This window comes from Nyctibius grandis, chromosome 6 (genome assembly GCF_013368605.1).
Source record: "Nyctibius grandis isolate bNycGra1 chromosome 6, bNycGra1.pri, whole genome shotgun sequence".
NCBI lineage: Eukaryota > Metazoa > Chordata > Aves > Nyctibiiformes > Nyctibiidae > Nyctibius > Nyctibius grandis.
The window spans coordinates 20,280,582-20,352,670 of record NC_090663.1 but is presented as its reverse complement, the minus strand read 5'-3'; the positions used below and the strand labels follow the sequence as shown (position 1 = coordinate 20,352,670).

The window sequence follows — 72,089 nt, the reverse complement described above, 5'->3', positions numbered from 1 at the left end:
CACGCACAGGCCTTTCATATGTCCTTCCATAGACTGAGAAACAAACAGAAATAAGAAACAAGGGAAGTTCACTAGTGAATCTAGGGCAAAACGGGAAAATTGCTAGGGCCTGTGGTTCACAGCATATTCATAAAAGGTCTAGAAATTATCTTGAATTTGCTGAGGATGTTAGGTTATTCAGTTTAAGGAAGATCAAAACAATGGCAGACTGCTGCCAAGGGTTTCTACAAAGCCAAGCTACTGAGCAATAAAATGGCAGAAATATTTGAAGTTTATAAATGCAATTTGACATGTGTTTAGAAAAAAAGATCTAGACATTATATTCATAATGTTAGCTCAATGCTCTGTACTGGTCAAGCAAATAAGATGAATGGCAGGCAGCACTAAGAAGAAGATAGCAGCAGCAAACTTCATGATATAATTGTTTAAACTATTGTGACCAAAACATCAATATTATATACGGTTCTCTCTCTTCAGTCTTGAAAAGTATATCACAGCATTAAAAAAGGCTAGAAAGAGGAAGGATGATGAGTGAACCAGCTTCTGTATGAAAAATTACTAAAATGGACAAGAACACTTCAGCTGGAAAAGACATAACTGAGGAACAGATGCGATGGACATGAAGAAAACATAAATGGAAAGAGGAGACAGATGATAGAAAATGATTATTCACTGAGTATTGTAATACCAGAAGTAAAGAACATCAAATCTAACTAAGATGTCTCAAACACAAAAAGAGGAGGAATTTCAGTATGCTGTGAACAGATAAGCTGTGGAATTCATTGTCACAGGAGATCAGTGTGGTAGATGTCAAATTTTGTATGTGTTCAGAAAGCAACTTGACAAACTCATGGGAAGAAATAATCCAGAATTATTAACACAAGGATACTCACAACAAGTCCAAGCTGCAGATCACTATAGGTGGAAGACTTTACCAAGGGAAATAGCACTGTCTAGATATTTCCATCTAGCTCACCCTGTCCTGGCACTCACAGAATCACAGAATCACAGAATGTTAGGGGTTAGAAGGGACCTCGAAAGATCATCTAGTCCAATCCCCCTGCCGGGGCAGGATTGCCTAGACCATATCACACAGGAACGCGTCCAGGCGGGTTTTGAATGTCTCCAGAGAAGGAGACTCCACAACCTCTCTGGGCAGCCTGTTCCAGTGTTCAGTCACCCTCACCGTAAAGAAGTTTTTCCTCAAATTTAAGTGGAACCTCCTGTGTTCCAGCTTGCACCCATTGCCCCTTGTCCTGTCAAGGGATGTCACTGAGAAGAGCCTGGCTCCATCCTCTTGACACTTGCCCTTTACATATTTATAAACATTAATGAGGTCACCCCTCAGTCTCCTCTTCTCTAAGCTAAAGAGACCCAGCTCCCTCAGCCTCTCCTCATAAGGGAGATGTTCCACTCCCTTAATCATCTTCGTGGCTCTGCGCTGGACTCTCTCTAGCAGTTCCCTGTCCTTCTTGAACTGAGGGGCCCAGAACTGGACACAATACTCCAGATGCGGCCTCACCAGGGCAGAGTAGAGGGGGAGGAGAACCTCTCTCGACCTGCTGACCACACCCCTTCTAATACAGCCCAGGATGCCATTGGCCTTCTTGGCCACAAGGGCACACTGCTGGCTCATGGTCATCCTGTTGTCCACTAGGACCCCCAGGTCCCTTTCCCCTACGCTGCTCTCCAACAGCTCTGCCCCCAACTTGTACTGGTACATGGGGTTGTTCTTGCCCAGATGCAGGACTCTACACTTGCCCTTGTTATATTTCATTAAATTTCTCCCCGCCCAACTCTCCAGCCTGTCCAGGTCTCTCTGAATGGCTGCGCAGCCTTCCGTTGTGTCAGCCACTCCTCCCAGTTTTGTGTCATCAGCGAACTTGCTGACAGCGCACTCTAATCCCTCATCCAAGTCATTAATGAATATATTGAATAGAACTGGTCCCAGAACCGACCCTTGCAGAACTCCGCTAGACACAGACCTCCAACTGGACTCTGTCCCGCTGACCACTACTCTCTGGCTTCTTTCCTTCAGCCAGTTCACAATCCACCTCACTACGCGATCATCCAGACCACACTTCCCCAGTTTAGCTGCGAGGATGCTGTGGGAGACCGTGTCAAACGCTTTACTGAAATCGAGATAGACCACATCCACAGCTTTACCATCATCTATGCACTGGGTAACATCCTCATAAAAGGCTATCAAGTTGGTTGAGCAAGACTTCCCGTTGGTGAAGCCATGCTGAGTGCCCCTAATGATCCCCCTATCCTTGATGTGCCTAGAGACAGCACCAAGAACAAGTTGCTCCATCACCTTTCCGGGGATGGAGGTGAGGCTGACCGGTCTATAGTTACCCGGGTCCTCCTTCCTGCCCTTTTTGAAGGCTGGAGTGACATTCACTTTCCTCCGGTCCTCAGGCACCTCTCCCGTTGCCCACGTCTTAGCAAAGATGATGGAGAGTGGCCTAGCAATGACTTCCGCCAGCTCCCTCAGCACCCGTGGGTGCATCCCATCAGGGCCCATGGATTTATGGACGTCCAGATTGCTTAATTGGTCCCTGACCCAGCCCTCATCTACCAAGACAGATTCCTCCTCTATCCTGACTTCTTCTGAGGCCTCAGGGGTCCGGGGCTCCTCAGGACAGCCTCCAACAGTATAGACAGAGGCAAAGAAGGCATTCAGTAACTCCGCCTTCTTTTTATCCTCTGTCTCCAGGACCCCCACCTCATTCATCAGTGGGCCTACATTGCCTCTAGTGTTGGCTTTACCTGCAATGTATTTGAAGAAGCCCTTTCTGTTGTCCTTGACCTCTCTTGCAAGGTTTAATTCCAAGGAGGCCTTAGCTTTCCTAGTTGCCTCCCTACATCCTCTGACAACAGACTTATATGCCTCCCAAGTGGCCAGCCCCTCCTTCCACGATCTGTACACCCTCTTCTTCCACTTGAGTTTGCCCAGCAGTTCCCTGTTCAACCATGCAGGTCTCCTGGTACCCTTCCTTGACTTCCTACCTGTTGGGATGCTCTGATCTTGAGCTCGGAAGAAGCAGTCCTTGAATGCTAACCAACTATCTTGGGCCCCCTTACCTTCTAGTACCCTGTCCCATGGGATTTCCCCTAGCAATTGCTTGAAAAGGCCAAAGTTGGCCCTCCTGAAGTTCAGGGTTGTGATTCTGCTAGCTATTCTGTTCCTGCCACATGAGATCCTGAACTCTACCATCTCATGGTCGCTACAACCAAGGCTGCCCTCAACCTTCACCTCTTCAACCAGACCCTCCTTGTTAGTGAGGATCAGATCCAGCAGCGCTCCTCTCCTAGTTGGCTCATCCACCATTTGCATCAGAAAGTTATCATCAACGCACTGAAGGAACCTCCTGGACTGGGGATGGCTGGCTGAGTAGGCCTCCCAGCAAATATCAGGGTAGTTGAAATCCCCCACAACAACCAGGCCCTGTAATTGCGAGACTGCTCTCAACTCCTCCCTAGACTTTATAGTAGACATTAAACACAGGACACACACATACACAGAGGGTACAATCAGCTCTATGTTTGTGTGTGATGCCTTTATTCCATAGAAGAGGAGCAATGCTCAGTCTTTTCAGTTGTCCCAACTGGCTCATTGAGGCATAGAAGTAACCTCCACTGATTTTATAACCTGAGAGAGGCTAAATCAGGCACTAGGATAAAGAAAGATGTGTTCCTAATGGCCATTGGTCTGTCTGTCTTGAAATCAGCCCAGAAGTGCCAAACGTGTGGCTGGGGAGAAACAGAAATAAAAAATAGAGGGAAATTAGTTTTCAATTGCTCATTTAGAATTGCTAGTTTCAATCAATGACAATTTGAAGGCATTAAACACATTCCAGAGTAACTTGTCAAAAAAACCCCAACCCTGTAGTTGCTGACGTTCTCAGAGATTTTTTAATAATATCAGGGTCAGTGATGGGAAATAAGCAGGAAGATGAATTGGATGTCAAAATTAAATTGAGTTCCAGAAGAGTTATCTTAAGTTCCCAGAAAAATAGAAACTCATGAAACTTTGTCTCAAACTAAATGGGAAATGCATCTTTTAGCTTAGAAGGTACTGGGAAGCCTGATGACTGTCTTTAGAGGTATTAACAAACCATGTTATTTTAGCAGCTTGAAAAACACCTTCATCCTTTGAATTGTGGAACAGAGAATGTTCTACTTATTTTAAATCCTAATGATTTCTGCTGCACCAAGCCCTTTCATTTTTATACAGGAAACCCAGATTAATTGTTTCAACCATCTGACTATCCATTACAATCAGAGGATGTATTTCTTGTTAAAGTTTCAGAATTGTTGAATAAAATACCATTTTAACAACCCATATGTCCATGTTTTTGTTTTGTTCTCTTTTGCTAAATATTGTAGCACTTCATCTTCTGGAGTGTAAATACACTATTGGCCAGGCTGTCATTAATCATCATTGTTGTCGATGAACAAAAATCCAATGAGAGAAAACAATTGAATGCCTAGGACTGCAGAATAGTTCAGGTTTCTGAATGACCACGCTGATTAATAATGTTACTATCATTTGGGAATTTGTCTATGCACCATTTATGAATTCTGCTCAGGTGTGTGATCTCGCTATTGTTTATATTTATGCTGTTGTTTAAGATACTCTGTCTACCTACTCCTTGGGCCCAAGGAGGCAGAATACTGAGTCTGAATAGGAGCATTAAAACTGTTATTAAAAAGTTAGCTCTTCTCCAACCAAAACCGTGCAATGACTTCTTCACAGGAAAACAAGTTTTTTCTAGTTGTCTGTGGATGAAAAACCTAGAATTTTAAGGACCAGAAAACCCCTGAAACAAACAAAAAGACCAAGGAATGAAGGCAGGGCTAAGTAAAGAAAGGCTTGACAAGCAGGGAGTCACACGAACAGATTTCATACTGAAGTCAAGGACTGCCAAGCTAACAGGACCACTGGAGAAAGTGAAATAAAGAAAACACAGCATTTCAAGGACTCACTCTGAGCTGGGTAATGCAGTCCAGCAGGAGGGACCTGGAACTCAAAAGGTCAGTAGGATCTTTGGGACTCGGAGTCAGAGGGTGGAGATGGAGATGTTGCATGTTTTACATAAAACTGTACATCTCTTGGCCTGTGTGAAATAAACAAAGATCATGTAGTGAGTCCTGTCTATTTACTTCAAGTAGCTTGAAGATGTTAGACTAACAGTGAAACTGCCCTCAAGAATGAAGTTATGGGAAAGGATGTTTTTAAGCTTTTTAGTAGCTCTCTTTTGGAAGACACTGTCTCCTATATACAGGTAAAGCAAGAAACACATAATGTTGTATTTAATAAGAGTACTGAATGAGTTAGAGGCTGGAGGCAATCCAGGAACAAAGGAGAGCTTGAAAATCCAGAGACCCAACTCGTAGGTACATCACAGCAGCTTGGTGGAATCCAATGAAGTGACAGGATGAGCTTCATGAAAAACGTTTGAGCTCATTTCTTAACCAAGTTCACAATACAAATGTTAGGTCTTTTGTGTCTTCTGCCATATTCCAACTACTGGCTTAACGGCACTGTTGCTATAAGTACCTAGTAGATTTATTTTATAGTTACACTTATATATATCAAATTAGTGCTGTTTTCTCCCCCAAAACTTGGGATTTTCATTTAGGTTCTGCTTTTAGCTGAAAAACAGCATTTTATGTCTCTTTAATCTACAATACTGTCTCTTAACTAAATGTCATTTCACACCTTCTTGGTTCTCCAATAATGTGTTCTTGCCTTACTACTCTCTAAAAAGCACTGTTGTAGGGACTTAGAGCATCATTAGTTTCTATGCTTAAACATGGAAAATGATATTTAAGAACTAAGCTTTATTATTCTTAATGTTTTCATATGCTTGCAGGGAACTGAAAGTCCACAGGGGATAGAAATAAAAATGGAAATAGTAACATTTTACTCATATAGGAGTGGCTGTGAGAGAACGAATGTTATGCTATTGAGCTCAGGGAATGCTCATGCAGAAAAAGACTGACTCACCTGAAAGCAGAAACCAGAGAGGACCTGCATGTGCTAGCTAGACATGTAGGAAACTGCTGGAGTCCCTCACTGTGCCTTCTTACACCTCTGAACTTGAAACCCAGGACATGAGACTGCCTATTTGATAATGCAAAACATGAACTCAGATGTATCAGTCTATGAGACATGGGTGTGCAGGGGTAGTTGTATATTGGGTGTGTATCTTTGTGCATTGTGTCACACAATGAGGGACTGGTGATGGGGTAAGACTGTCAGTGAGAAATGCATGACTGCAAGGGCGCACATTCATCCATGATCATGCTGGTCAGTGACTGCTGCTTCGTTGGGCTCAGGGGCAACCTGCTCCTCCTCTTTTTTCACCTGGAATGGGCTGCTAGTCTTCTCCTCCAGACTGAATGCAATGACATGGTGACATCCATGCAGATTTGTATTTATATATATGAAAAATATAAATCTCTGTGTGTGTATATATATATGTGTATATATATATATACATGAATCTCTGAATCAGAGCTGCAGGCATCAGGCTGTTGTACTTTGGGACTGATGGAAAAAAGTATTAAAATGACTGATAAGTTTTCTGTGTTAACGTTTTTTAAAGAAAAGTTAGATATTCTGGGTCACTGTGAGGGAAGTTTATTTACTTCAGCAATTTAAAATTTAATGACTTTCATGGTTAATCCTGTTTCCTTTGCTGCTGCTTTATCTCTTTTGATAATGATGTAAGCTTGAATGTAAGTGTGAAGGGCACAAGTTTATACCTGGAAAATCACCAAGGTCCTCTATTTCATCATACAGATCTGTCTCACAAAGACCTGAAACCTTGCGAGGGACTATGTGCTACATTTATTCCAGTGACAACATCCATTTCTTTCGTGATGCTCTCATTGAAAATGAAAATTGCCTCCGTCCTAGTCCTAGAAATACATAATTTCCTGTATATTTCTTCCCCATACTTATTTCAATCCCTTCTTCTAATCTAGCTCAGCATTATATGCATCAGCACTGGTGACAATTCAAGGAAGTGAATTTAGAGTGGTTCACTTCACTGAAGGCCTGACTCCTTCGATGTTGATATCAGAGGCAAAATTGAATTATTTTATTAGTACATAGAATCTGTTGCAAATAACTATAGTCAGAATGCAGAGAATGGGAATGGTCAAACTATCGGAAGAAATGGTTCAAGATACCTGAACACAAATTTAAAGGAAGTCCCATGAGGAACAGAAAACTCTGGAGAAAACCGAAGTTCTTCAATGTAGGTATATACTGAGTTCTCAGGAAGCGTTCTCAGTGAAACGTTAGTGAGATGAAGAGTTTCTCCATATTTCGCTATTCTCTTTGGCTCATGAATGTCAAGGGCAGTTTGTGTTTCTGAGATGTCCTCAGAAGTAGCTGAGCTGTATGACACAGCCATGACTCATTTCTTGACTCAACTGAGTTCAGAAAGAATAATGGAGGAGGACAGATAAAGCTAAGGCGCAAAATAGATCACCATTTCAGTTGGTTTATTTGCTCTCTAAATGAACTGGGCAAAATTCTGTATCTCAGAGAAAAAGTATATTATGGTAGCAACTTGCATAAACACTGCAAAATCAAAATTTCTCTGTAACGTTGTAAATTAAAGGAAAAAAGAATCATTTTTCACTCACTTAATAGATTGCATGTAAATGAATAGAATTCCATTTTTTTGTATTATATTGCTTCCCTATTGAATTAAGTCTTTGTCCCACTTAAAAGCCCCATCTTGTTCTGTCAATCTCTGAAGCAGCTATTCAGCAGCCAACCAACACAACAGAATTTCTCTATGCTGAATGTTCTTTTTCATTTTTGCATTGTATCCTAGTCTCTTATTATAATGGTGCTGCTAGCAGAACTATAGACAAGCATGTGTCAATAATCCTATGCCAAACCCTGTTGTATTAGTAGATGTTTGTTACAAGACCATTCTAATTTGTGTAATCAAGATGAAGCTAAATACAATTATTCTCCATCCTGACACTAATTTCCTCTAAAAATGTGCTTTATTTTCTCTATCACTTTTAAAAGATGGACAATTAAAAGCTAAAAATATGCTGAGGTTGTAAAACTCCATGTTGCTGGCTACTCCTCCTCAGGTAGAAGGGGACAAGAAAGAGCATAAGAGACCCTGTTGACATTTAACTTGAGTATTTTGGTACAGAACACTGGAGACAAGGGAACTCCTTGTCATGGCTGTGTGGCGGACAGATTAGTGAACATTTGCCTTAAACATTTCTTGGTACAATAACCACAAGACTTTGCAAGAGACTCATGTGCGTAGCAGGCATTATAACCACGAGCTCCTGTGGTTTTGGAGCAATATCTCCCGTGGTTTTGCAACAGTCGAACATCTGTTTCCAGCCTTGCAGAGGCAGGACTGGGCAATACCTCCCGACTACACATGTGATCTTGGGGAGGGTCTCGTCTGATGTGACCCTCAAAATATTCTCCCTGCGACCACCTTGCGACCACCCAGGATACACCGAGCATGCGTTGACCGTCACATGACGTCATGCCTGCTATGCATATGCATGAACTGGGCAGAGACTTTGGGACTTGGACTGTATAAAAATGGTAGCAGCAAAAGCTAGGGTGGGACCCCCAGCACCAAGACACCTAGAATCAAGAGGACCAATGGGATGCCGCTGGATCCACAGGTGGTGATATCTTCTCTGTCTTCTCTTCCACCTCCCCCTTCCATTTTCTCTCTCGCCCCTCTTTAATGAAATCGTAATCGGCCTTAAGTAAGGATTCACAGCATGGAATTTGTCTGTTTGGTTAGGTTGTCTAGTTGTGTAGTTGCTGTCTATTTAGTTCAGTTGTCTAGTTTCACCTTAATTCAGTCCAAGGGGATCACAAACTTGATCTACAGCTTCTTTTGGGCTGTAACAGGCTGAAGGAATTTTTTTGCCTTCAGAATGTTTATTTTGACCTTGGTCTACAAAGTAAGAGACTATCTGTAGCTGCAGATGTATTTTTTCTTCCATTTAAATAATTTTGTATGTAATTTGTATTTTACATTGTACCCCATTTTGGGTTTTGTTCTTTTTCTTTTTCCTCCTCATGAGTGCAGCGAACATAAATGACAGTTGTGACTATGCCATGTCTATTTTCAGGAGAAGTGTTTGCTACTACTGACCATGGCTATGAGTGTGAAAGGAAAAGATAAGCTTGTAGAAAGTATGGTCTCATTTGCATACTATTTTTAGTAAAGACCAATTCTTTCATCTTTGTAATGACTTCACTTGCACAAGGTGAACTAAAAATAGAATTTGTTTCTCCCTTGGTAGTATACAGCAATGAACTGTACTGCAGCTGTCCGTCTTTCAGGTCTGCCGAGTTTTGAAGTCCAGAGCTCTTGACATTTGCAGACCTCACAGGCTCTCTTAAAATAATCCTGAAAGTTCACCCAATGACCGAAAGATTGTTTGAATTCCACCTAATACCACAGTAGATTTTCATAGAACTAGGCATTTTTTCAATACTGAAATTAATAGAATCATAGAATCATAGAATGGTTTGGGTTGGAAGGGACCTTAAAGATCATCTAGTTCCAAGCCCCTGCCACAGGCAGGGACACCTTTCCTCTAGACCAGGTTGCTCAAAGCCCCACCCAACCTGGCTTTGAACACTTCCAGGGAGGGGGCATCCACAATTTCTCTGGGCAACCTGTTCCAGTGTCTCACCACACTAACAGGAAAGAATTTCTTCCTAAGATCTAATATAAATCCACCCTCTTTCAGTTAAAAACCGTTACCCCTCATTCTATCACTACATGCCCTTGTAAAAAGTCCCTCTCCAGCTTTCCTGTAGGCCCCCTTCAGGTACTGGAAGGCTGCTATAAGGTCTCCCCAGAGTCTTCTCTTCTTCAGGCTGAACAGCCCCAACTCTCTCAGCCTGTTTTCATAGTAGAGGTGCGGCAGCCCTCTGATCATCTTCATGGCCCTCCTCTGGACTCGTTCCAACAGCTCCAAGTCCTTCTTATGTTGGGGGCCTCAGAGCTGAACGCAATACTCCAGGTGGGGTCTCATGAGAGCAGAGTAGAGAGGCAGAATCAACTTCCTCGACCTGCTGGCCACGCTGCTTTTGATGCAACCCAGGATACGGTTCGCTTTCTGGGCTTCAAGCGCACATTGCCGGCTCATGTTGAGCTTCTCATCAACCATCATCCCCAAGTCCTTCTCCTCAGGGCTGCTCTCAATTCATTCTCCGCCCAGCCTGTATTTGTGCTTGGGATTGCGCCAACCCACAGGCAGGACCTTGCACTTGGCCTTGTTGAACTTCATGCAGTTCACACAGGCCCAGCTCTCAAGCCTGTCAAGGTCCCTCTGGATGGCATCCCTTCCCTCCAGCGTGTCGACCACACCGCACAGCTTAGTGTCGTCAGCAAACTTGCTGAGGGCACACTCAATCCCACTGACCACGTCATCAGCAAATGTGTTAAATGTGACTGGTCCCAATACCGACCCCTGAAGAACGCCACTCATCACTGGTGTCCACTTGGACATCGAGCCGTTGACCATAACTCTTTGAGTTAGTATGGTTTTAGCCTACAGTGATGCCTATGGTTGTGAGCCTAACAGCTTGGTGCTACAAAAGAGCGCTCTCCTGTCCTCTCTTCTGTCTCCTTTTACCTCTCCTGTACCCACCTGCATTCATCCTGCCCTCTTCTTTGCACTAGTTCAGATGGGTTTTGGCCTTTCCTGTGGGCTGATTTACCCACTAACTAAACAGGCAGATAACTACATTTCTGCTGACTTATTTTTTTCTTGAGCCAGTGAGCTGAGTCAGTTCAGACAAGCTCTGATGGCAAATGGTGCCAATGCAGACAGGAGCATTGAGACAGAAGAAGAGGGAGTGTGTGTGTGTGTGTGTGTGTGTGTGTGTGTGTGTGTGTGTTTAGGGAGGATCTCCCCTTTCTGCTGATAGGGAATTGTGAGATTGTCTCACCCTGTTTCAACGAGCTGCCCCCTGTGTGAGCTACAATGTAGCAAAAGTGTAACTACTGCCATTTCCCCTACATACTGGGCCAGAATTGAGGTTCAGTGATCTTTCTGTAACAAGTATTTGAAATATTTTCTCGCTCTACACCATTGTTCAAGTTCATAGCCTGCTTGTGAAAGTGGCTTGTTGGAACTGCCTCTCAGGGGAGTGATGGGGCAGTCGGATTATCACCATGCTGTACAACCTGGATGATACAGCTGGTGCCGCTCCTGGACCCGCACAGTTTAGCATCACATGCTATGATCACTTGTAGGCAGCTTGTTATAAAAAACTCAAATGGTTGCTCAAATCCTTGAGCTGGAGGAGCACAATTAGACCTGCCAGACTAAAGCTTCACTGTTTTTTTTTCAGTGGGCAGAAGAGGAGCGGGCTTATACATGCAATTTCACTGCTGGATAAATGCACACCAGGTGAAATTTGCATTTATTCATTTTTTTTATCTGAATTTTGCACTAAAAATCCCCAAATGAATATGAATATCGGCCTCTGTTCACAGGCTTGCTCTTTATGCTTTCCCATGGTAGTAAATTTGACTCCTACTAACGGCAGGTGAAACTGCTCTTCATGGAATAAGAGACTACTTAAAATCTTTAACTCTTTTCTTGATGGATTGGTGCAGCCATTTGTGAATGCATATGTTTGAAGTTACAATTACATTTTTAATTAATAACTCCATGTGATTTTTTTACTATGCTGTTGCTTTACCACAAACAAATAAAGCCTTCACTTTGGTAGGGTGATGAGGATGAACCCTCCCAGTCTTATCCCATTCCCCTGATGATGCTAGTGATCCTTTTATGCGCCTCTGGTTATATGACTTCATTTTCTTGGCCATGGATGTCTAGAAATGTACCTCACTTTCTGGATGACAATTTCCCAGAATTACAGTTCAAATAAAATTAGGAAAGAACTTTAAAGCATGAAAGCTTTCCTATTTCTGACTCTGTTTCTTTGGTTATGTCATAGGAACACATTTTTAGACATTAGTTCTGAAATATGTCTCAGTGTTAGCTCATGAAGATATATGTTCAGCTCTATGGGCTGCAAAGATGATCAGAGGACTGGAGCATCTCTCTTATGAGGAGAGGCTGAGGGAGCTGGGTCTGTTTATCCTGGAGAAGAGAAGACTGAGGGGGGATCTTATCAATACTTACAAATACCTTAGGGGCGGATGTCAAGAGGAGGGGGCCAGACTCTTCTCAGTGGTGCTCAGAGACAGGACAAGGGGCAACGGACACAAACTGAAACATGGGAAGTTACATCTAAATATGAGAAAAAACAACTTTACTTTGAGGGTGACAGAGCACTGGAACAGGCTGCCCAGGGAAGTTGTGGAGTCTCCTTCTCTGGAGATATTCAAAACCTGCCTGGACATGACCCTGTGCAACGTGCTCTAGGTGAACCTGCTTTTGCAGGGGGTTGGACTAGATGATCTCTAGAGGTCCTCTCCAACCCTTAACCATTCTGTGATTCTGTGATTTTGTGATTCTGTGACATGGATACAACCTTTTCTTCCCTTTTTTGTCCCTTTTATTTCCAAGGGACAAACTCAGAGTTTATGTATGTGTTCATGCAGGAAAACATTGCTCTGACGTAATTTGTGATTTCTGCTGGTTTATTCCACCCTGAGCCCACTGTTCTGACTCTGAGTTCATATTGCTCAGTGAGGGTACCATGTTCTGTCCCTTCCTAAGACGACTGAGTAAAAAGCACAGTGTGAAGTACACTTAGTGTGGCTGAAGGTCCTGGATGTTCATTATGTGCTTGACAGTGCAAAACGTTACCAAAATACCAAATGGAATTGGTAGCATGTTTAATGCCCCACTTTTTACACCATAGTGTTTGTTTATTTTGTGTTTATTGATATTTCCTGTTGTGTCACACAATCTTTTTTAATGCTTAATGTCTCAGTACATATGATTTTCTTTCAAGGAGTTATGGTCCTCTCTTTTAAATTAACATTCAGTGCTATATTTTGTTAAATGTTCACTGCTGCTTGACAATTCCAATCAATCAAGCATAGTCTCTCTATTCTGTCATTGTGCTTTCTACCAGTGGAAAAGTTTAAGTACCCATTATTTTGGGTTGAAAAATTGAGAATGTAAGCTCTGCAGAAACAGCTAATTGTTTGACATGGTGGAATGCTCTGTAACAGAAGAGTTTTTCTCAGGAAAAATATTGTTAATCCTAAAATCACAAAATACGTACATTTAAAAAAAAAGTAGTAAAGGAATTAAGTTAATTATCACACAATTACAGTAATGGAAAGAAAAAATCTAATCAGACATGAACAGCTTGTATAACCATTAACCAGTCTATAGTAAATCATTACTTAACTCTGACTTAAGAGATCCATCATGGGATTCATGGCAGCCAGGTAACTAATGCTTAAACAATTCCACAGTAATTTAAAGCTGTGGTAAATGGCATCACTCAACCAAGCAGTCACTCTCAGTCACAACAGTTATTTTTAACTGGTATGAAGTTATGCTAACTCCCTCCTCCCTTTCCCTGCCTAAACTGCAAATGCTAACAAGTCTTTACTAGCTGTGTGACACAGTATGAAGCCCTTTACTGAACTCCAGGCAGATGACAATCATTGTTTGTGGGTTTTTTTTTTTCTGAAAAAAAATTTCTCCACTGAAGAATATTGTCAAATGAATCTGGCACAATCTCCCTTGGCTGAAGCTGTATTTAATCTCTTTACAACGATATAAATCTTTATATTTATTTCCTCATCTTTAATTACTTTTTGCTTTAAAAGTTGTTCAAAAAATTGTATATTATTAAGATCAAGCTAACACCGGGTAGCTGTCCAACTAATTTTTTCCTGCATTCTCACTGACTAATAATCGGTCAAACTAGGGGAGCGAGGTGAGTTGCATAAGGGGGAGTAAAAAGTTGACTAAAGTGAACATGACCCTGGTGAATGTTGAAGAAGAAGTGGCAGACAGGAGTGAGGCTACTGCTGGAGCATTACAGTGGCTGAAAAAGGGCTCTGTATTTGTTTAGTACTTTTTAACCTGAGGATCAAAAGTGGGAGTGAACTATTAAGTTATGCTACTAACACAAAGCTGGGTGGCATTGCCTTTGCAGAGGAGGATCAAAATGTCATGCAGGAACAGTTGGATCACTGAGGACAGAAGTAAAAAGAAACGGATGAAATTTAATAGTACAGAGGTCAAGGTCATGCAGTCACAACTCTACAAGAATTTCTTCCAAGAACTGGTAGCCTGTATTTCGGAAACAGCTGAAGAGAAGGAAAAGATTTGAGGCTACTGTCTGGTTATAGGTGAGTAGGAAAATGAAATTCCTTCCGTGTTTTTTTTGGTAGTAAAGTCACTTTCTGTGCCTTTCTTCTCACGTCTCACAAGGCACGCATTCCTGTCCCTGTGCCATAGATTACTGCCTTCTCGCTGGTGCCAGTGCAAGGGATCACTCTGTAAAGTAGACGATGGGAAAAAAAAGAAGTTGGAAGCTGTTTCAGGTGGAGTAATTGCAAAATAACCAGTGCATATATGGAGACACTGTCATGGAGAGCGCTGCGCGCAGCCCTGGTCAAACATGCACAAGGAATATTAATGCAAAGTGGAAGAGGTGAAAGGGAAGACTATGAGGCATATTTTGGGGCACTGAGCTCTTGTCTTACTAGAAGACACAAGTCTGGCTAGTTTTACTTAGCAAAACAGAGTCCCAAAAAGCCTCAATTGCCATAAATGTATGGGGGCAGAGGAGAAAAGATAGATAAAAGGGAGAGAAAGACTATTTAAACTGTTGGAAAATGTTACTGTGACAACAAATAGATCCAAAGTAGAATTTATTTAATGCAGGTATATTTTGCCCTGTGAATCAGAATCGGGTTCCTAACCACCAGGTCAGAAAACAGGGGAGCTCTGGTCCAGAACTGTCTGCCTGGTGGCACAAAAATCTATTATTGTGGGACTGGAGATTGGTTTGTTATGAAAAATTGTTTGATATGGAGCCTGTGATAGCAGGGGCATGAACTGTGCCTCAGGAGGTTTCCAGTCCTATATTCCTGGGCAGTAGATAGATAGTGCTCGATGTAGGCAATATGCAGAGGAATGATCTGTAATGAGTGCTTGACAAGAGCGTTTGTGCTTTAAAGTTTAAAAGTTCAGAACTGTTTTTTGCTTTCAAATGCACATATTTTTCTGCAGACATCGTTTTTATGAGGCCTGGGGAACAAAAACTGATTCTGTGAGAACCAGCTGAAATGTCTAATATATGGCTGATTATAGGTGACACCAGTACATAGTGACACCATAATTCTCTGTATTCTATCATTTTTTTTTATTTCGCCCTAGAACAGCAGGTATTTAGAGAATCTGGAAAAGCAGTCAATTTGAACAAACTCTCTTCTACAACTAGCAAGGCAGCATAAAAGAACTTACAAAGAGAAAATAAGCTGTCTTGCGCTGGATCCGACACCCTGCTGCCTACCTCCCAGCCCCAGCTAGTGACCAGTGTCAGCATTAATGAGGGGCAGATGGCAGCGCACCTCTGTTGTAGCTGCTCTTTCTTCTTGTAGCATCGCTGATGACCTCCCCAGAGCACATCTCTGAATAAGCAAGCTGTTAGCATGGTAGAGCCCACCTCATGTAGCAATCCTGGGGATTGCATGGCGCCTTCCCTTGAACACTGGTGCTCCTGCTAACGAGGAAGAAAGTGGTAGGATTGGCCATGCTGCAATGGGGAAAAAGGGAGGGTTGGGAAGAGAGAGAGATGGAGAGGAAGATGACAGTCTGGTGCTATTTCAGGAGGTATGGTGTGTTAAGGGTCAGCATGTATAATTGCCTTGTTACATCTCAAGATTAAAGCGTTTGAAAATTAGTTTAAGATCCGTTATTGAATAGAAAGGGCTGCAAGGGAAAGAGCGTCATTCTTCATTACATGGGCTTGAGGTGAGATCCAAATCAGACCTGCCACATATATTCTCTCAGCTGCACATGCTTGTAGCCAGAAGAATGACAGCTTGATACCTACCGACATGTCAGTCACTCTCTTTACCCCAGATAAACTTTTGCTTCTATGGTATCCTTTCCTTCAAAGCAATGCTGACAAGGATTTATTGAATTAACCTAAATGGCTTTAAGCCCCAATTCATGCTGGTGCAGCATGTCTCTATCAGGGGCTTGCACTGGTATAACTAATTGATTTAGTTACAGATGGGAAAATTTTCTTAGCCAGGGAAGGCCTAAACTGCTGGCCAGGCTGCCTTTGTTGTTTGCAAGTAATCTCCCTCAGCCTGTTAGCATAAATCTGTTCTATTTTGGATTCCCATAGAGCTAATTTGCACAGGAGTCACACAATAGCACGGTTTACATTTCTAGCTCCTTTTCAAAACAGGACTGCAGGATTTGAAAAAAGGGACTTTTCATGAATTGTCTGCATTTCTGTGAATATTTCATTGCCTCCATCTCAGTCCTCATGTATAGTGTGGAAGAGCAATTCATTTGATAAATGAGCTTTTTCTAACTGAGTGCAGAGGGCAGAGTGTGCGGTTCTGCTCCCAAAGTGGCTGGACTGGAAGCACAGCACCCTTTAAATCGCATTTCTGATACAAAGCATTATATTAACAAATCTGACAGCAGCTTCCTTTGGCTATCCTGTAATACTCGATACGAATTTTCTCTTGTTGATCTCAGTGCTAAGCTTATCTGCTACCATGTCCATGTGAGGTCAGCTGAAAACCCATGCACATGTGTGAAACCAAAACAATGAAATCCAAGTTGATGCTCACAGAAAATGTACATATTCTCACCTGAATGAAATTAAATTGAAAATTAAACCAACCTTTTCTGGGGGAATTAGATATGAGGTCCAAGTTCAGGTAAATCAGGTTTGGAGGGTTGTAATATACGGGTGTAGAACCTGAGACAACTGGATCTTGGTCCTATTTACTTTATACACACATTTGTAGCCATAATGAGTTATTGAAAGCTTTCTTATTTATTTTAAAAGGCAATGGAATTTGGCTTCATTATTTTTAGTCCATTTATGCACTTTCACGTCTAGTACTCTTTTCAGTGGAACAGTGCTGAAATCTGGAGGCAGTGATACAACCTCCAGTAACCTCCAGCAATCACTTTCCCTCCTCAAAACGAACAGTGTTTTAGGAAACTTTCTACATAAGATAGTATGGAGCATTAGCAGCTCATTTGGCTCTGTTTGCTACCTCTCCAAAAGCTGTGTTTTTTCATTATCAGCTTGATTCTTCTTCAGTTGTAGTCTGTTGTATTGTTCCAGTAATCATGAAGTAAAGGTGGTACAACTGAATGGGCCCAAATGATTCGTATTAATCTAGGGAGTTTATAAGCATTGCAGTCTTTGCCACAGCAAGAACTGTATTTTCCTTGAGATCATTTATGCTCTTTGTCTATTTAAACAGTATCCATTTTGCAGTCAAATCTTACAAAGAAACGGTCAGAAAGTGGAGCATTACAGAAGATGATAAAGAGAGATTTGTAGGTGAGTACATCGTAGTAGTATTTTATTTGCCTAAATCATTAACCTATGTGTCTAAAATAGTTTTAAACTGCTCATAGAATTGAAAAATAAAGGGCTTTCAAAAGAAAATAAACATGGATATGAGATTTTTACTATGCTAAGTAGTCTTGTTGCTGCCTTTTTGCTCAAACTAATTCAAATAAAACAGTGTTTCCATATCAGGAACAAATAATTCCATTCTCTAAAGTATGTTGTTATGGCCATATACTTTTTTTCTTATTTATTGTAAACAGATAGGTATGAATAAGTAATGCAATTTTCAAGGAGAAGGTGTTGCTGCAGCCCAGAAACGTGAACTTTTATCATACAATTTTGTATATTGCAAGACTTTTGAAAATTAGCTAAAGGAATGGTTGATAGTTGGGGAAGGAATTGGGATGTATCTTGGCTCACTTACCTGACTGTGACTAAAAGCCCGCAATTACCATTTTAAGACACAGATTTCACACTATTGTTCAATTCTTATACTGCTTTTCCAAAATAAATGTTAAAAAATGTTTCTAAGTAGACTCTGCAACAACTCCAAAATTTATTCATTTGTCAATTAAAATCTTTATATATATATATATATATATATGTCTCTCAGAATTACATTTTCTCTGCAAAGTCAGTCAAAAATGGTAGAAACTACTCACTTGTATGATCTGGATATAAATATAGATTTTGTTTTTCATTGCAGGAAATGTCCTACCTTTTCTAACAATGCTGATCATTTTTCAGTGCCTGTGTGGTTTGTACCACAGTTTTTTCTCTGTATTAGAAGGGTCTCTGGCTACTTGACAAAGTGCAAGACTTAGTTGTGCAACTAAGTGAAGTCAGGATGGGCTGAAGGAACAGAATTCATGTTAATAGGCATTGATGTTCCTTATACACTAAATGACGCAGTTAGGCTTCAAGGACGGGATTTGTAACAACCACCATGGTGTGGGGGGAAGATTTAAGCCAGGCAACAGCATAAGCCATTCCTACATCAGTCTTTTATGATACCAGGCCTTTTGAGTGTTCTTCTGTGTCTCAGCTATTTTAGTTTGTTCTCACTTTCTTAATTTTTCCTGATTTCCACACTTTTTGTTTTCCCTAACTCCTCTGTTTATATACTCAGTGCTGAATAACACCATGAGGAGATTTTGTTCCTATATATCTCCCAGACTTTCCCTAGGCACCCCACATTATATTATACAGCAGTGAAGTCTCATGTGAGTGAAAGGTCAACAATCTCATGGACTTCAGGAGAAGTGCTGCTTTCTGGATGCCCACATTTCTCTCTCATCCATCTTTTCTGCTTTTTCTGCAAGAGAAACTCCTGGCATTTCCTTACCTAAAGGAGCACTAAGGTTAATTATGCAGGCAGCAGAAAGCACTTCAGGAGCGAGTTTGTGCTGGGGTGCTTGCTACTCCTTGATGACCTACAGCTCCTCTGTCTTTGAAATAAATTCTAACCTCTGGGGACCTGCACAAAGAAGAAAATGGAACTCAATGGCAAGAAGGCTGAAGGAACCAGGAGCTGGAAGAGAACTTCCCTTTCTCTGGTGGAACACCCAAGGATGAGTTTCACATTTTCTTTGGGCCAGGGAAGCAGAAGGAGATTCGCTGATTTGTCAAGTCATTGAGGACATCTGTGCCAGGATCTTAATTCAGATTTTCCAAAACCCACTGTAGTGTTTCTCCAATTAATCATGCTCTTACAGGTTTTTGGTGCAAAATAGATCCTCACTTGTAACCTATGGGCTATATATCTTCTAACCTATACATCTCTGAGCACCCATAGAATTGCTAAATAAATGAGAAATAGAGTCATGATCACAATAACAATAACCTTTGCTGACTACAGGGTCAGAGATATACTATGGAGGTGGTTTTACCAAGGAGGCTATTGGTAGCTCCCATTCTGACATGCAGGCCTCACATCTAAATTGCACTGGCTCTAGCCACTATATCAATACATACCATATATTTTAATAGACATTATATCTTCTACAATAACATATTGATCTGAAATATATATTGCATATGTTCTATAAAACATAATGTGACATATTTTTTTCAATAAACAAGGTAAAATGACACTAAAAGAAAAATAAAGGATTTATACTTGTTTAAACTTCACGTAATGGCTGTGACCTTGAGGAGCCAATACTGATTATACTGAAAAAGATTAATCCATAAATAAAATCATAAGAATCCCGATGCATAAAGCACAAAGGATAGAGAGTGGGATCTAAACTCACCTGCCCCTTTCTTACTTCTAATCTCAGTTAACATGAGTAAATTAAGTTGCTGCTTTTTCATCATCTGTTTTCAGGTCAATGTCAAGGACTATTAATAATCTCTCAGAACACGTTCTACAGTAGAAATATCTAACCAATATGGAAATGAAAAAAGACCCTCTTGGCACCTCGGGCGTATGTGGAGGGAGAGCACAAGAGTTTATAGAGTGATCTAAGCAGACCAGCTGGAGAGTAAGTGGTTGGCTGAACAGCTGATGTGAGAAGAAGACATCAGAGGAGCAAGTACGACTCCTGGATGCCTGTGGAATAAGATGAGGTAGTAATTTTCATCACATACATACTCTCATCCTATGAAGACTTGTTTATGTATTAATTTCATGTCAATGAGTAGTCCTACAGACTTCATTAGGTCTACTTATGTGTTTAAGATTAATCACATGCTTATGTTTCCCCCTGTTGAAGATAAATTTTTGGGAAAATTGTTCTTAGAACATTTTTCACCTAGCATTAATGTACTGTCTCAGATCTGACACCTACAGTATTGCTTACCAGTGCAAACACAGGTCACCCACAAATCACACCACAAATTACCCAGCATTGGACCTGCTTTGTGTGGGAACTGGGTCAACACCTGGGCCTGCAGCCCTTGGCTGAAGATGGAGTAGGACAAACTGGAGCCAGGGAATGGCAGAGGGTGAAGGTGAAAATAGAAGGAAACTGAAAAAAGAGCAAAGGAAAGTTGCTTAGAAGAGATCCTGAGGACCAAGGAGCTTTGAAAAAGTAGAGAAATACAGCAAGGTGGATATACATGTTATAATTAATATCAGCCTTTTCAATAGGCAAAAATTAGCACTGGTTTAATATTGGAGCCATGTTATATTTGTTTCTACTGCGTTAAAACACTAAACATCTAATGTGCAGTGTGGTAACATAGAACCCTTTGTTATAGAAAAAAATACTCTGTTGCTTGAATTAGTAAAGTTTTATTTGTTTATTTTCAATAATACAAATATATATAGATGCTAGCAGTCTGATTTCTAAGTGCCTGACTTCTGAGCAGAACGTAACCTCCTCCTTGTAAGGATCTAAATTCCTTGTTGTTCTTGAACATGTCAAGCTGCAGTGTGTAGGAGATGACACCTGAGAGTGTGACCGCTTCCCTCCTCTGATACCCACTGCTTCACTCCAAGTGATGGGCAAGTGCTTTCTTCCACTGGGGATCATAAACCTGGAATCCTGTCCTGACAGCAGTCTTCTCTAATGATTTCTTCAAAGAATTGATCACAGCTTCTCTTCACTTTTAACATTCAGGCAGGGAGAGGTGGTTTCCTCAATTCCTATTAGAGATCAGAGCACTCGCTGAGGAAGCGAGACACCCAGGCTCAATACCTTCCGCAGTATGAAATGGTTCACACACACGTCTCTCTAATTAGTGGGGAATGTGCAAAGAAACCTCTTGAAACTCTTTGAGAACTTCTGGATTCGGCTGAAAGAGCCATAATGCACTTCTGGAAGGTGGTATGGACTGCATCCCCCATGGGCACTGTGGCAGGAGCGTGGCTGAATGCTCTAGCCAGCACACTGGTTTGCAGATAGGACTTTCTAAGGAGAGGTGGGGTGTAGCTGGTGCTTTGGATGGTGGTGGAGCATTTGGTGGGAGATAAGCATTCATTGCCCCAGGACAGGCACTTACAAGCATATCTGGGAAAATAAATGTCTAGAGAATTTGCAGATGAAGTAGGGATGTGCCTGATAATTCTGGGTCCTTCCATAGACCTTTGGTGGGTTTAGGGCCCTCAATTAGAGAGAAGTTGCCCGACTGGATGTTCCCAACATAAAGCTCAGACAGTCACAAAAACTGACAAAATGCATTTAAAAGAAAAACTTAAATGAAAATGGTTTAAATTAATTCCTTCTTCTTCTCCTTCTTTCATTTTACATCCTCTTATGAATTTGAACTCTTTCTCAGATTTTGTGTCTGGAGGGCTCCTCTATCTCACTCCTTAGGTTCCTCAGATTTAGAGAGAAATATAAAGACTGTTTTTACTTCTACACTGGGATTATTAGAATCCAGCCTGCCTAGCTGCGGGGTAAATCAGCACAATTTTCCTCTATGTCGAATGCCAGTGGTTTGTCATAGATGTGCTTAAGCCCCATCATTACATGTGGCTTGCAGTACATGCTATGTACTAGTAGTGGTTAGCTAAGGGGAGAAAGATACAAATGACGACCAAAAGGCTAAGAAAGACCCACTTTCAAACATCCTGTGACCACATCCCCAAACTGAGAGTAGATCTGCTTTGCTGATCATAAATGTTATATTATTTGGATGGACTCTTTAAACCCCACCATTTTTGGCATTTAAAAATAAAAGGATAAACAAAAACACATCTGGTCTGCAAATGTACATACCAGGTTTGAGCTTGATGCAATTTCAAATTAGTTGTTAAACACTGAAAATCAGGGTTCATAAGGGAAATGCCTACTCAGCTGATTGTAGTGCAACTGGTGCAGCTATAACAGACGCCAGACACTCCTGGAATAGCAGATAACCGTGTATGGCTACACAGGCATAGGCGGAAAGAAAAGCCAGATGGTGTACTTAACTGCACTTAAAATCTGATTGTGTGTGTCAATAATGAATGCCCAAATCGGATTCCACCATAAAAAAAAAAACCTATATGTGCATACTAGTAGAACAAATGCAGCCCTATAGAAAAAAACGTGTGGATTCCAGCACTGTAACGATGGTTACTATAATGATCAGTTATTTTGCATTTGCTGTAGGTTTTTAAAGTCTTAAACATTAAATACGTCACAAAACAGTAACAAAAATAAGTAAATCATAGAGGCAATTCTGACAAATAAAAAAATATTATTTATAGCCAGTTCTCTTAAAAATACAAATGGTGTCTGTTGCTCAGATTGCTGGCAAAAGTCGCTGGATGCTACAGTCTTAAAATACCTGCCTTCCTTGGACATCAGAATGAAATCCTGGCAGGGTCAGCTGAGCCCTTCATCATTTCAAGGTAGATTAAGTTGTTTATTATGGGTGAAAGTAGGGCCTGGTGGTAATTGATGGAAGCTTTACTGTCAACCACAGCATCATACCTGTAAATAGACATTTCATGAAAGACTTTAAAACAAAGGATTTTTACTTTTCTGTATGAAAATTAAGGTTCCCACAGTTCTTCAGTCTTAGAAAAAGAATTTGCTTGGCTCAATTAAATAAGAACAATTAAAGAATATAATTCCCTGTAATTCCTCTATATGCTCGCTCCCTCTCTCCCTCTCTCTGTAATGGAGAGATGCTGAACCCCTTACACTGAGTGTATTTACTGTTAGCAGCCCAACTGATTTCAGCAAGGAGAGCTTTTGCAGTAGGATGCTAATCAGAGTAAAGTTAGCAAAAGCTGGCCATAAATAAGCACCAAATTCTGTCAAACTCAATCATATTAATCAGATTTGTTTCAATATATGACATGTATATATTCAGATGGCACAGTATGCAACGATACTAGCCCAAATACATTGGCTAAGGCCAATTTAGTGAGTGTTTCCTCTCATGGTGTGTTCTCTCTGTGTGGAGTGCCATGCAGAAATACTGTCCTAATGCTTCCACTTCTGGAACCAGCAGAGTTTCCTCTAGCTAGAGCAATAGCAGCTTAGGTTGCAATGACACTCATAGAGTTTAGACTCTCAAATCTCTAAAGTACTTTTGAAAATTGTATGCAATATTTATTACCCTTTCAAATTGCAATTCAGTGGAGTAGCAGAAGAGAATCGGACTGCCTTTCATTACAGTTTCTTGACCTTTTATCTAATGTAAAAACCTATTTTGAATTGCTGGTGTCTTTGCCAAACCTTAAGAATTGTCTTGTATGGCCTTAAATGAGCCCCAATGGGTGTGAGCATTATGACATTTTGTAATTACACGGTCACATCTGAATTTTGTTCTAAAATATTTGTGCTTTAGTCTCTGCACAGGACAGAACGAGCTTAGCTTAAAAGCAAACATTCAATTTTACTTCTCTTCCCATTGCTCAATATGTCCCCCATGCCTTATTTACTGCACAGTATCCAAACCCTGCTATGAAGATAATTACTATGTCCCTTCCAGGTTTTTCTGCGGTGCTTGTTGCTATAGTACCTGAACATTTTACAAACTTTAATGAATTTATATGCAAAAAACCCCTCTGAGGTGATGAGCAGTATTATTCCATTTTGCAGATGCTGAACTGAGAGTTGAAAATAAAACCCCCCAGCCCTCTAATATGTCAGATTTGAGGTGATGAGGTCTGAATTTTTGGTGTGCTACTTTATATATTCAAAATTGCACTGCGCTACTTGTATATCAGAGGTATAAAATCAGTCACTCAGAAAATCAGGAGTGAATAGTGCAAACAGCAGACTTAAATAAATCACTTGCCCAGTACATAGGGCAGACATAAATCCAGCTTTCCAGATCATTGTTCCATTGTCTTAACTTGAGACCATCTTTCTCTTCCTGCAATCCTTGCCCAAGAAACCACTTTTTATAGCGAAGCGGCATAGGTCCTATAGACAACTTGCTTCGCAATACAGCAAGGTGGGTCTAAATCCTTCTCCCAGCAGAGCAGAAAGAAACACTGCCAGCTCTGCAGGTCAGCTGGTGACGGGGTTATTTAAGGAGAACTCAGTGAGGGCAAGGCTGTGGCAGAGGTGGCAAATAAGTGTTTTGCTCTGATGCTCACCATAGGAAGACTGGGGGGAGCCCCAAACCCTTTGAGAAGACTCAGCAAGAGATTGACTGAAACAGAAGGAACTGTGGAAGAAGTAATTGAATGAAGAGATAGAATAAACACTAAGAAATCACTGAGACTGTATGGTATTCACCCAAGAGTCTTAAGAGAATTAAAGGATGAAATAGCTGAATTATTGATGGTGGCATGTAACCTTTCTCTTAAGGTTTCACTCATGGCTGAGGAGGGGAGAGTGGTGAATGCAGCACAAATTTTTAAAGAGGTTTCTAGGGAAGATCTCCAAGCCTGTGAGCCTGATATCTGCACTTGATAAATTAATAGAAGCCATGATAAAAGATAGAATTAGTGGAAATCTGAATAAATCTGACTTACTGGAAAGATAAGACATAGTTTCTATAAAGGGTAGTCCTGGTCTTCAAACAAAATGGAAATCTCTTGAGGGGACAACAAGCAAGTCATTAAGGATGACCCTGTTGCTATATTCTGCCTGGATTTCCAGATGATTTTTGACAAAGTTCCTCACCACAGGATTTTACAGAAATCAAGCTGCCATGGCATAAGAGAGAAGGTCCTAGCTTGAATAAATAATAGGCTCAGAAACATAAACAGAAGGTAGGACTAAATGTTTGGTTTTCCAAATGAAAGGAGGGCTCCAGGACTCTTGTAGGACCTGTGCTATACAACATGTCTATAAGCGACGTGGAAAGCACAGCAAACTGCAAGGTGACAAATCTGGCTGAGCTGAGGGAGTCAGGCCCTAGGCTGGCTATAAAAAAATTGCAGAATGGCATTATGAGACTAGCAAGTAAAATGGCAGGTAAAATTCAATATAGATAAAGTGGTGCAGATGGGAAATAATAATCCTAAATTTGCGTACTAAATAATTTCCTCTGACCTGCCTGTTGCAACTCAAGAGTGAGACCTCAGGTCTTATCACAGAGAGCTCCAGAAAAACATCAGCTCAGTGCTCAGCAACTATCAGAAAAACAAATTTGATTTTAGGGGGAACTTAGGAAAGGAATGGAAAGCAAAACAGGAAAACAGCAATACAGCTCTGTAGATAAGGTCCAGCTGCACGCTAAACACTGTGTATCGATCATTCTTATCCCCTTGTTCTAGAAGTGTACGGTAGGACAGAGAAAGATATGTAGAAGGGAATCAGGAGTGATCAGAGTCACGTGGCAGTGTCTGTACCAGGAAAGGTGAAACAGAATGGGTGTCTTCTAACTGGAAAAGAGAGGACCTCAGAGTGGGGGAAGAGACGTCTTTGAAGTCATGAATGCTGTAGGAAAGGTGAAACTGGGAACTGAGTGCTCACTGCCTCTTCCAGTACAGGAATCAAGGGGCCATGACATGTTTTCACTCATACGTAACAGACCTGTAAAGCTGCTCGCTGAAGGATGTTGTGTGCCTAAGAAGATTCAAGAGGAGATTGGGGAAGCACTTGGAAGAGGGACGTGTTGTGGGTGACAAAACAGAGAAACCACAGCAGCAGCAGGATTCCCCCTGGCTGAAAAGTGTCAGAGCTGAGAGGCTGCTGGGGGAGAGGCTGGCTGTGCTTGCCCTGCATGACACCCTGCCCGGGGTGTCACGTCTACGGCACCACTGGAGGCAGAGCACGGGCTGGCAGGATCCTGCTCAGAGCTACACGACTGCTCTGATGCCTGATCTTGCTGTGAAGAAGGCAGCAGTCTCAGGTATGTGGGCAGGTATCATAATGCATAATGCAAAGAAGCTGTATTAGGTCATATCCTCTCCTCTGATTATAGGATAGAAGAACGTCTGATTACAGCGTCTTGGGACTGCTACAAAATGGCTTGCAAAATCAACGCCTTGTTATATTTTGAAAATGAGATGAAACTGAGAAATGAAACCCATACATTTAGAGATGGTGAGGCTGATGAGAACATTTTCAATTTCTCCGTTTGAAGCAAACACAATGGAAGCTGGGAATCTGTTTAGGGACGCTACAGCATTTGAGAAATGCTCATACCCACACTGCACACAGGGCATTGTGGGAACTGACAAGGAGTAATCCAGAGCTGAGTTTCAAGTCAAGAGAGAAAGTAGACATCAATCAGTAGCTGTAAGTAAATTGGATCTGGCACCTTAAGTGCCTTAAGCATGAGAATTTAAGCTTGAAATGGTATCCTGATTCTTAAAGGAAGGTAGTAAATTACTTGCTGAACAAATGTGTGACATAATCAAAATGAGTAACGTTGCTGAATCCTGAAGAAAGCGCGGAGTCTGGGAGTAAGGAGTTAGGAGACAGGGCAGGAATGGATTGCCAGTTTCCAAGTAAACATCACGCAAAACACAAGCCATGTAAGAGCCACAGTTGCAAAGAAGACAGGCTTTATTTTGCGACAGTCTTAGTTGAGCGTAGTAAGGGAAACCACAATTCTCAGGCAACTCACCTTATATCAATTCTGCTGTTATCACCAGTGTATGCAACAAAAAACATGAACCCAAATATCTAATAAAATAGAACAATCCTCCCTCCTAAAACTGAGATGAAATTAAACTAGATATACTTTCCTTCAAAAGAATCTCTCATTATTATCTTCAGTGTTTTTCTGATAGTGAAATGAGTGATAAGATGGTTTTAGATGAAAAGGAAAGCCTTTTAATTTACTAAGGAAAAACCCCAGAAGGCTGCTGTGACTGGCAATATTAAAACTTACTCTTCTGTAATTGACTTGTGTCTAATGTAATTTATTTTCTCAGCATTAGTGATGGTCCTGACAGTGAAACAATATTACTTTAAGAAATATCAAAGATCTGACTTTTTCAGAAAATAAACTGGATGGCCGGGAGGTCAAGATCCCACCACTGGCAACAAAGAAGAATTTTGCTTGCACAAAGAGTAAGCCAGTATGCATATTTTATAGTCACTTTTCAGACTGACCTCAGGTTGCCCCACAGGAGGACAATTGACCTCAATTTGGAGATTGACCTCTATAGAACAGTGTATGTCTGCACCAAAACAATTAATTTGCAATATGGAGGTCTAACAAGAACTGGTCTGCAGAAACTCATCTCTCCTTCTGGGCTTGTCCCTCCTTCTTGCACTAAAAAAAGAGAGGAGGAAAAGAGCAGAATGGCCTGGTGTTGGGATCAGGGAGTTTTGGCACAGGTGCTGGCTGATATCACATGGTATCTGCCTGCAAACTTTTATGGATATGAGGTACAGCAAGTTGAAGCAGAGCTGACCTTGCACCTGGGGTTAGTCACTCGCTGGTCACCAGGAACTGGATGCGTTGTTGTGGATAACTGGCTTTTGCAGACTTTAAAGAAGTTCTAAGACCAAGAGTCATTAGGCATAGCCTAATGATATGTTGTAGCTGAGATCATGATCCATCAGATATATTGACTGCGAAGACTGCTTTTTATCACACCCATCGTTGTGGCATTCAGTCAGGTCTGTTAGAATTACATTTCCTGTCATATTAATTTATTTTGCATTCATCAAAGGAGACTAAGATTTTTAAATGACTAAAATTGGAAATATATTTTAATTTCATATTCAGGCATCAGAGTTACATCTTTTGTGTAGCTGAAATTTTGACAGCAGTGAATTTCCAGCTTCCTACTGGTAGTATCATCAGCTCATATTAATACTCTCTCTCTACTCAGTGAGGAGTACATACACCAAGGACTGTGGTTCATATTGCTTTATAGTGTAGACAAACAAAAGCAGAACTGTAAACAAAGCATCAATTCTCGTTGCAGTGGCTTTTGATTCAGGGCTGTGTGAAAGTTTTCCAAGCACTTCCGTTTTCCATATCTGTGGTATTTATGAAGCAAATATCCACTTGCAGCAGTTTTTAGATAGTTTTTATTACTTCTTCATGCCACTGTTGTTCTATGTCAAGATTATAAGTAGTCCCTTTGCTGAATGTTGTAAAATCAAGTATAAACCTAATGCATTATATATTTATGCAAAGTGAAAGCTAATTTGGTCTAACATAGTGCAAAGTATTATCCTCAAAACTTTACTTTTATTTCCCTAGTTAATTTCTTCTGTTTTTAAGAAAGATTTACAGAACCCAGTTTTTTAAGAGAAATTATGTCTTTATTACAGTAAGAATTTAGCTATTTTTTTTATTTGATAGAATTCTTTATTCTTTTTTTTTCTGACCTAAAATAATATATCTCTGAGATCAAAAGTTCTTACATATTAATGAGGATTAGGCTGTTTCAGAGCTTGCATGGAAACCTTCAAATATCATTAAGGTGTTGCAGGAAGAATGCAGCTTTTTTTAATCAATGAATGGTTCTTATTCAACTTTTACACAATGCTTTTGCAAGATATAATGGTTCTTGTAGAGGACAGACCTTAAAAACAAGGTCTTAATAGACTTGGTCAAAACTCACAGTTTCCACTGCACAGAAACATCAACAATTTGAACAGTATTTTAGTTCCAGTTTAGACTGAAAATTTGAGTTTGACAAAATTGCTTTTTCTGATGTGAGGTTGTCTTGAAAAAACTTTTCATATTACTCATCTTTGCCTGGCTAGACTATACTGACATTCATCATTTCTGTTTGTAACTGTTGCAATTACACTTTCATTCAGAGAATCATAGAATAGAATCATAGAATTGTTTGGGTTGGAAGGGACCTTAAAGATCATCTAGTTCCAATCCCCCTGCCACAGGCAGGGACACCTTTCCACTAGATCAGGTTGCTCAAAGCCCCATCCAACCTGGCCTTAAACATTGCCAGGGAGGGGGCATCCACAAGTTCTCTGGGCAACCTGTTCCAGTGTCTCACCACCCTCACAGGAAAGAATTTCTTCCTAAGATCTAATCTAAATCTACCCTCTTTCAGTTTAAAACCTTTATCCCTCGTCCTATCATTACATGCCCTTGGAAGAAGTCCCTCTCCAGCTTTCCTGTAGGCCCCCTTCAGGTACTGGAAGGCTGCTGTGAGGTCTTCCCAGAGCCTTCTCTTCTCCAGGCAGAACAACCTCAACTCTCTCAGCCTGTCTTCATAGGAAAGGTGCAGCAGCCCTCTGATCATCTTCATGGCCCTCCTCTGGACTTGCTCCAACAGCTTCATGTCCTTCTTATGTTGGGGGAACCAGAGCTGGATGCAGTACTCCAGGTGGAGTCTCACAAGAGCAGAGTGGAGGGGCAGAATCATCTCCCTCAACCTGCTGGCCACGCTGCTTTTGATCCACCCCAGGATATGGTTGGCCTTCTGGGCTTCAAGCGCACACTGCTGGCTCATGTTGACCTTCTCATCAACCATCACCCCCAAGTCCTTCTCCTCAGGGCTGCTCTCAATTCATTCTCCACCCAACCTGTATTTGTGCTTGGGATTGTGCCAATCCATGTGCAGGACCTTGCACTTGGCCTTGTTGAACTTCATGCGGTTCTCATGGGTCCACCTCTCAAACCTGTCAAGGTCCCTCTGAATGGCATCCCTTCCCTCCAGCGTGTCGACCGCACCGCACAGCTTGGTGTTGTTGGTAAACTTGCTGAGGGAGCACTTAATCCCACTGACCATGTCATCAGCAAATGTGTTAAACATTCACTTGCAATGTGCTAACTGAGTGAGAGAAAGGAAGTGAGGAAACCATGAGGTTGCCTCTTTGCACCAGTGTTGGAGTTGTGAAATGGTTGCTCTAAATTTGCAGAGAGGAGCTAGATACTTAATTCAAAGAAAGGGCCTGGGTCAGAGGGCTGGAAGCAGAGATCATCACCTCCCATCATCTCAGAATTAGACACCAAAGTACTCCTGCAGCTAGACCTTAACTTTTACTTTCTCCTTGATATAAACTATGGCTTGGACAGCTTGTTGGCACTGAGAGGCCCAGTGTAATGGTTATTCCTTTATGTTTTACAGGGAGCCTAGACGTTACAGCTGAAAACTAAAGGTTACAACACCTGTTATAGAAAAAGTCTGACATAATTTGGGAGCTTGTTACAACTTCTGAAGTGACTTGGGAAACATGAATCAGATCTTTAAAGGGATTTAAATGTTGAAAGTGTCAAGAGCTTTTGATACCAAGGCATTTTAAAAATTCTTCTAAGTACCCCTCTGTATCTTTAGCAATGGAAACACCTTTAAATCTAGCATGAAGACCCTTAAAGATACAATTAACTCACACAGCAGGTAGGTGGTCTGTGTCCAAGAGCTTAATTCACTTCTAAACATGCACCCAACTTTCCTAATTCACTCTCTTTTGAAATGTGATATTTTTTCTTTCCTTCCAACTGTTCCTTGTACTTCTCATGCTCTGTGTATAAACTTTAAAATGAAAGAATTTATAGCACAGTTATAGCACAAGTTCAACTTGTTTGATTTCTAGCCTCCATGTAAAAGCTGAGTAACATTTCTAACATTTTGAGGTTGGGATATGGGGAACACATTTTATTTATCTACCTGTGCTTTTTGAAGACCAGCTATTCCGTTTTATTGAAATATATAATCTTAGTATGCCAGACATCAGTGCTGTGAAATGTCATCTGTGCCTATTTCTTCACATTATAAATCCTTGCACATTGCAAAACCAGTTAGATTGAAGATTAGAAGCAGTTAAAAGACAATGAAGAAATTGTAAATTATATATCTATATGTGTGGGCCCAATTCTCATTCGTACCCTGATCTGTTTATACTGGCAGAAAAACAGAGTTCTCAGCTAGGTGCAAGTGTATTTTGCAAGAAGTTCTGCTCCACTCTAAACTTGTACGAGCCTGGCTCCATGCTGCTATCAGCCATGATACCATGGTCTTAGGCTCTTTATATCAGTGCAATTATTTATATCAGTGTAACAATTAACATCAGTTGTTTACACAAATATAAAGGAGATTTAGATTTGTAAAGCCCCCATAGAGTATATAAAGGGACTATATACTTATATCAAAAGTTTGTCTACGTGGTACTTTGTAGGCAGGTAAGAAATCTTTCATACTTTGTTCACTTTGTTCTTCCTCCAGACTACCTGGGAGCAGCACAAACTTGATTTGTGCAAGGTGAAGAATCAGCTACCTACCTGTGGTGAGAAGCAGGTTGTATAAACTTGGGCTCAGTGATTTCCTGATAGCTGCTGGACAGACCTGCTGAAACCACTAACAGTTCCAGGCAAAATACCACCTGTGCACACTAAGACTAAATAAAAGTCATGTCTTATCTGCGCAGAAGCCTCCTCTATTCATTTTTTATAGAGCTGTCTTTGATATGAATTGCTGAGGTTAATTCATTACACGGGTACAAGGTTTGTGTGAATGGATAAACTGGGCCCTACATGTTCGAAGTAGCATACTTAGTTAACTCATTCATTAATTGAACACAAAACAAATGCCATTACAATGGGAGGAGGAGGAGGAGTTGTTTATATTCTAACTTCATCTGGCCCTGTACCTGTTTAATTGGGAGGCTCCTACATGCTCTTTTAAGGCATATTTGTCTTGTATTGACATCTTCCCTTTCCATATGTTTTTAGACACTGCAATATGAATTATGCTTATTATGGAAATGACAGCCAAATCTATTTTGCTCCTACAAGTGATGTGCCAAGACAGCCTCTGTTCTGTCGGCAAGCATTGCCAAAGTACAAATGCATATGGCAACAAACCTTTTTCAAGTTAAAACAGAAATGCTGAAAACTGACTTCACTAATTTATCAAAACTCCTTCCTGGCTCTCCCAGGATTTCTTCTGGCAGCTATAAGGCATCATTCTCCAATGCAACTGGAAACTTTTTGGAGCTAAGTCAATATTTTCATTCACAATTCATGTTAAGACTGGACCCAAACATTCCAAGGTGCTCAGTCTGTTGACAGGGAGGCAACCAGCACTTTCCAGCAAAGAAATCATGGTCCTACCCTAGTGGTTTGCTGCCTTTGCATTGGACTTTGTAATATTAGTTCTAGTTGTAAAAAATTGGTTTGAAGTACTACTAACTGAATTTGGGTGTTTTATCCTCATTCTTCCCTCTCATTGCATATAATTGCACCTGTGAGGTCAGGATTGAGAAAAATAAGTCCCAAACCCTTTTCCTTCCATCAAATTTAAAATCTTAATACTGGAAACTGTGAGAATAGAGCCTTCCTCTCTGCCTTTCCTGCAGAAGCTCAGGTGCTTGGTAGTCCTCTGGTAGTTTCAGTAGTCTTGGGGCATGGTTCACCAGGCAGGAGACCTGCTTTGCTCCTTTTCCACAGTCACATCTATTCTTGTTTTTCTTCTGAGGACTGGAGGGCCTCATGCTGTTGTCCTTTAACCAGTGGAGAAATATCACTCAGCAGTTCTATGTTTTATAAGCCTAACTTGGAAAGAGAGCTGCATGCTTTACAACTTCAGGAATTATTTACTATGTCGTTTGTTAACTGAATTCACTGATAAAGCTCTTCAGTGCCTTTAGACATTTATGAATGCTGCTGTCCTGTTTCTTACCTTCGCTAGCTCTGCTCGGTATACAAAAGACCTTTTTTATAATCATTGCATTGGTTCTTTGTGTATAGTGAATCAATTAGTTAAACACACTTTCATTTTGTGTAGTGTAAGCATCCTGCTGGGTAAGGGGTGTTTTTCAAGGTGAATGAATCCTGAATTTTTTCAGTGGAGTAGCAGTGACACCTCTGATGATAGACCATGACACTGTAATCTCATGTAAGGGTTATTGTAATGGAGATTTTGGTTATGCTCTCCCTATTCTAAAGTTTCTTGCGCAAGAATGGAAAAACCACTTCAGTCACTCAAAATATTAAATCTTTGTTTGTCATTTTTTAAATGAATGCCTTTTACGTGCTACTGATCATAACCAAAATCCTTAGCTAGTATAAATCGTTATAGACCCTATTGGCTTCAAAGATGATACTGATTTACACTAGTTAAGTGTACAGACAGGGCCTGTAGGGCACAACCATTAGGAAAGTGCAGATTTCTGTGAGTTTCATTCTTTTGGGTCATGAACTGGCAGCGTGTTTTGTAAGTCACCTGAAAAATACCTCTCTGAGATCTAGGCACTAGCAAATTAGTCATATTGAATCCCAGTACAGAAATTCCTTCAGAGGGTGGGCAATCCCACCTATTTTTCATCTCCTTAGGAATTTGAGGTTACATACCTAGTCACGTCAGGTGGTTTGTGTGTAGTTTTGTGGCTTGGGACTCCTAATATATAACAAGATCATGGATCTGGGCTGAGAATAGAATGTTCTTTGTTGTTTCTCAAAAAATCCAACCTTGAATTTTTTTTCCTCATATGTTAAACTTCAAGCATGTCCCCTCTGAAATCAGTGTCAAAACTCTCCTTGGCATCAAGCAAGAGCAGGGTTCAGTCAGCTGACGGCTCTGTTTTGAGTTGCTCCTGCAGGAATGTGAAGGATGAATACACACAGAGTTGTACCACTAGATTGGAGAGTCCCTAAATTGGATAGGTCTGCCCCTGCGTCTGGCCATCACTTGGCAGACATAACAATGCTGAGTTTAGCTTTGTATCGATTGTCATTTGCTGTGGGATGCTGGGCAGGGAGGAAGATCTAGAAATGGAAGATTACAAAGTATTATTGCATTTACAGTATTGATATTATTGCAAATCGTTCCCTAATTTCTATAGGAATATTTTGGGCACAGCCACACAAAAATACTAAAAATAACAGCTTTGTTCCATCATTTGGAGAGCCAGAAAAGTGTTAGATTGCATACTGTCTAATAGAGTTAACTCCTTTCATAAGCTGGAAATTGTTTAAGATCTGTCTGAACTGAACTTTTTTCTAACTGCCCTTTAGATTAACCAAAGTCTACAAATTTGCAATAACAGATTTGGAAAGTGACTGTTGATAAGAAATGAAGAGTTATAAAGTGTCCACTTGAATAAAAATCTGAAAATGCCAAGGTTCTTAACTTTCATTAAATAAAGAAATGTTTCCAAAGACTAGTGGAAAATAACCATGTGTTTCCAGGCTTTCCAGCAACTCTACAGCTGTACATCTGCACAGAGCGTTTATTCACAACAGCAGACCTGGAGGGGCACAGGTATACCAACAGGGTATGAATGAGGAACTAGAGATACCTGCTAAGGCGTATGAATCGGCTGAAGTCACCCAAGCTGGAAAGACCTACAAAGGAAGTCTTTGCAGGGGAAGGAACAACCAGCTCACTCAGCCTTTCCCTTTTATTTTCCTTAGAAGTGTAAAGTAAAACCACCACCAGATGACAAGGCTGAGGTTAACTGCTCATTCTTCATTGCAGAACAGAAGAACAGAACTGCTGTTCTTCATTGCAGAACAATTAGTCCAGGTGTGGATATGAAGCCTATGGCACACATTTGAAAATGTCTGGGCATGACAACTGAAAACCATAGTGAGTGCAGAGGCATATGTGAAGTGCTTAGATGTTGCTTCTTTGCCTGATCACATTATATCACAAAAAATTGAATAAATTTACCAAAGATGCAGAACCACTTTACAATTTCCTTCAAAACAAAATATAACAAGCTAAACTAAGCAGGACCAAGTACCAGCCCCATTTTAAACCATATTCTAAACCATGTTTTATGGGGTTTGCCAGACAAGTAGCCATAGACACCAAACAGAGTCACTGTCCTTCACAGTCTCAGTTGACTGCAAGGCAAGGAAGTCTAAGGCACGTGCTGCTTTATAGACACTGTACCCTGGAGCACTGTCCATTTACCTGAAATGGTTGTAACTGCTCCAGCCCTCAGTGCAAAGCAGTATGACCACATCTGCACAATACTGCATACAGGACATTTAGTCTTTTTGAGGTTGGTCAGGCATGAGCTGCCCTTGGTAAATCCATGCTGGCTGTTCCGACTCACCTTCTGGTCCTTCATGTTGTTGAACGTAGCTTCCAGGAGATTTTGCTTCCACTGCTTTCCTGGAAACCGAGATTAGGATGACTACTCTGTTGTTCCTCAGATCCTCCTTCTTGCTCTTGTGAAAGAGACATGTGGTATTTGCCTTATTCCACACATCAGGACCTTCCTCTGAGTGCCGCAACCTTTTGCAGATGGCAGACAGTGACCTTGCAATGACATTGTCCAGCTCCAACAACACCAATGGCACCCACAGCATCCCATCCCATAGATGTCCAATTTGCTAAAGTGGTTGCTAAGTCTATCTTTCTCTGTTTCATGTAATGCCTCACTCCTGCAGTCTCTCACAAGACTTAAAAAACCAAGAGGTGTATGTGCAGACTTCATCAGTAAAAGCTGAGGCAGAGAAAACATTGAGTATCTCATCCTTTTTGCTGTCGCTAGGGCCTCAGCCCCACAGTGTGCTCATGTTTTCCTTTGCTTTACTTTTTCTGATAACATGCTCTAGAAGCTTTTCTTTTTGTCTTTCAGATTGCTTACTAGTTTCAACTTCAGCAGAGCTTTGGCCTTCCTAATTGCATCCCTGCAGGCTTGGGCAATGCCTTGATGCTCTACCTGGCTTGCTCACTCCTGCTTCCATGCGGCATAGATCCTAGGACTTGTATAGCTAATAACATTTAATGCTGTGCACTGCAAAACTCCTTTTCCTTCTACTACTGTTTTCTAGGATAAACTCTAGTCATCTTTGGTTACCCTGTAAATCAGTTTAGTTGCTGCCATCTTGTGATCATTGCTACCTTGTGACCAGCCTCTACAGAATGCCAAATTTTAACCTTTTATGGTAGCCTAGAAACCAGGAGGTGGAGTTAAATTGTTGTTTTCCTTATAGTAAACAGAAAACGGCTAATTAGAAAATAATTGATTACTAGGACAACTGTACTGAATGAATGTTTGTTTTCTCTAAGTGAGTTGTGGATCTTTTATCCAAACAGCTCTTTGCAGATGCTTGTGTCAAATGATGCTTAGTTCTTTGGTTGTAAGAAGGATATGCTGGCACTCCCAAGAAAGGAAATATAAAGGTGTACATCTAGCACGTTTACAACTAGGATCATGCAGAAAAAGACTGACAGAACATACAGCGTTCACCCTCCAGCTGTTAATCATAGTAATGCATTATACATAATAAGGCTTGCTTTCCTCCTAATGGCATCCAAGAATAAATAAGGAGTCTTAAGTGCTTACAAGCTACAATAATGGAAGCCCACAGTGTTATTTCAGAAGAGATGAATAGACTGAGATGCCCATATATGAAGGCGAGAGAGAAGAAACCTTCAGAGATATAAATTAACTGAGCTTTGTGAAACATGGTTTTGAAATAGAACATTTCCACCCTCCCCCATCTTTTTACACCTTTTTTCCACTCAGATAATATAGATGCTTAATGTACAATTATAACATCTTTAGAAGATTGTTAGATTATATGAAAGAGGAAATAGTAGTATACGTACAGAGAGATACTGAGAAAGAGGGTATGTGGTTTGAGTCAGAAATCCTCTGATCTCAAAAGAAGCAGATGATGCAGATAAAACACAGGCTTCACTGGCACAGCTAGCAGGGAACTTTTATGTATACATAAAGCAATTATAAAAGGTGTTTGATTTTGCATTAAAGCAGCCAATTAGTTCCTTTTTTGACTAAAAATATATATTTGTACTTTTTGTCTTTTCGGCAGACAACAAACCAAAATGAAGCTTGGTAGAAGTCATTGACTAGAAAAAGCTTTTAATGTATTTTAGCACAGGAATTCTGATGGGAAAAGTCCCCCCACATCAAGACCCCTTTTTTGCTGCCTCACAAGCTACATGCAGAGGCTTCCCAACAAAATTGGGAAAGAGAGTGGCTTCAGAAAGATACCTTTGCTTCTGGGATACAGCTGGGACATTCAAAGGCAGAGCTGAGGCACCGTTTGCTGGGCAGCCCACATGAATGACATGTTGGCTATAGCTGTGGCGAACCCTTGCTGCGGGGTTATCCCACCTAGGGTGGTGGTTTGGTGGTTTTGCAAGCGTATTTCTCTTGAAAACAGGAAGGGGTCAAGAAATGCCGGCAATGAGTAGCTGGACGTGGCACAGAACAGAGAGCACTGGGGCTGCGATACATGGGAGAGCACTGAAGTCTGTTTTTTTGCCATTGTAATTGCACTGTTGTATTACACAACGCATTTAGCATTTGCTCTCGTGTAGGAGCAGCTTTCAAGAAAGTTTCTTCAGCATAATAGCTTCCCATGAGGAATGATTTCAAAGGGAAGCTCCAAGATATAGATGTGAGAGAACTGCTGATTTTAACACTTTTTCATAGCAATTGTTTCAGAATAGTCATGTTTTAGAGTATTAACATTCATTTATTAAAGTATATTTACTTAGAGGTAAACAGTGTAACCTGTCTAATATTCTTCCATTTCTTGAAGCCTCTCGAAAATCATTACTGTTATTTCCAGACATTATTTTTAAAAAATTGTTAATATTGGTAAAACACAATGGTTGAGACAAGATTAAATTTACTCATGGGGTTGTGCAAAACTTGCATGTAACAAGTCTTAGAGACTACTTTATGACACCTGGGGATCAAGGTTGCTATCCTGGCATAGAATGAAAGGCACATGCCCTGTCACATATATGTTTGGCAGCATTTTAAGGATTTGAGAATGCTTCATTCATATTCACAGGAGCATTGAAGTAGGTCAATCACCACTATGTGTCGTGGAATACATGGAATACACCAGTAACACTGATTTTTCAGCCTTTTAGCTATTGTGAATACGTCCACATTCACAAGTAAGGGAGATGGTCCAAAGCTCACTTCAATTTCCAGTACGAAGCAAGGACAACTCTGTTACAAGATTTTGAATGAATGGGACGGACGCTAAGATTTTTAAGCCTTCAATTGGTTTTGATAAGACTTCTCTGAATCTTGTGTAATGCATTTGGAGCCATTATATGTGGTTATTTTCTTGGGCAAGTTCCAGAAATCAAAGGACAATAGGACATATTCTTTTGACTGGCCTTGATTATTACCAAGGGAAGAACTAATTTATTCTGAGCATAAGGTGTGGCTTTCTTACACTTTCATGGCTTATTCTTCTGAAGGTAGCAGATGAGGGGAGAGGACACAAGTGATGCTCTGGTTCATAACATAGACCTTGCCTTTTCCATGCTGAACATAAGCTGCTAAATTGAATATATCTATTGCAAGTATTCATTCAAGAATTTTTATGTACGCTGTTACCATGAACAACCTTGATAGCTTGTTACTCAGCTGTTTTTAAGAATTTTGGGTAGAAACAGCTCTGTAAAAAAAATGCGGGGTGATAAATTCAGAAGGCTTTCACTGCAGGCCATGCTGTAAAAAGATATTTCAAAAATAACTTTCTGCTAGAACTCTTAAGTAAAATATACCTTTATTGTTGGCAGAAAGTGCTGCAGTTAGATGCTCACTAGCATTAGGCATCTCTCTCGTCTCTGACTCTTTCCTTTTCTTTTCTTTTTTTGACAAGGATGACTCTTTAATTCCAAAAAAAGAAATTATATCTTGTAGAAGCAGAAAAGATCAACTTTTTTTAGATAGAAAACAAGGAAAACATCTGCAAAGAAACAGTGTCTGTTGAAAAACACATTGAGAAACTGAACTCTCTAAAGAGCACGAAGCTCTAAAAACTCTTGATAAAGGTTTAAGGTGTGTTCCTTTGTACAGGATGAGAAGGTTAGTTCTGAGCCATCCAGCTCCTGTATTACTCTGAACTTCTGGTCTTTCTTCCTACTAAAAGTAAGTGGAAGAAAGCTGCATAAAGGCCAGTGTGGACTTAGGAAGGTTATCGAGCAGATGCTTGAGCTAAGGAGGGTTTTGCTCATGCAAATCATGCCACTCTCTGATACAGAACAAATAACACTGTAATCAGGAGCATTTTTTTACCACCAGTCTACTAGTGAAAAACAAGGGGAGCCTTATCTGCTGCTGTGATATCACGAATTTTGGTTGCTGAGATTACGATCTGTGGGACGTACTAAGTGGGGTATATACCATGATGCTGCTGTTAGCTGGCTTCCCAGCTGAAGTGCCTTACACAGCGGCTCATCACCTGCTTCTGAGAAGAAGGAGGTATGGGGAGAGTTTGTTTTTCCTATAAATTGATCTCTGATCTTTTCATCCCTCCATAAATCTATGCTTGTTTAATCTACTGAGGCCTCTTAGGGCTAACACATAATGAAGAACAATCGCATAAGGGTGTTCATAGCCACAGCAGTGCTGTTAGTTGTGTTCTTTAATAGATTTGGATAAAACTTCGCTCAGCAAATAGCGCACTGAAAACAAATATTCTCTTTGTTGGCTTAGGATATACTGTCCCCATTACTGTACTGCATTTGTTCTCAAAACAGACCCCCCCACAGTCACAATTTGATCTTTGAACTTTGAGCTGACCGGTTGTCAGACACTGACGTCTCAGTGTGAACCTTAGCACAGAAAGAGATCATTGGATTGGAAATAGCAGGAGAACGTGTGCTGTCCTGGTGGGCAAGCCATGTGGTAGAATTCTAATTTATTCATAATTTTGCTAAAATCAGAGGTTGTATGAAAAAGTAAATTAAGTAAATACCCAGCTGAATGCAGTCTGTTTGAACTGTTCCACACTGTGCAGCCAGCCGTGAGGGGGAAAAATACAGCCTTAGGACAGCAAAGGCTGTGAGTCCAAAAGCTCAAGGGGTAACCAAAGTACCCAGCATGTTCCTGGGCAGTTTATAGAGATGGCAAAAATCATTAAATCCATTCCACTGCTGCTCACCACATGCCACTGCAGAAATGAATTAATTGCACACAGTGAGCCAAATGGTGTTCCCCGTCCTGACACAGGGCTACACCTTGGTTTGGACTGTGCAAGAAGACAGTGCAGGTCTTCACCTCTTGTGATCCCATCTTTGAGCATTAGGACTTTGACACCAAGGGCTATAACCAAAAAGGTGACTAATTTCTCATTGAAATCAAAGACAAATATGGAAATTGACATTTCCCTGCCATGCGTTTAGGGGCAAGCCAGATTCACCCTTCTTTCCTGTCTGGAAAAGGGGAAAGGGCAGGACTTTGGTTTTGTCCTTCTGTTTGCTGGCTGAAGCAGTGTGGCTAGTGCTGGGGTTTAGAAGTTTCTCCTAAAAGCCAGGAGTCACACTGCTCCCCTGGCCACCGGTGGGAAGCCCGGGCCAGGCAATGCCGTTCGCTCAGGGCTGTGCCCGAAGCTACAGCCTCACCACCAGCCATCTCCTGGAAACTCTTGCCTGGTGTGTTTGCTCCCCTGGTCAGCAAACAGATTTGAGAAGGGGTAGCAGGAGGGCACGTTCATTTAATAGGTGTGCCTTTGGTGTACCGCGTCGCAGACTGAAAGGGTGTAAATAGGAGGTTTAATATTTCACCAAAATGTCAAAGCTTAAAACGCCTGCTGGAGCAACGGAAATGCCTATGTGAGGCTGAAGTGAAAATACAAACCACTGTAAAATTCTTATAGCGTTAATACCAGTGTGATCGTTAGAGTAGTTGTTCACTGAAGATGTCGTTAGTGGTATGCAGGCAGCAGGTTTTTAGTTCTGGGGCATTTTGCTGACTTTATAGTAAAATGGTCTTACTTTCTCAGATTTTAATATGCTATATCAGGAGTAAATTATATAATGGATGCCTGGGACTTTCTGTTTTGTGGTCTGATTCTATAACAAATTTCACCCTTCTTTTCCTCAGAGAGCGTAATTAATGGAGTGTACTGTGATTTCCATATGAGATAATCTTCAGAGAACTTTTTTAGTTGTGTATGTATAGCCTTGTGAATCATTTGGCTTTAAAAGGAATCTGCATTGTGCAAAGCTTGAGCAGTACTGTTGATCCATTTTTCTGCAGAGGACCTCTTTAATGTATTCAAGTTTCTGCTTCCTACTGAGGTAAAGATTTGTATTTTTTTTAGCATTTACCTAGATGTATAGAACTGGGCACAGCCCGTTGTAGTAACAAACAGTTTAATATTTATGTAGGTTCAATGAACTGAGAACGTCTCCCATAGGTAGGAGTTGTAGGATCAGGTTAGTTAACTCTTTAGTTAATTTACTGTTAAGTGGTGCATGCTTCAGTTTCAGAGGGCAGACCAGTAGAGGAAAGGCAGGTGTCCATAAAGCAACCATCTTATTGTTACACCGAAGAAAATCTGATGATGCTGATCTTAGGAAACTGAATTGACTCACACTAATCCTGAAGCCTTTTTTTTTCTTTTTTTGACCTGAAAGACAGCATGGAGAATAGATTCAAGAAAGGGGGAAACATGAAAAAGAGGAATGAGAATTCTCTGTGGCTTTTTTGTCTTTGTTCATTTGCAGTAGTAAAAGTTGCCTATCTGAGTATGTGGTAAAATAATCATCTGTCAAAGAGGTAAACTTACTGTACACCAATGTTCTGCATTTAAAATATCTCTAGTGTACTATGAATTATATAGTGTTCATAGAAAGTCATACTCAAGAGTCAAATATTCTCTTCTTCAATTACTGTAGTTTTCCACTCTCTCTAAGGATGGGCTATTAACACACAGTGTCAAGGCACACTACACTGGACTTGTATGATGTATGATATATTCATTAGGTCACTTTTTTTTTTTATTTCTGGTTATATGTATGTATGGTTATCATGGACTCCAAGAAAAAAAAGAAAAAAAGAGAAAAAAAAAAAAAAAAAAGGAGGAGTTACCTAAAAGCCAGGCAGTCAGTAGGCAGAGTGATTCTGTGCTTTAGTCCATGAAAGCCTGAGGTCATTTTTGCTTGGACGTTGCATAAAGTGTGCCTGCCAGATTCAATATATATAATCCAGTGCCAAGTGACTGAAATTACGGTTTTACTGTTTCATCTTTCAGGCAAGTAAGCAAATTGTCACTTTCGTTTCTCAATAATTGCTGGGATAACAGATCTGGCTGTTATTTTTTCCAATCTACGCTATTAACCAAGGTATGGAGGAAGGTGTCTGATCAAATGTAATTAACAATTCTGAACAAGATTTCATTAGGGTATTGGATCACATTTCCTTTACACATGTCAAGGGGAGTATATCTGAAAAAAGGACAAGGCTGGTTAAATGGAAATGAAGCTTCCAGAGGAAGTTATGTTCTTTTAGAGGTAATATGCTAAAAGCTGAGATTACAGAACTATTGCTGAAGGAGCAGCATGCTCTTACTCGTTGCTGAGTGCCCCCAAGCTGACATCATCATTAGTTATTTATAGAACACTGATATCTGAAGGTCCTAGTCAGAAGTAAGGCCTTCTGATATCATCCTCTGTCCAAACTGGAAGAATGTTCTCAGTCCCAAAAAGCTCACAATGTCATTTAATCTCATTGGTGTTGAAGGCAATCAGAACATCTAATGGAGGGCTTCAAACTCATACAAAGAAAAGGTTTTTGCAGGAACAGCATCTCAGAGAAACCTTTCTTGATGGGTAGATTAATAATTCCTTAATGAAATACTTTAATTAATTTGGCTGACACAGGCAAGCGCTATGAATGGAATGGAATGTAAGTCAAAATGATCATATACCACCCTTCTTCAAAGTAGCATAAATTTAAACATAAACAGGGCAAAATTTCTTTAGATTTTTTAAAAATAGTATCTTTCATGATCTAACAGTATACACAGACACATAGTCAAGAAGAGAAGTAAGAAAGATACAGGAACATATGTGTTTCTGTGTTGCAGTTTCTGTCAAGTGACTGACAGTGGAGTGAGCAATTTGAGAATTCAGAGTAGTGGCTGCACTCAAAATTGGAGGTTGTGACAAAACATTTTTGAAGGTTGCCTATTTTACACAGCATTTAAGTCAATACAGCTGCTGTGCCCGCCTTACAATAAATCCATCGTTTCTTACCAGAGAGTGAAGAAGTTCTGTTTTTCTGTTTTTTTAGGAAACACTTTTTCAAAACTTACTATTCTGTATTGTACAAACCCACCACTAATGGCAGGTTTATTGGAGTGTAAACCACTCTCTACTTTGCCTTGGGCTGTCTGGTTTGTTCAGGTTACCCTGGAACAGAAATAACTGTAGTTTTGGCAGTATCAGTCCTGCTTTACTATAGGGAATACATCACTATTTATCAGTGAGCATTTCCAAATGCAAATGACCCTCCAAATTAGGGATGCCCTGCCTCTTAGAACCACTACTAAACGACCACCTGCATGTGTTCATATTCAAAGCTAGTCTACTCACCCCATATGCATCTCCTCCAGTGTTTTATTCAACAATCTGTTTCAGCTTCGCAAGGGAGCTAGCAAATTATGTATTGCTCATTTTGTCAAAGTCATCATTGATGACAATTCCGGCATCAAGAGGCTCATTTTGGTCTGCAGATGTTTTTTTTCAAATAGAAGATAAATCATGGTTTTCAATCTCTTTCTTTTTCTTTCTTTCTTTCTTTCTTTCTGAGAGTGAGGGTACAAGCTGTGCTGCTAGGAATAGGAGTGGGAATACATAAAAAATAAATTAATACAAAAAATATTGAACCTCAAAAGAAATCCACTGCAAGCCTACAGAGCCCATTAGTATGTTATATTTAGCACCAGCATAATGGACAGGAAAAAATACCAAGTTGTTTATATAAAGGGAATGGTCTCATTCATATTGGATAACATCCCGAATTCCAAACCATGATTTACAGTCTCTGGCCAACCCACAGCTATTTTGTGACACAGGATTTCCCAAGCTAGTAGGGTGGCATCTTCAGATGAAAAGAACAAGTGACCTCAAAGGTAAGATGCTGTAAGAGGCTCTTTTTACATTCTTTAAAAGCGCAGCTTGACCAAGGGCTATACTTTACACTGTGAAAGGAACACACTTTGCTGCCGGTCTCTTGAAGTTGGCAGTTAGTGTTCTTAATTTCAGGACATCACATTCACAATAAATTCAGTTTTTCAAGAGCCCTCAGTTTTCATTGACAAATGAGGTGGTCACATTTTCCAAGAAAATACACCTCTCCATGCTCTCACTATTTTTAGTAGAAATATGGAATTAGGAATATGTGGGCCCACTGATGAGTAGGGCAGGGGACCTGGTGACTGGGGACAGGGAGAAGGCTGAGGTACTCAGTGCCTTCCTTCCCTCTGTCTTTACTGGGAAGACCAGCCTTCAGCGATCCCAGGTCCCTGAGACTAGAGAGAACGTCTGGAGCAAGGAAGATTTATGCTTAGTGGAGAAGGATTGGTTCAGGGAGCATTTAAACAACCTGGACCCTGATGGGTCCAGGGAAACACAAGAAAAAATCTTTTTACTGCAAGGGTGGTCAAACACTGGAAGAAGTTGCCCAGAGAGGTTGTGGAATCTATGTTCTTGGAGATATTAAAAACACAGCTGGGCACAGCCCTGATAAGAGTGCTCCATCTGACCCTGGTCTGAGCAGAGAGTTGGACTACATGATCTCCGGAGGTGCCTTCCCATCTCAATCATTCTGTGTGATTCTGTACGAGGTTGTGAGACAGAAATAGCTGTGATTTAAGCAGCACTTAAATTGTTGCATTACTGTAGGGATTGTATTAATTTTTAGCAATACAGCATTTCAAATACAAGTGACACTACCACAGAAAAATACGTCTAGCTGAAAGCACAGTCCAACAAACCCAGTAACCCACATGTCAGACAACTGGATTTTTTTTTAATCAGGTACAATATTGAACACTCCCGGACAATGTAATCATTTCATTTAAGATCTTTTTTTTTCTTTGAAAATCTGTCTTAAAAAAGCCCTAAGAAGCAATATAATCTGGTAATTTAAGTGCACACAGGATATTTCAAACATTCTGATACAAACTGTCGTAATCTAAACTTGTGACTGTTACACCAAATAGCAGACCCATGTAAATGTATCATCTGATGTGAAAAGTAATTACTTCCAATTGCTCTTAAATGGGGAAAATTTTAATCTCTTTTTCAAAGCTAGGAAACCCTTTGTGTGGAAAATGCCCACTTCACAGCATTCTACACAATTCTGCTAACAGCTTTTAGACATCTCTGGTGCTTGCTGTTGAAGCTTGAGTGTTATATTTTAGAAGAATACTATGAGAAAATGATCAATATGCAGTTAGTAGATTTTCTATCCAGAACAGTCTTACAGGACAGAGAACACGAGAATCTTGACCTCACAGCAATTTAGAAGTGACAGCCAACATCAACCAGGCTACCTCTATGCCAGTTTAAGAGCAGGGGCTAAAAAGAATCTGTGATGAAATACTAGACAACTTGTAAGAAATTCACAAAACCAGATGCTCATGTATGTCTTTTTGGAAGGATGGCCCATTTGCCTCTGAAGAGCTCTGTAACTAATTTGTTAAAGACACCAGATAATGTCATACATGACAGTAGCCATGTCGTATTTTCACACTGTCCAGAGCTGGAATGCAATGAAGTTACTACGGAACAAGCAAAGGCTGTTTGATATAGTGGCCAAACATGACAAATAATATTTTAGAAACCTGTTAGAATAGAGGCCCAAGTGACAAAAAAAAAAAAGTCAATGTAAATCTACAGAGCTCCTGAAGGACTGTGAAGAAAAGCAGAGATAAGCCTTTTCACCATGAACCATGACATCTTGTTAACACTGAAAACTCTTTAGACTCTTGGAAATCAGGCAAGCTGCTGGAAATCACTGCAGTGACCACCCCAAGTAATTGGCATCTCACCCAACTTACCATCCCAACTGATTGACTTTAGATAATGGAACTTGGATGACTTTCCATGGAATACGCCAAGGAATATGAATTTTTCCATATCACAACATCATTACATTGCTGCTAGTCAAATGGCAAAGTCTGACTGAGACTGTTGACATTGCTAAGACGTTAGTAAAGAAAGCTGAAGAAACAAAGAAATTATTCTTTAATGGAGAAACAGTACCATGTAATCTTAATCTTAATCTGAATAACACCCAAGTATTTTGGCACATTCAGCAAGTGAAGTACTAAATAGCGCAGTGGTTGAAAAAAACTGGACAAAAAACCAAGATACATTTGCCCAAGCCAGCCTCATTACTGCAGACAAGCCAAATTTCCTCAAACACTTCCTCATTACAAAATGTGTACATGAAAACAAGTTATCCGTGCTGATGTATCTCATGCAGATGATACAGAGTGGATAGACTGATATTTCACCAAACCCCTAATGCATTTACCCACTATGAGAGCAACACAACAAATATGGACATACAGGTTGATGAAATATCTGTTCCACTGAGGTTTGATGAAGAAGACTTGAAAAGAACAAAGTTTGACAAGTGGCTGAGTTATACGGGAATAGTTAATTAAAACAACTTATCTCCTAAAGAACCCAAGTGCAAAACAGACTTCTCAGGCTGGAGTGTCAGTATGGTCCTGACAAAGAAGCCATGAAATGAACTCATTTCATCTAAATATTCAAGGGAGAAATAGCACTTTGTTTCCCAATCATTCGCTCAGCAAGGCTTGATAAAACCGAAATACATTGCTAAAATTTGGGCTACTATTCTAGCTTTTATATATGGATTTTAAAAAATTACTTTACTTTTATGTGAGTCATTGTAAAGCTTTAGGCAGAAGGAAATACAAAAATTCAAATAAGGGTTTAATAAGCTTTCTCCAGATTGATGTAAAGAGATGGAAACCCAAAAGTGTGAAAATAACAAGAAAATAACAAGCTACAGACTTGTCAGCAAATACAACCTTCCAACAGATCTGAAATATGAAAATTTTTAAAAAACTCATTTCAGTTAAGTTTTATTTTAATAATCTTATTTCCTTCTATTTGGAAACCAGTTACATTTTATTAATCTCTTATGGCCTTTTGTCTTTTTTTTTTGTGTGGCCCTCTTTTATTCCGTTCCCTTACAGTGTATTTTACATACTGATTTTCAGGCACAGTTTACTCTTTCCTGCAAAGGACAGAACTTGTGGAACTAACAGCTAGAGTTATTGTTAGCACACAAATACACTAAGACAAATCGTAAAGTCCCTGGTGATCCACGAACTATATAATGCTGACTAGCTCCAGCAGCGCCAGCAGAAATTTCATAAGCCGGTGCTTGGATTTCAGCAAGCTCATTCCGTTCGGTTCTTTCCACCTAAGAACTGGCTAAACCTGACCTTATCACAGCCGTAAGCACCACACTCTTCTCAACCTGGAAAGAATGTTTGGGTGGCTAGTGTATAGTCATTTCTCTGCAAACACCCCCCAAATTCCTGGCTGGGGTGGTGGTGGGCTGAGCACCTCCAAACACTTCAGACTGCTCCTGGGGCACTTAGCACTTGGGTGGCTCAGGCTTCAGATGGGTACGAGAGGCAGACACTGCAGCGCTGCTGAGAATTAGCTTTATAGGCTGTTTAATCTGCGGTGGAAAAGTGTTACTGAGTAAGAGGGGTTACATGAGGAGCTACTTCAGATGCTTCACATTCCTTTTCGACTTTACCCTGGCATAACTTACAAGCGGAGACAAGCCCTTATACAGAAGGCATAAAAAGTAACAGAGGGACTACTGCTATGAAGTGCTGCGTATTTCCAAGAGTTAAACATGCTGAGCACCAGAAATATGGGGAACAAATTCACCTTCTTACTTTTTTGAATAGCTGCAAATAGGAATTAAGTGCAAAAGTGATTTGGCTCTATCTTAGTGCTAATCTGCTTGGCTAAGATCAGGGCTCTATGTATGCTTTTTCTAGCTGGACCCATGCTGGGCTGTAGTGTATATCTGGCTGCTCTTCCATTCCTGTGGAGTGAGCCTGGAAATTCTGCAACAGCTTCCTTTACATTTAAGAAAGGTATTTCCTGAATTAAGTATGAGCGTGAATAATAACATCAGGACAGAGCCCCTTGTTTTATTTATTTTACTATGAAATTTAATTTATTATGTGTTTTTCCCACAGTTTTGTTCTTGGTCTTCAGTATCCTACGGATTCCTGTCCTGGCAGCAAACAATTGCATTATAGAAGCTGTAGATAAGAGGGAACTGGTGGGTCTGGGATACTCAGTCATTTGGGAGAAGCTAGGTTTGGGGTTTAATTGCATTAGCAAGCTTTTTCATTCAAAGTGATCAGCAGTGAAATAGTTAATGAGACTGAAGTGTAAGCTATCTGTAAGGCTTCAGAGTTAACATCGATTAGGATGAACAGAACAGTTCACACCTCTTAGAACTAATCTCTCAGCCTGAAAGTTTTGTTCACTGTTCTGGAAGGTCACTTAATTACCATGAGAAGTACAGACATAATCATATGATGAAGGTTAAACTCCGGTATGTTATTGTGAGGCAGGGAATGGAAAATCAAAGCAGATTCAGCAGCTATGCTGGCATGAAATACATGGTCTGTGTTTGTAGCTGTTTTGACCAAGCCTCATTCTCCAAAACAGACAGTAGGAATCTCACCACCAAATATTCTTTGAGGTGCAAGGACAGTTTTTTTGTATTAAAGATGCTCCATTCACAGTCTGGTTTTATATGAGATGAGTTACTGAGGATTATTATCCATTGTAAATACTAGGAGGAAAGTAGCCTTTTCTAGAGAATGGCATCGTGTTAAAAGATGAGTGAAGTTACACTGACATTAAGCATGGTTTAACAGCCCGAGTAGACAAAAAGTCTTTGGAATAAACAAAAACTCTTTGATTATGTGTCAGTTAGTTACGGTCAGTGGGAAAAGGCATATAAGAGCACTGAAAAAGATATCCCGTGTCACTGCATCTACTCTGTTAGGCAACCAGACAACACGAATCCTTTTTCAGATGCTCTAAGGTGGACTGAAGACTGAAGACATAATACAGCAGTCCTTCAGCTGTATCAGCAATTTACATGCTCTGATGGTGGAACTTTTCTCTTCTACATCATTAGCAGCTCTGTATGCTCATTAATACGTTAACTTGTCCAAGCAGTCCACAACTCCCTCATGTAGTTAATCCTGGAAGGTGCACTGAAATGAAGAGGACAATATTTAAACAGCACCCCTGGGAGTCCCAAAACTAAAGAAACCTGTTTTCCCATCAGTTTTTGTCTTGTCTTAATTACACATATAAAAAAATCTTTATAATTTATAAACTGTATCTTTCATGTAGATTTGTCACCGTCTAAGGCATGTAAAGGATACGCATGCTCACATGGCGATTTTTCTTCCTCGTGCGGGGAACACTTGCATGGGTTTTTTTCTTTGTGTGGTTATATAATTTCATAAAAATTACAGATTTATTATTTCATTAATTATCACCTAATTATGTTAATTAATTATTAATAAAATGCAGATTTAATTATTTTAGAGAATGAAGAGTAAAGGTACCCTTCAGTCAAATTTGGCTGAAATCAACTAATGAGGTCAGAAGTTATTAGTAGAGAGATAGATACAAACTGATAGACACAAATACGCACACACTGTGACCTCCTTGGTAGTGTGACTAAAATAAGTCTCTTTTCGTCTCAATTTATGGAAGCTAGAGTTGTAAAAGAGATTTCTACACTCTCCACTCTGGTACTTGCGTTTTGATACTACTGGATCTTTTCGGCCAAATAGTTTTGTATTACTCGTCTCCCCATTAAGATAACTATATTTGGAGTAGCATTACAGACAAATCTGCTTGTCAGCATCTGCTTCTGGTAAATGTGATGGTCCTGGGAGGAAAGACTTAAAGCAGTGGGTGTGAGGAATTGTGGGGGTGTCACAGGGAAGCCCAGCCTGAAACGCTGGTTTTGTTTGTAGCATCTCTGTGGACATGACTTATCATGGCGAGGCAGGAAAGCTTGAAAACATGAAGGTCTCTCATGTGTCAACTCAGGCATTACGTGAGACATGTTGGCAACAGTCAGGCCACTGAGTTTCATAGCGAGAAACTGTCTGGTTTGCAGGCAAACATCAGCTAAAAAGTAAATCAAAGAGGCAGCACGAATGTAGCAGCAGAAATGTCCTCCCACAAAATCACTGCCTTCTACAAAACCCCTTGCACCAGAATGAAAATATTGGAAATGAGTATTGAGCCTCTGCCCAGAGGTCAACATGTTAGAATAGCACTGTCTCACTGAAAGTTAATCAGTGGTAGATTTTGGTAGGTAATATATTTCCTATGCTGAGTGACATTGTAGAGGAAGTTCTTTTCTCAACTGAATCCAAAAAACCTCAAGGAAGACAAACGTTTATATACCAGAGCTGGGAACTCTGTTTCTGCAGCTGAGAGCCACTCACATCTCTGAAGGAAAAACAGATACTCCTGCTGCAGGCTGAGTCCTTGGGAGACAGTGGTGGGAGAATAAGATCCAAATCCTAGAGGACTTTCTCCAAAGAGCATGGACTGCTGAAAAGCCCAGCATCAAAACTGTGACAGCCACTTGTGCGGAACAAGCATATACATTTGAATAACCTCAAAAGACAAAAGAGAAAGTATATAGTGTGCAAGAGTCTACAAGCAACTCAAAATACACAAATAAAAATGCTCAGCCTTAAAAGCAAGTCATTCAAGAGAAGTGGAAAAAAAAAAGATTATATCCTAATCTCACTGTTACCAGAGAAAATGAAAATAGCAGTACGTGCAGTGACTGAGAGCAATGATTTCCAATACAGAGAAGGCTGTCTGCAAAGTGGCTTTGGCAAATTCAAAGATATGTGCTGATTCAAATATATAAATACACTGCAGAAGAAGGCTGCCAACTGAAAGCTGCAATATTGGTCGGGTTACTAAATAACCACCAGACTATTGCTGTTCAATGGTCCAGCTGAACTGTGGAGCCAACTGCAGCACAGCTCCAGCACCACATGTAAGTGCTAATATGAGACTTCAGAGATGTGACAAAGGACTGAAGGTATTCAGCAAAAGCTTCCCAAGGCCACTGGACACATTCAGGCTGTCAATAAGAAAACTCGTGAAACAGGCAATGTTACTGCTTGGAGTGTGTAGAGGGATACCAGTGGCTGCTGAGCAACAAGGCAGAGCAAGTCATTGAACTCATCACGGGACAGACTTACAAAATCCAGAGAAAAACACAGCATTAGTCTTAGGGTCTGTGAAGAATTTAAACCTAAGGACATATTTCAAGGACTGGACTCCTGGAGGGCAAAGTCAAAATAGAAATGCATCCCTATTTGCACCTGGGGGAACCACCAAAATGCAAAGTACCATTAGCTGTGATGAGGCCGCTGAAGGAAGAACTGACAAGGCTGCAAACAAGAGTTATTATTATGCTCATTGAAACTAGCACAGAGGGAAGCAGCAGCTGAAAAATAGGAAGTCTTCAGGTAAAACAAGGATCTGCTCTGAGCCAAAACCACTGAGCAGAGCACTTGGAAGAAGTCAGTATCCATTGCCACTTACTGGAGACATGCTACTGTGATTTATTCATGGTTAAACTGCTTGCGACGTCAAGAACGGATTCTGTCATGTTAAGCTAGTGAGCCATCCAGCTTCTTGACAATCTTTGCCATAGCTGTTGGCAGGTGTTTTGGGCATACAGGCATCAAGCTAGGCCAGACATGGACTGAAAATGGACTTTTAGATGTAAAGAGTATAGCTTATGACATGATTGTCATAGAAGAAGGGGTTTTTGAGGCACTCTGGGTCCATGAAGTCAAACTGAAGCAACTTCTTAGCAAATGCTGACAACAGAATATAAAACTACAAACAGACAAACTAAGGTGAGAAGAGCTGAGTTTGTCTTTTACCACATATTTTCTGATGTTCTTTTTCAGGACTGAGAGAACTGAGAAACTGTAAGAAAATGCCCAGGCTGGCAGACATGAAGAAGAAATTGTCTAATTTTCAGTAAGTTTTCACGTTCTGCACATGCCCTTCAGATACCTCTGAACCCTTAAGACAGACCACAGCATGGGACTTGTAGAAGAACCTGAAGTGGGTCCTTGAAAGAATAATAAAATTATAAACAAGCACCAGCTTTAAGGTGCTAAGGTATTTGTGCAACAGCTGGAGCTACAACGTGATACCTCAGGAGAAGGCAAAGCTGCCTTTTGCAAAGCCCACTATAGCAGAGACCTGACAGACACAGGGAAGTGATACACAAGATTCAAAAGGAAGTGATGGCTCTACTTCCTGTAGCAAAAGGTTTCTTTGGAGCACAAGGTAGACCTCTGCCTAGACATAACAGAACACCATAGAAAGGCAACACTGAAGGCAGCCATATGACTGGAGCACATCCTGAGACTCCAGAGGCGAAAGATGAAGAAAGGGTGATGCCCGGAAGAGCAACTCTAGGAGGCAGGTAAATTGACCCAAGCACACATTTAAACCAACTTAACAGAAAGATTTTCCAGATAATCTTAAAATCAAGGTTGTTGTCTTGGTCTTTTTAAAATTATTATTGTTTTTTCGCTAAAAACAATCCAGGGAAGTTCTATGCTGCACAGGATATTGGATGAAACAGTCTCACTCATTTTCTAATCAATTTCTTATAAGCCCATGATCAATCTTAACAGCTGCTTACCCTTATTGGAAAGAATTTTCTTCTTATGTGTCTTCAATCATTATAAACAAGAACATTTTTAGAACAGTTGAAAAAATTACACTGTGCAAGATCTGAACTCAATTTATAGATTTATAAATATTATAATTTCATAAATATTTTTAGGCATTTCCCAGACTGAAAGGTTCTTAAGAAGACTAGAGCTCCAGCTAGAGATCCAGGAGAGATGCTTTCAGTTCGCTGCTCCATCACCGACTTCCTGTGTGAATTTCAGTTCCTCACAATGTGCATCATGCCCATTTTCTAAAGTGTGTATATGTGTGTGTGTAATTGCACTTACCTATCACAGTGCTCTCTGATGCACTTGAATGACTGAAGAATCACTGAAATGTGATAAGGTTGGACATACATACACCATGCCTATACATGCCTGCGGATATTTAAATTTTTTTTGTGAATATGCCTAGATGCTAATGATTAAATAGCATCCAATTAGCTACAAAATACTATTTACATGAACAAAGTTTAGTCACATTCTCATTAGTAGCTTATTATAATCATTACTCATTATTTATATACAAACCAGATGAATTAGCATTTTATGTGCATTGAGGATATGACCATATATGTATCTACTATTTACCTGTCCTTTTACACTATAAACAGCTAAGATTTTTATTAATTCATTAGTCCTTTTCTGCAAATTTCTGTATAATGTCCAGTAATAAAACATCCATTCACATTAAATGTATTTTGGATGATTTCAGTAGTATTCTGTTGGCTGAAACCAAAGTTACATCCTTCTTGCAATGCTTTTGCTAGATGTCCCAATTACAGATCTTTCTGTTTCATAGAACAGAAACATACACTTCTCACATATCATTCATTAGAAGCAATAATAGCACTGATTTGCTAACTTCTTTACAATACTTATTTAAAAATGAAATAAATTTTTAATATTGCTGCACAAGAAAAACATGCTTCTTATTATTTAAGAAGAGTTGGACAAAAAGAAGGGCAAATAAAAAAAAATTGATTCTCTATTCTAAGCTAACAGCACCATACAAATCTGCAGGTGCTCTTACTGAAGTAACTAAGCCATGTCAAGGCAAAAGTGTCAAGATCAAGCAGGACACTTGTTCTGTCTTCATCTTATGCATTTAATGCACCAGCCCGAAATAACTGCAGCCCTCATTCATTACTTGCAACTTTGCCTCTCCTGTCAGAAGCTGTTTCCTTGGAGAACAAAGAAGACAACCGAACAGTACAGCTGCCGGACAGACTTTCTTTTCAAGACCATGGCAGAAAAAAACTAGGCCACACAAAGGAAAGAGAAAGGGAAGGACCATCATTTTAGTTTGGCGCTCTACCAGAGTCCCAGGACAGTCACAAGTGCCAGGCTTTTTTCTCTGTCTGAGAATGTGTGGTTGTTTTCCAGATGCACCTATTGCTTCTCCATTCTTCTCCAAGGTGACAGTGGAGGCACACAAAGAATTTGACACCAGTTTCCTATCAATGTTTGTCAGGAAAGTCTCAGGACCCATAGTGGATTAGACTGCAATTGAAAACTTTTAACCTGACAAATGTCAGCGTGCGATCACAGAAAGAAGAATTTGCTGGTGACCTGGGGAGATGGGTTGTCAAAAAGTTTAGCTTTTCCTCAATTAAAAAGCAAACAAGAAGCACCATTTTTGTTGAGGGAAAGTAGTTTTGCTCAGATCAGATAATATCAAATCAAGCATTCTCCTTTCAACATGGGGTGGGGAAGTATAATGCTTCCTTTCAGTTTCATGATATTTTGTGTTAAACCCATTGCAAATTAGGTTGATTGCCTAGAGACTATAGCTACTGCTTATAGCTCGCAAGAGAAACAAGGCAGTGTAATGATCTGTGACTGCATATCGTACATGTAGACTACAGCCATCAGTCAACTACATAATCTTCAGCATCAAAATTCATTAAAGTCAGTGGGAGTCATGTTGTTAAAATGCTGTGTGCAATTTGGGGAACATAGGGGTTAATGCTATAGAATTAAGAAAAGGGATGTAAAAAAAGGTGAAAAAGAAGCTGCTAAAGCAGAAGTGGATGCAGCCAGAGTGTAGTGCTTGTGGCTATAGATTACTCTTAGATTTTCGCCACATAAACATTTTGAAAAGAAAACAAATAACAATCTATCATGTCTTAGGAGGTGGCATTCTTTTCTTTTTTTTTGTTATACTCATCAAAATTACTGTTTCCATTTATTAAGAAATAGTATTTTTTTCAAAATTCCTGCATACTTATGAGCATGTGTCACTGCACCATTTCTTTTCTCAACTAACTTACTTTATTATACAAATAACTCACTTTATTACATGGGTCTTTGGGATCTGAAAGCATTAAAAAGAAAGCTAAACCTTAATTACAGGATGTAAGCTGCTAAAGGGAGAATACTAGAGTATAGCAATGACATCTGGGCTAGTACTAGTGCACGTAATGCATATCTGTCACTGACAACTCACTGGGTTACATTTAATTCACAATCATCAGTCATGTCTTCTTTTCTAAGCAAAAAAAAACCCCAAAACTACAACAGCACCAGTAGAAGACAGCATGCCTTCAGAGGACAGATTCTTCCATGTGCCATGATTCAAGTGGATGGCCTTACAGATGTAAATGGAATGGACAAATAAATACCAATAAATATAAAGTGACTGAGAGTTTCATATGCTGTGTTAACATTTAATCTACCACGCCTAATGAAGTTTTGTAATTCTTTTCTTGGCCATACATTCTCATTTTCTGAGTCTGACTCTCCTTTCTCTTTGGTTTTGGGGGAATGCCTCCGTGCTCTCTCTATGTAAATCAGGGCACAGCTTGGATTTAGCAAAGCAAAATGCGAGCAGCATCCATCAGCCAAGAGGAAATAAGTGTTCTCCTCTTCAGAATCTAAGAACCTGAGACAGTTACAAGATCAGTCCAGAGGCTGGCTGAGCTTTTGCTCTGCATGGTTGCATATTTGTCTGTGGAATATGGAGTGCTGGAATGAACAGTGTTGAACAGAAATCAGTTTGAGTAAGAGCAGGAAATACCAGCTTCATAAACTTCGGACACAAACCCACTATCTTAAAAGTCCTGCATTATAGCCTTCTTTCTCCTTGAAATGAGCAAGCGGCAACACGCAGGTGTCCAGAAATGTTTCTCTTAAAATATGAAACTGCTGCTTCCATGACTTCACAATAAGAAGACATATGGAGACAGACGATTTTCACTTAACAGCTCAGTTGAGGCAAACAAAACAGCAGAAGCTATGGTAAATGCAGACCTCTTTGATCCCAAACTAAATGACAATTTTAGCACTAACACTTGTCCAGATGCTTTTGTTACAGATCAGAAAACCTGTTTGGCAAGCTCTCACTCATTTGGCTATAAGTATTTCAGCTGCCCTCCCACTAGGTGTAGTCCCACCACATAAGTCATGTTTCAAGACAGAGGGAACAGATGAGCTTGTCTTACTCAATCACTAATATTGATTCACACATTCACACAGAAGAAAATGCAACTTTGAATTGTGTTGGCAGAGCATACACCTTTACACATGCACAATTAAAGATTAAAGAATTAGCAAGTGCCCTAATCGAAGCCCTGCAGGGTGGGTTCGATGGTTTGACCACACTTCATTACGTTTGTCCTCTTAGTGCTACAAAGTGACCTCTTACTAGGTGCACATTTTGCTATGGTTTATGGCAATTACAATTCTTGTTCATGGCAGATTGACTAGAATCTCTTCGGACTACCTTGTGTATAATCTTTCTTTAAGTATTTCTACTTTACTACCATATACATTAACACTGGCCCACTGGGTATAATTTTATTTCAGCTATATACATATATGTATACATTCTAATTATTTTACTACTGTACTGCCATTGGATCTTGATGTTGAAAATAGAATCTACTTTTCACTGGGTCCACCACAAAATTACAACTTCTGACACCTTAGGTTAGCTTTCACTAATAAATATGAAATAATAGGGCACTTTGTAGTATGCTGAATACTAAATTAACATGTTAAAATCACATAAAATGATCAAATAAATGTATACTGTTCTGAAATAGCTATGCATTAGAAGAAATCCCAGTCATAATGGCATCACGTGTTTCAAACTAACACTTTATGGTATGATGAGTTCTATGGTGAGCTATTATTACTACTTATTGTTTGCATTATGGTAGTGCCTAAAGATTTGGGCCCAGCTGTGCTAGACACTGAGTAACAGTTTTAGCAGTATTTACATTCCTCTGGCCCTGCCTAAGCACCAGGCTTTCTCTGTTTGGTCAGTTTCCAAAATCCTTCTTCTAAACACCCTTCAAACTCTGCCACTTCCAAATGTTTCACTACCACCTGCCCCAGGAAATACCCTTAAAAATCTTTTTTTTTTTCAACCTAGTCTTCATCCTACCTTCCCATAACATCAAAAGAAGTGGCTGAGTCCTGCACTTGCTAATTCACACATCTCAGCATTCCCGTCTTTCCTCCACTAAATCAGTCCCAACAACCAACGTCCTTGGTGTTAGTGCAAACCTTTTCCACCACTGCTCTCAGCAGGCTTGTAGGAAAATGACTGTTGAAGCTACTAACCTATTCTCTTCTCTTTGTCCCCATTGTAGTCTTGGTGGATCAACACCCTGCCAGATGCCTTGGCTCCTCAATCAGAAGTTCCAGAGTTGGTTCCCTTGCACAATGTGCTATCATTTGCTGCTGGTATAAAATGGCAACTAACTCTCTCCTTCCCACCACATCGTTCGCAGAAATTGATAGGGGATTATATTTTAAGGGGACCTTTTAAAAGCATCCATCTAGCATTACATTTTGAGGCAAGAGTTGCCTTCAGACTGGGTAGTAGTCTTGCATGTTCTTGCTAGTACATTCCTCCCTCACTCCTTGTTTCATACAGCACACATGTAGATGGCTTTTAATAAGAAAGCAGTGTAATAATGTCACCAATGCATAGTGACTCCTTTATTTGCGTGTTTGGAAAGAGAGCTGTTAATTCATCAAAGAGATAAATAATGGAGACCAAATACAACAAATTGCTGAAGAACATCACCCTCAACATGTTGCTTTTTAGAGTGGCAGGATGTTCTTGTATTCAATGTACTCCCAGACGAATTAGAGAGATGCATTTTATACTGAGATTTGTGGCAGATCTCTTTTAGTATTCATAGGTGTGCTGGCATAATACAATTCATTTAGGAATATGACACATCTGTGTAATTTGTAGGTGTTGACTGTCTAACCTTCAGACAACTTGATGGAAAAAAATAATTCATCCATAACAGAGACCTTTATTTTTCAATCCATAACATTCTATTTAATGTATTAGAAGTACATGAAAAGAATGGAAAAACAGCAAAAGTAAAATGACAGGAAGAGAAAGAAATGCCTTACTGTACAGCATTTCAACAAATAATGTAGAGATGGATTATTCCATATTTTTAAATCCTTTATAGTGAAAGTTCTATCAGTCTGTGGGTCTATCTTACTTATCTTTGTGATCAAGTAAGAGAAAAGCCATTGCAGTCCTATATAGATAGGACATTTATTTTTCCAGCAATTCAGAGAACTCGAACATGACAATACTGAAGAATATGTTATGAATATTTCATCTCATGATTAGGATCATCTTCAAATATAACGTCTACATTCACATGCCTTAGCTGTGGTGTGACATATATAGTTGTATAATGTATGTACGTCACAATCATTTTTATCAAAATAAAACAGAAGTTACAGATATTTAAGGACGGACAATAAAAAAGATAGATAGACTGCTCCTGTAATTGTATTTCTCTTACATTTAAAATAAACTATTTAATTGCAAGAGAGTAAGTTTTGATTACTCTGAATAATAAGACCTTTCACTTAAAAAGGCATGGTGCATTCTGGGGCATTTTGACACCCATGAGCATCAGAGTACCAAGATGCTGTTATTTGCAGCATATGAACTAGTTCACAACTATCCCAGGGCTAGAAATTTTACGTTTCAAGAAATGCAATTTATGGTCATATTACAGGTTTCATCTTTGCACTAAGAGTATCTCCCAGGCATCCTTTGCAGATTATGATCCCACCTGGATCAGGAATAGGTGGTCATGAGTCTTTTTTTTTCTAGTGAACGTATCTTTTATTTTTCTTTTTTTTGTTTGTTTTTTTTTTTTTTTAATTTCCTCAAGCATACACAGTATACAATTTGCCTTCTCTTTGCTCTGTGAAAGAAAATCTTTTTGAAAGGATTTTAGGTTAGAAAACACTATCCTGTGAAAGCAGCCCCTAGGCTGAGCTCCCATCTTTTTTTCAGGAGCTTGGTTGTGTCTGTGTCTCCCAGCAAAGCCACAGACATACCTTCTTCACACAGAGTTTGTTCCAGTCTCCAGCCCCTCCGCCCCCTACTTCTTTGGCCCATGGCCCGTGGCCTTCCTCATGGCCTCAAGCTTCCTTCCCTTCTGCTGTGTGATGGCATTTTTCTCTACAGGAGGGCTCAGATGATCCTATTGGGTACAAAAGTGCTTTTAATGATCAGTAATTTAGAGTCAATAAACCTCTTTGGTAGCAGCGGTTATTGCTGAGTGAAACTGTGCCTAGCTCCATTCCTAGCCTACTTCCCAACCCCACGCTTCTCTTTGCAGGAGGGGACAGCAGAGCCTAAGCATTTGCCAGTCATGCAGTTAACAACAGCAATTGCTCCAGATAAAAAGAGCTACATCATCATTACCAGGAGGGAGGAGTGAGTCTAACAAAACACATTGCATGAGCAATCGGGTAATTGGATCCCTACTGGAAATGCAGCCTGAGTAATAATTTCAGATGGCACTGATGGTGTTATAACAGAAATTATACCTCTATTATCATATTCCAATGGATCCAGCTCTAACTGGAGGCAAATGGTTTAAAGGCACTGCTACATGTGTGCACACCTGAACTTCTCAGGAAAGGCTAATCTGCTTTGAAAATTATGCCAAATTGGCAAAATACTCCATTCCTTCTGAACTCAAACTCTTTACTTTAGGCACACAGGAAATGTGAGAAAGCAACCTTTTTTCTAAAATGCATAAAAGAAGGAAAAGCCTCCCCTTCCATCCAGTATATTGTACATCTCTTGGCTGGATGAACGGGAAACATATTCTGGAGCGTGATAGCGTGCGCGGATGTGGTGCACTACTTTTTTTTCAGTAATGAATTTTCTGCCTGCCTGTTTCTATTCCTTTGTCTATTTTTAATTCAAATATGTAAAAGCTTTCTTAATACAGACTCCCAGGTGTCAGTTGCTGCCTGGAGTCCCTTTTCTTTCCTCTATTGTTCTCTTAATTGTTACTTCAAAACAATTAGCTGGGCATTCATATGCAAATTAATGCAAATGTACAGGGGATCGGGTGTGAGAGAATACCACCACTCGTTAAATTTCCACTTCAAGGTCTGCTGGTAGAAACAACAAAATTGCTTAACAATGTATTTTTCCTGGGCCATAAAGGGTGAACTCCTGATGATTCTAGCCATCCTGCTGGCTCGGCAATTGTTAAGATTCTGCTGTTTCTTGGTAAGATTTTTATTTATTTATTTATGGATTTGGGTCTAGAGACTGTGCTAGCCTTGTCACCCTAAACTGCCCCTGCCCTTGCTCAGCTACGCTCAAGGACATGCCTAATAATTTGGATACAATACTGATTAGGATATAAGGTAAATTATTAATATTACTGCTATTAATGTGATCCATTAAGGGATAAAACCCTTCACTTGAAGGAATTCCTCATGTTTCTGCAAAATAAAACTTTTATAATTTATAAAAGAGTATGCTTTATTGCATTTAAGCCTTAGAAGAAAGACACATTGGCTGATAGGCTGGGACTGGGGATGAATCCTAGAGAGACTTTGCCAGTTGCTAAGATAAATCTCATCTCTTTTGGAGCAGTTGTATTTATTGTATAAATCTGCATTCCTTTTCAGGCTGTATAGTCAAACTCCTTATGAAAAATAGTTGGTTATTCAGCATTCAGAACTGCTTTACAAAGATAAATACCTTAGCTTTTCAGATCCAATTATTATACAGAAACCAATTAAAACACCAAATCCTGTAATCATTAGGCAGGAAAAAATTAGAACCACAGACTATCCTGAGCAGGAAAACCCACAGCACAGCAGGAAAACTCCATCACTCATCTGTGACTCTCCTACCAGGATCCCCACGAGGGGAGAAGTTGCCTTTAGGAGGCGTAACTTTAGAAAGACATTTCTGAGGCTGAAGGAAGAAGTGATTAACTTTTAACTCCATAAACACTTTTTTTTTTCTTTTCATATTACCTTAGCGTTCTTCCACTTTTATCTCTGAAAATCATCTACACAGCAATAAGGGATCACAATATTTACCCCTCAGGGAAGGTAGTGCCTTTATTATGCAGTGTGATTCCCGTGTTTCACCAGATACATTCCTCATGGAAAACAAAGACATCTGCTGAGTGGTGAGAGCTGGCTTTAATTCCCTTGCTCCATCACTTACCAAGGGGTGGTGGGCTGACTTTTTAGGCCTCGACACGCAGTTCTGTTTAGATGTCTAAATGCTACTGGAATCAGTAGAAGTCAGGTGTTTGCATGTTTTTATCCAGACTTTAATTGTCCTGTGTCCTGGCTTCCTACCTCCAAGGTGGGGTAATAGCACTGCCCTCATAGGGCTGTTGTGAGAATAAATACATTTAAGACTGGGAGGAACTCCGGCACAGTAATGATAGGGACCATATAAATACCTCAGGCAAAGAGGCACTACTATTTATACTACAGTATAAATAAACAATAACAAAGCAGCTATGACTGATCTGGGGAATTTGATCTGGGGACTCTGGCCCTGTGAGTAACATAGGACCATATTCAGATTGCTGCTAGTAATGCACACCAGAGGAGGAGACCTTGTATACCTGTAGAGGTGGCAACGAGAAAGGGGCAGAGTCCTCTGTCACCCCCCATCCTCCGCACAGAGGAGTGGCTACTGTCAGCGGTAATTTGGGTGGCTACCCCCAAGGCTTCACAACATGTTGTGCTTCAGGGGAAAGAGAGACGGCGAGTCTTCTTACCTTCATCCCTGCCCTCCCTCTCCATGTCCTCTGTGGCTAGTGTTCTATTTAAATAAGCTTTTTTTTTCCCCTTTTTTTTCCCCTCCATGGGCATATCCATTTATGATGATTTAGCCCTAAGCAAAGACTTAAGGGTTTTGTCCAAAACTAATACACAAATGCCAGAAAGGGTCTTTAACCATAATGCTTCTATTTTTCCCTCCTTAAAACTTGGAGAAATTGAAATATCTGTCTTCATTACAACATAAGCACCTGTGGAAACTTGGAAAGTACTGGATATATCCCCTTATGGGAAGAATAAATGTCTCACCCCAGAAGACTGTGCCCTCACTGCAACCTGTTCATACCTCACCAACCAATATATTTTATCTTCATATGTGGTTGAAACAGGGCAGATTTCTGGGACTTAAACAGGCAAATAAAATACATCCATCTTCCAATAAGCATGCAGGAAGTTATTATTAGCCAGTGGACTAATAGTAAAACACACTGAAATACAAGAAAAGGATAATTTGAACAGGTGGGGCTTTAAAGCATGTTTTACCCTGAAGTTTCCACTAAGGTTTTGTTGTTAACAAGTTGTCTGAGACCTTTGCCTTTTGCTTTATGAGGCTGACAGTTGCAACTTAAAAGTCCAAGGAATATTTTTAGTGGAAACAAGAGATAGATGCTGGCAGGGTGTTTTAACAGTGGCCTGTTTGTTTTGGTAACAAGATTCAAAGAATGCATTATTTATTATGCCCTGATATGCACATATGGCTCTGGTTGTATGCAGCAGTATAATAACAGAAGTGGTTTCTTATAACCTGTCTGCACGGCACTCCCAGATGCCTGCTGCTGCTGGGGCCAGAATTTCACATGCAGTTTGAACCAGCAAAGCTGGTAGAAGAAGTTCCTCCCTAGGTTGCTCATTCCCACCCCATGCCCTCTTTCCCCTCTGCTGTCAGCACAGGTGCTTATGCTGGGTTTTGAACCAGATCAAGGAATCAATCCAGGTTAAAACTCACCTGGCAAAAAAACCCCCAACAAGTTTAACTGTTTATATTGTTATGGTCATGATGCTATAGCCTGAGTGTTCCTCATGCTATGTGTTCTTTTAGGGCACTTTATAGTTCTTTCTTTGCATAGTCCTTCAGTCTAAAAAAAAAACCCCACCTCTAATTACTCTAGTAATACTACTACCATTCTTGGTCTTTGCACACACCAACATTGCTTTATATATCTACTTTAATATATACATACATGTTAGTTGTAGTATGATACGTATAGAAGTATACAAACAAACACAGATATACGTACTATGTACTAAGATCAGGAGCACCCTTTGTGGTTGTTGCACGTAGCACAAATGTCAGCGTGCACAAATAGAACTATAACGGAGTGGTCCTTTGGTCCTTTTGCTCTCTGAGCTCACCACCTGAGCGATAGCTGATGGAATTTGGACAAAGAAAATGTCCACTGTTTTATCTCTTTCCTTCTGTACTCTTTTTGCACTTTGGGGATTGACCAGATAGGGCCATATTCAGATGCTGTAAATTCCAGTAAACTCCAAATACCTAGTGTTTTCCACTAACCAGTGGAATCTTTAGGCCTTTAGAAATATCTAGGCAGTAGGAAATACTAACTCTAGGCTTCCTGAAAAGAGCCCAGAAACTGACAGAGCTTGTGATCTGCTTTAGAGATGGCTGATCCATCAAAACTTGCTGCAGTAGCCCAGGGCTTTCATTACTAGCCAGCAATGCAGCCCTGTTGTGTTTCATGGCTGAGAACGGAAGCCTGGACCAGTCTCTTCCCACTCCTGTACTTGACTCTTCTGATGGGATCTAGAACAGTGTTTCTTTATGTTCTTTGCTCTTTTCAGCAAACTATCGCCAGGTGCTCACAGGCAGATGTCCCACTTTAGCCCTTTTGAATTGCCTGGGACATCAATATAAAGCATAAAGATGTTTTGCATAAATCTGGTCTCTTAGAGGCAGGTAGCTGTGATGAGGCTCCTGATGAGTAAAAAGGGATGGTAATAATTTAAGAGAGGAAGTATTCCTGTGTATCAAAGCCTTGCCTGTAACATATATCTAGCATGGTTTTATGCAGTGTGGATAAATAGAACACAAATAGTCTAATCCCATTGCCAACATCAAAGCATGCAGATTTCAGAAAGGGAAAGCATGATTAGAATGTGATTCAAGGTATAAAGCTTTTCATATTTCTGCAAAATGCATATATGTGTATATATATTTACACTTAAATATATATTAATGAGTTCTTTTGCATAGTACAGTTTGTAAAGCTCAGATCTCTTGTCGTTACTGTGTTCTAGTATCCTTTCTTTTAGATCTGATTCTCCCCATTAAGAACATAATTCTTTTTTTTTTTAGCAGACAAAATCCCCTACTAGCCTTTCTCCTTGATAATCTTTTTACATTTTTCCTTATCTCTTCCTTTGCATTTATTGTCTGATTGTACCTCTTACATAGGCCTTCACTCAAGGTTAGTGAAATTAAACATTAGCTGGCTTAGTCGGTAGCTAGTAACAGTAGTTTATCTACCAAGATAAGCTTCCAGATTTTGGACATCTCAAATTTCTTCTTTTCCACTTTCATTATTTTAAGACATTGTTATTTGAGGAGTTAGTGACCCATCTTCTTTAATGTTGCTTACAAGGAGTTTCCCTATATAAGACCCTGTGATAATTTCTTCTCAGGCAGGTTGCAGCTAAGATAGTTTTAATATGTCACTTTCTGGAGCAAAAGACTATTCTTGTTTCAGAATGTTGCATATTCTTTAACTTCTAATACCTTATACATACTGGGGATCCCATGCTCATCTCATGTGCTGCAACATATTTACATTCTAAAATGTACCCCAAGGGATCAAGGCAGCAGGGCAAATTGGGGACAATACTGTAGGCCTCACTCTGTTACCCAGGCAGGGGAGAAAAAAGTCAATTTGCCATGTATCTTTATGAAGATAGCAAAAGCAGGAGGTTGCCAGGACATTTGGAGCTGAAGTGTTATAAATGGAGGAGTGGATGTGAAGCTTGGTCAGAAGCCTCATGGATTCATATAATAAAGCTGTACAGAGGTCTGTGTTATTCTACTAGTCTGTGTGCTGTATGAAAGGGAGGATCAGACTGTCGTTTCCCTTTCACATGGCACTCTGAAGGGTAATACACGTGAGTTTTGTAGGACATTGCCTTCTGGGCTAGTGATTACAAAGCAGATTTACATTGCAAGCATATCTAGAAATTTGTAATTTTTCCACAGAGTCTCAAAGAGCCGGTGGCTGGACTTGTGCCTTGTGATTTGTCTGAAACCCACCTTTTGCAGGATTAACTCAACCAGAGATTCACCAAGTTGAAAAGCCCGATTAGGAGCTGCTGCTATGATCCAGGGCTTCCAGATCCTGGCAGTCAAAGAAGAGACATAGATGTGACACCCAAGCACCTGGGATAAACAAAGCCTTCTTCAAAACAGCAATCTTCTGCTACAATTAGCTTGCGTTTGTTTAAACCTTGTTTAAGTAGGCTCAGACCAGAGCTAGTGCTTAGGACAAAGTCTCCTTGTCTGCAACAGCCTTTTCACTTGTGCGCAGTCAATAAGACCTGCAGACATCATTAGGACATTAGACATCTCTGATGAGATGTGACTGGTTACATTGTGTGAGGCAGACAGTCATGACTGCCTTTTTCAGAAAGACTTTTCACGGCTCTGAGTGACAGACCTGCGGTGCCAGCAGCTCGCTGCCAGCCTTCTGCAGCACAGCAATCAGATAAACAAACCTGCCTCCCATCCTCCAGCTCCTATGGCTCATAGCCCAACAAAAGGGTGGCTGGGGACTACTAGAACTGTCATGTCATGGGACATTGGCCTCTGCTACTGACTAATGATCTTTCCCGTACAGAAGTCAGTGTTCTGCTCTGACGTACTCTGCGATTATTCTCTGTAAACCTGTCCTGTCTGTTGCCGCTTAGCCACTGCAGATGAGTGTATCAAAAGCTTAGCAATGCTTTTTGGATGCTACTTCACCTTTGGGTTTTTCCTCGGTTCTGTTAGCTAGTCCAGGTGCTGCTAAAAGCTTGTTTGAATGCAGTGGGCTGGGGGCTTCCCGTACCATAGCCTGTAGGTTTTAACAACTGAAGCTGCCAGCTTTTTTTCCCCACCAACACAGCTGAACCATCTCAGGTGATGCTAGCTTCTCACCCAAATGGTTTCCTGTGGTTTAATTAATGCAAAATTAGAATTCAGCAGCTGAACTGTTCCCCCATTTCGGGTAACCTTTTCCAATATTATTTAACAGACTGTTGTCAATCAATTCTAATTTAGTACTTTTTCAGTACTTTTCTCCTCATCTAGGTCTAATTTTCACAATCCATCTCCTTTCTCTTCAGTTGCTCTATAATGTACCTCATCAGCTGTAATCTTCTTCAATATCTTACCAATTTTGGGGCCTTCTACAATCATTGTTCCTTATTCTACTCTGTTCCTGTTAGAATCCATTTTATGAACCTTTTCTTCCTACCAGCTAATACCTCAACCCCAAATAGCTAACCTTTTTACAGTGACATCTGACATATTTTTCTGTTTGATATGTATTGTTTCTTAAAACCAAACTGTTTCTGCAGCCTGTAAACCCTCTTAGAAAGTGACTACCCTTTATGCTGCCCTATGACACAATATACCCAACTGAAGCTTCAAAGAGCAGGGAAAAGAAGACTGGGCAAAGATAAAGTGGGGCCTTTGTTAAACAGAGTGTTTCTGCATCCATCTTATTGCAGGCAAAAACTCTGATAATCCACAATGCTATAGCTTTCATGTGCTGGGGCACAGTGCCAGTGTTGCAACCGCTGCAGAAGGTAAGAACAAAGAGGAAAGATAAGGAGTTGTGCTGTAGGGGGGAAGGCAGGAGTGTGGGGAAAAAAAATCTTTTGCATTCCTGGAATGATTGTGACACAATCATAATAATTTGGAAATAATTATATTTGTTATCAGTCAACATAATTTCCTGCAGTTCTACACACAATGTCATTTTCCTTTTCCAGCAGTCAGGCTGAACAAACGGTTCTGTTCTTGTTATTATTTTAGTACGAAGCAGAGTAATGTTGGTTGAATTAATAGTATAAACACAAGGATATAACTTAGAAATGCTTGAAGATTGGCATTTAGCCTATTGTTTCCCAACACGATGCAACCGTATCTGTTCATAATCACTTTTTTCCTCATGTTTTGCTGTAAAATGCCATGGTGCTGCAGTATTGTAAGGACAAACACTGCAATATGGTTAAAGACTAACTCTTTCAGTTTAAGTTATTATCCAGAGCCCATTACTGTAGTATTGGAGCACATAAGAGAGACTATTTAGTAGATGAAAGAAAAATAATACAAAACCAGTATCATGCTGTTTATTCAAATGCTGTAGGCTAGAGCTCTGTGTATGACACATTTAAAATGACTGATGGATTTTAACTTACAGTTTAGGACAGAGGATGCAGACCCCCCTGCTGCGGTATGACTTTCTTCCATCAGACAAATCCCTGGCTCCCCAGAGGGACTGGTATGTCCTTGGAGACGCAGGTCATGTTACCTTCAGTTTTCCTTAGAGACTCCATCGGAGAAGGAGGGCAGCTGTAGCCTGGGCCATTCAGTTCCCAGGAGTTTTGCCACAGGTGATGGAGCCTGTTCCCTGCCTTCAGCAGGCACTCTTCAAATGAGACTTTTGAGGTGCTGCCAGTTCTCTCTGGCATTATTCGCTATTGCTAGGTGTCTTGCACTTCTACTTGTAGAGGCTCACATGAACCAAGAGGAAACTTCACACCATTTATTCTCTTGCTAAAGTCTCTAGGCTGTATACTGAGCTAAAAGGGAGTCCTGCTGGACAGGAGGACACAGCTCATTAATATAACTGGTTTAGAATTTGGTCCTTTATACTTTCTATAGTTGCTTTACAATCTGCTTTTATTGTTGCTGAGATATTTCCCATTGTCATACAAAATGATTAATATATAAACATGAGAGAAACAAAGGCAGACTCTAAAGGATCTCCACTGAGTTTACTGGAAAATGAGTACAGGAAAATGAAGACTGAAAAATACACATAAATAAGAACAGGCTTATTTATAACAGCCAGAAAAAGAGGTGAACCAGTTCTAGCTCTTTTGTTCCTTCCCTCCCTAACATAGTTCAGTTAAGGTATTTATTCATATGCATCTCCAATTTGGTTTTCCATATGCAGTAGAGAGAAGCATGCAGCCTTTTTCTGAAACATTATAAAAGATAACAGTGTAGGAGGTTACAAGAAGCGTGATACAAGGATCTTTGTCGGATATAGAGTCATATAACATCTTTATTAGAGATGTGGGAGCAGAAAAGTAGCCTGCTGATTGAATTCGCAAGTTTTATTAAATTGGGAGATGCGATGAATACCAGTGCAGATGTTTATATAATGGAGTCTCAAAAGGTTAAAAAGTGGCAAAATAAGGCTCAACTTGGCAAAAGTCATATGGGATAAGTTTTATAAAAAGGCTACTCTAAGGTAAAATCCACCACATAGTTTTAATGGGTTTTAGAGCTTAAATGTTTTTAAGGTATGATCTTTACATTTATGGTATTTTGGACACTTGGCATCTATATGAAACCATTCAACTACCCTGTTGACTCCTAAGCCTGAAGTCTTTAAAAATTCTGCTATGAAGACTTGGAGTACTATGTAAGAGAAGTTTCCGTGCCAGCCATCTTCCTTCCCTTTAGTCTCATTTCAAAGTCACATTGATGAGAACAAAGGAAGTTTCTCAAGCAAGAAGAACTGAAAACAAGTTAATGAGAGAGTTTTCTATTAGCCAAATTGGCTGCTTCTTTACAGGGATGTAGCTGCTTCCATGAAATAGACTCAATAGTATCCACCACTAGATATAATTTCTTTAATAATTGTCATTACACAAATATAGATACATAAATAGAAAGTGCAAGAAATATCTAAGGATGTCTAGCTATGCATACTTACGGATAAATTCTAAAAGTTTATGTTGTTTGACTGGAGGAACTGTAGCACTTACTACAATTTATGCACTAATTACAGGCTTTTAATATTTTAGAGGCTGAATTTACAGATAAGCTCAGCACCCCTTAGCTCCAATTGAGCACAGTAGGACCTGGAGATCTCTAGACATCAGAGACCTTCCTCCTCTGATTTATAAATTGGTGAGCACCAGGTGAGCATCAATGTCAGCAAACTTGGGCAGCAGAAGAGAAAACAATTTTATGCAGTGTGTAACCAACCAGTGGTGGAATCACTGCCATGGAAATTGCTGCAGTAAGCCCTTTGGGAGGATTAAAAAGGGATTAGGTGTCCATAAGAACAGGAACAACATTTTAAGTTTTGTAGCAGTACTACCAAAGAGTCACAAAGGTAATAACACCTCATGCTTCAGAGCTTAAGTTGCTGATCTGTGGGGGTCAGTATAGATTGTAGTCTCTGTTGTAACACAGTCAATAGTTGAACTAGGTCATCACTGTATTTGTGTTAACATCCTTGCATTTATAAGCAGCAGATCACTGAAGAACATGAAGCAATGCTTTCTCCTAGTCTGACAAGACATGTGTTTCTGTGAATGCAGATTTGTTCTCCTTTCTGTGAGGTTCCTGGAGTATGTCTTTACCAAGAGGACAGAGAGTGGAGTGATCATAGGAAGAGGAAGAAGAGTTGTGATGAACATGAATTTGCTCCTGATCTGTTAGTTTGGTCAGTACTACTCTAAATAAAACCGTTTGTTACTGAGTAGTTAAGATTTACACAGCCTAATGAACATCAGACAATGTACCCTTGTAGTGACCCCTGCATCTTTCTTCACAATACATTCCTCAGTGTTTACCTGCCCCCCATGATTGTCCATCATTTCCAGCTTGTACTATTATGCACTGCCCTGCACTCAGCTGGTCACTGTAGCCATCCCTGGCACTCACCGAGACTTTTCTCCTGCACATGGAGACAGGCACATGTGTACTAACTTATTTTTTCATACACTCAGGTTGGATCAGTAAGGCCCTTCCTCTTCTCAGCTTCACAACCCAATGCATTTGCCTTTCTGTTGCATCTTGAGGAAGATCTCAAAGATCATGCTGAGGTGGCAAGTGGAGGGCAGCAGTTCTTACCAAGCTGAATGGCTGTTCCTTGAGGTGCTGCGGTGACCCTCAAGCTTCAGGAGGAACCCCTCCACTCTCTCGATGAACAGGGGCTTTGATGTATGGTCTTTTCCAGCATTGGGAAAGGCAAGATAAAGCTTAAAAGAGATCCACAGTAAAAGGGCCTTAGCTTTGAAAAAAGCACAGATAACGTTCCTTTCAGCAATGCTGAAACTCTTCTTGATGGCTGCTGTGTTTGGTGTTATATTAGCCACGTACAGCAGCAGCAGGATCACAGGGTGGCAGAATCACAGACACGAGACAGACTCCACATGGTGAGATGGCCACAAGGCTCTCAGAAAGACCACATCAGCTATCTTCTTAATCGGCCATTTTTGTTTTAATTATACCAAATATAACTAATACACTGTGTTTTTACCTCTGAACTGTTTGCCTGCCTTCCAAAGCCAGCTGCGGATTTCAGATGGAGCAATGAACAACTAGCAGCCAAGATCAAAGCCTGGAGAGATGGAATAATCACTTGAATGGAGATAGCAAGACCCTGCAGAGAGATGGGTAGATCTACAGTACTTTAAAGCAGTAATTTAGAATGAAATTCTCCTTCTAACACTGAATCCTTTGGAAAGGTGTGATATAGTACACCTGTAGTTTTGAGATAGATGCAGGAAAATTTAGAACTTGCTAAGTAAGAGGTTACTGACAGTTTGCAGGAGGAGCAGTAATGGCTAAGCCTCTAGAAACCTGAAGGGATGCCACTGCGACTGGATTTTAGGAGAAAAGGAAGAATTGCTAAGGCAACAAAGTACATGCTTTTAAATAAGAATCAAGGAGCACCCTCACTAAAGGCTTGTCTTTGATATATGGACACTGTATTCTAATAACTGTTCCCTTTCAGGTTTTGATAATTGTGAGATTATTTTTATAATGCACCTTGCTGTAGCATGCAAATGATGTAGTCTTGCATGCAATTGTATTATACAACAAAGCAAGGACCATCTGAACTAAAATTAATGCACAGTATTAAATCAGGTACTTAATCACTCATTTGAGTTTGATTTACTGAAGCTATTGTGTTCTTGTTCTATATTACTGAAAAAATTTAACAAGACACAACATGTCTCTGAATACCATGATATGTAGGCTCACTTTAGGAAGCAGTATAGATCATTCTGATTCTTAAAAACCCAATAGCACCATTAGACTTGCATATTAAAATACCCACTTCTCCTTTCAAACTTAAACACACCCACACACTGCCCTATCAAGTGGCAAGTGGTGCATTAGTTTCACATCTAAAAAAGCTATTAAGAGGACAAGAGAAATTAATTTCAGCTGGCTACAACTGTTCTTTAAAAATACTAAAATACTTTTTACTGGAAGACTTTTAAAAATTGGTCTGTGAAGAGGACTGATACATTTTGTGTATGCTACTGCTCTATCTTCATTTGGAGATAAATTATCACATTATACTCTTTGCTCTCCCACTTGCAAATTACGTTGTCATTCAACAACTCATAAAGAGGCAAGCTGCAACTATCCATAAGTACAAATAATGCAGCTATTCTTTGTTTAAAAAATGTGGTTTTATCACAGAATCACAGAATCACAGAATGTTAGGGATTGGAAGGGACCTCGAAAGATCATCTGGTCCAATCCCACTGCCGGGGCAGGATTGCCTAGACCATATCACACAGGAATGCGTCCAGGCGGGTTTTGAATGTCTCCAGAGAAGGAGACTCCACAACCTCTCTGGGCAGCCCGTTCCAGTGTTCGGTCACCCTCACCGTAAAGAAGTTTTTCCTCATTTTTAAGTGGAACCTCCTGTGTTCCAGCTTGCACCCATTGCCCCTTGTCCTGTCAAGGGATGTCACTGAGAAGAGCCTGGCTCCATCCTCTTGACACTTGCCCTTTACATAGTTATAAACATTAATGAGGTCACCCCTCAGTCTCCTCTTCTCCAAGCTAAAGAGACCCAGCTCCCTCAGCCTCTCCTCATAAGGGAGATGTTCCACTCCCTTAATCATCTTCGTGGCTCTGCGCTGGACTCTCTCTAGCAGTTCCCTG

At 40.2% G+C, this 72,089-nt stretch overlaps 1 long non-coding RNA gene across 1 annotated transcript; it reads left to right on the top strand.

Moving 5' to 3' along the window:
* Nucleotides 1–14,210: 14,210 nt before the first annotated feature.
* On the top strand, nucleotides 14,211–31,627 carry LOC137665218 (uncharacterized). Its single transcript, XR_011048455.1, has 5 exons — nucleotides 14,211–14,333; nucleotides 17,451–17,530; nucleotides 19,872–20,113; nucleotides 30,393–30,662; nucleotides 31,488–31,627. It is a non-coding gene; the product is annotated as an uncharacterized lncRNA (long non-coding RNA).
* Nucleotides 31,628–72,089: the final 40,462 nt, after the last annotated feature.